We start from the raw sequence: 72,089 nt of genomic DNA, 5'->3' as shown, positions 1-72,089 counted from the left end.
GTATTTAAAACAACGCTCTCCACTTTCGATGACATTTAAAAAGTTGCTCTTTAATCTCATGATTCTCAAATACATGAAATTAAATCCTTTCATTAAGGTTTTGTTTAATATCTCTGAAATATTTGAGAGTTTATAAAACTTGAAATCAAATCCCAGACAAGCCCCCAATTTATTTTGTTAAACTGTGTAACGGAAATTAGCGAAACACAGACATATGTTCTTAAAGTTTCCCTTCACAATGACCTCGAGAAATGTGCATAATAAATCAATATATTGTACTGCAGTGTTTTATAATACCTCGTTTGCGTCACTGACGGTTGTTTAAATATTGACCTATAGGCATGTGTGTGCTGAAAATCATGTCATCCAATAAAGAATAAGCAGAGATAGAGCAGCTTCTGCGAGAGAGAGAGAGAGAGAGAGAGAGGAACACTGAATATATTTGATTTCTGGAATTGCTATACAATTAAAATGTTATTTCAAGGAGGATCAATTCGTCCCATTGCACCGTGACCACCGCGGCTGGAATGGGGGGGGGGCAGAATCCATCAATCAAATTGCATTGTTTTATGTTATGGATGTGTTGTAATCTGATTTTGCCTTACAATGGACTGTACAATTCTGGCCCTCTGAACAACCACCACAGATACTGCTGTTAAACGCGTAATTATTGATCAGTTCACGAATTTAGTTCATCTTATCGGGTGGTATATGCTGTGTCTACTGAGTAAGGTTGCACTATAGGTTCAATCACACTTGCTAGCTATTACTATCTGTCATTTAACTAGTTGCTAAGCGGAGTTTATCTTTTGAACTGACATGCGATCTCAATTTGTCTGGTGAATGGAAATGTCCTGCTACCTACTGAAAAGACTCTCTACGCTAAAATGTTACCCAGTGCCACATAGGGGTTACCAGTATCTAGTATTTGGGTTACATCTTTTTCTCATATATTACCTTTGTCCTGACTGTAGAAACATCTGTGCTACCACTTATATTTGGAGTAAAAATGCTTGAAATCATCAACGACGGTTGAAAGCACTGCTTTATGTTTGTGTGATGCTGCTGTTGTTTGTTGCCGATCTCAGATTGAACGATATTTTGTTTTGCTTATTAGTCTATCTACATCTAAAAGTAAACTCTGTGAATCAGTGACTTCATTATGTAACTGAACAAGTTATGTAACAGTAATGGGTCCTACATTTCAGACGTAGTGAGGTGTAGGAACCCGATGTCAGAAAGAATATATACACCTTGCGTTCAATAGTATGCCATAAACAACACTTCCTATATTGATTACGACTGCAAATGTATGAAGGAGTTTCAGCACATAAATATAATACGTGAAACTACTGGATCAAGTAGAGTGTTCAGTTTGTCATGAAGCATTATACTATAAAGATGTTTCGGAGCCGATAAGTTCAGCTTGGTACAACGCAGAAAAGTCAATGATGGCTTGATGAATAGAACAATATCTCAGGATTGAAACAACCGTATAGTATGGACGTGTATCTTTAAAGACGGAAATAGCAGAAGGAAATCGAGGTTGATGGGTGAAACGAAGTATTTGGAAGTTACGTACCTTCCCTCGTATATATTATGAAAGAGAGGGTCCTATGTCAGAACATGTCATGGGGGTAATCTAAGATATTTGTGTCACTCTGTATGATTTGTTTCCTTCAGATTTTTGTTTTCTTTTCCTCAACATCAAGCTCGCGTCGAGCTCCTGTGTTTTAAACTGAAAACTAATATTTGAGAAGAACATCATTGTTTAATAAGAAGTACTCCGTCAGATATGTAAAGCTATACGAATCTGTAACACTCATGCATAATTAGTAGACGTTGACCAATTTTACGACACGCACACGAATTATATGAAGTACTGAAGTTTCAGAGAATAGTAATAGTGTTGTGCAAATAGAAGATAGCCGGATGCTCAACTAAAGGCATTTTCACATTGTTTGATAAAGCTGTTGTCAATAAGCATGACACATTTCTAATAGCAACGCTAAAGTTGTACATATTTCATATAATAGTATACCTATTTTATTTCAGTGTAAATTTGTACATGCTAATGCATACATACCAGTGAATCAGGGCGTGTTTTCTTACTCCGGGTTTACGTACCTGCCTCAAATTCTCGTAGAACCATCAAAGTAATATAATGCCATAATACGGAGGTCTCGCACACAGACAAACAATTCAAAACGTACACGCATACTACTTAAAAGAATCTTCTCTTCGTTACTTCGAACTTTGAGTGGATCAAAATTAGCATACTCTGTGAATATGACTAGTGTTTAACTCCCTTTTCTTGGGCTGCAATCTAATGCATATTAGGGCACAACGAATGCTTTGAAGATTGATCTAATTCATGGACAGTATGCATCTCATTTAAGTCTCTTCATTGTTGAATATGACTCTACAGAATCCAACTCAAACATTTCCTTGAGACTCTTTTAAGTTGGTTGGAGGAGGGGTGATTTTCAAAAATGTTTCAATGTGCACGAAATAATACTGGTATTATATATCTTCAAATGTTTCTGTCATTTTTCAACCGGGTAAGAGCAAACTTGATGGGTCAGCGTTCTAACATTTTCATAAATTAATGACCTCCACTTACACGAGGCGACTCGTCATTAAAACAAATGATATTTATCGGCTATATACGCAGATCCATGGAAAAGGTGGACATTTACTTTCATTGACATGTATTTGACCCTTCGACAACCGAGTATGTTCACGTGTATGCCATTTGGAGTGTATTGTATGGCATCAACAATACCGGGTAACCCCAATTTGTTACCTGTATAATACATGTATGGGAAATTGATAGACTATTGCTAGGAGAACGCAACATAACAAGGAATACAGATTCATTCAGGAAACTTAAACTCAGATTTCTAGTTTTACCCAGAGATACTCGAAAACAGCATCTCTGGATTTGAAATCTATTTTGGTAAAGGCTGTATACAGATCGTGTCTCCAGGCTGTCACACGAAGGATGATTCAAAGGTAACATTTCTTGATACTCGAAATTTTGTCAAGAATTGTAATTTTGCTATATATAATCTACGTTCAAATAATGACAGGTAACACTCACACATAGCTAGTTCAAATATAAACACTTGTTGGGAAGGAACGTATCCACAATTATTTACTATATGCATTTTAGTATTTGTTAATTGATGATCCCCCCCCCCCGTGTCTGTAAAAATCGTTGTAATTTATCCTTAAAAACAGCGAAAGAAAAATGCAACACTCCAGATCTTTTAAAGTTTAAAAATATCAGCATGGCATTGCCTAATCTAAAATAACTTACTCAAGTTTACTTTAGTAACAGTTTCAACTACAGTGCTTTCTCATACTGGAGAGATTAAATGACTTCCATAATTTTTTGAAATACATGTAGTCACACAGTGAGTACCAAGTCCAAACGCAACCATTTGCATACCTTTAGTCGATTCTCGAATGTGATTTAACTAAAGTTTAGAAAGAAAGAAATGATTTGTCAAAAAACACATCTGACATTAACCGTTCTTTGAAATAACAGAGAAGTTAAGTTTAAATGACTTTCAAGTTCTCAGTTCAAAATTAAGAGCTGCCACCTCTTAATTCAGTCCCCAAAGTCGCTCGTAATTCGAAAGTGTACCATAAGTAGTGATGTGATTCGGTCAACAAGTTTCGTTAGTGACTAGTCTAAACATAACAACTTTAGCATGTAGCGGACAAAGTCATCCAAGAATGAAGTGAGGCAGGCCCGCTATTTTAAGCGGATCTGAGAGAAATACGTGAGCATTAGATTAATGTTAATCCCGGCTGAATATTTGTGATGAACTGGAATACTTTGCAGGACGTACATCGGCTAAAGACAAAACCAGCAGTTGCGGATTTCCGTATCAATTGATAAGCATATGAAACGGACCTGTAGAAAATAAGAAAATAAAATGATATTTTCTCTCTGCTCAGAGTTATCTTTATTTCTGTTACGATTCTATGCTCCTAAAATAAGTAACAGAAACGTGTAAAGAGCAACAAGCTTTGTAAAATTCAACACATAATTTATTTCTGTAGAATAACAAGTGAAAATCAAAAGAACTTACGGCATTGGGAATTAAATCCCAGAAAATGCTAGAATTACATACACAAGCCCTTATAACGAAAAGCATGAATTCATCTTAGTGAAGGTCCATATTAGGTACAACGCTGAAGGTGTTGATGTGCCAATGATGATCTGTATCATGTAGTTAAACCAACAGTACACTGCAATATGGTTCCTGGTTTGAATTTCTTAATTCCCAGTGAATGTCTCTGCCCAAGCATATTTGTTATCAGCACTCTGCATTTCCAGATAACAAAATTTACTTAATTAAATCATTTGAAGAAATGTATTCCAGCCCAAATGAACTTCTAGACACCAAAATAATACATCATTCATTATGCTTGTTCTTAAAGAACGAATGAATAATCGTTCCAGTGATAAGCCTATATAGTGCTTTACTTGACCATGGGTCACAATTAGCATCTTTCAAAACAAAATTTTATCTAATGGAAATAACGTTCTAGAAACTTCTTAATGTTAATAAAATATTAGTTATGATTAGAAAATATTTTACTACAGTTATAATATATAACCTGTATTATGTCAGACAAGCTAGCTAAATTGTAGGAGAATTACAAGAACCTAAACCCGAACTGAAATAAACATGTTTACTTCTATTAATAACGATCTTGATATAAAATCCATACACAGAATATTTTAGCTAAATATTATCTGTTTACAGAATTAAAAAGCCTAACAATTTAGGTCAAGTAGAAAATAAATTGGATTTTCGACAGTGTTCAGTTCGATATACAATGTTACAAAACAATAGACTATAATTCAATTAAAATATGAATAAAACTAACAAGCAGGTATGTTTCAATTTCCACAGGAAGATATTTAACTATTTAATGATTTCAAATCTTAATGGGAGAAGGGAGTCATGTTTTGTATTTATAGGTTACTGCATTTGTGTGGGAAAACATGAACGAGTTTTTTTTTTTTTATAATGGAATACTGCACGACCTTGGGAGTGAAGTATATCCATCCGATAAAAGAAGTTCATATTGTTGTTGTGGGGTTTAACGCCATTTTCAGCACATGATAGGCTATGCATGGCGGCCAGTATTTATGGTGGAGGAAGAACCCGGAAAACCCCGGGAAGAACCATCGACCCTCGAGAAGCTACTGGCAAGCTTTCTCACATACCCACATCGGCTGAATCCGAGACTCGAACCCACGCAGACAGAGATGAGATGGCAGTGATCCGTAACGGACAGCGCTTTAGACCACTCGGCCACTAGGGGCCCCGAAAGGAGTTCATATTTTCCCATAGAAATGAAGTAACCTTTCTATTATATGCTCATTTTCTTATTCTACCTAAGGCTTAATTATAAAACAAAATACACTACAAGAAATAAAGTAAATGAATGTATGCCTTATTCCAATCTACAGACACAAACACATTCATCAGTACACAACAACAACATTGTTAATACGCACATAACTCCTTCCAGATAAACTTGAACTTGTCTAGCGCTAGACATAAGTTTCGAAAGAAAATGGTGTTTTGTCTACTTAAAATTGAACTTTGGAGTCATATTGTGACTGAATGCACATTGCAACAAGTTTTCCACTGATCTGGAATGAATAGATTTCGGTATTTTTGTCGATTCTGCGAAATTTCGTGATTATGGACTGGATTCATCTGTGCAAATCGTGAATGAAATACGTCGGATTGAATCAGCGCGGGAGAAGAGTCTCGACATCTGCAAGCGTGTTTGTTCTCTCATTGACTATTTGAAATCATAATATGGGGAAAAACATGAAGTCTTTCAATTACAATTATCAAAAGACGCTATTGAATTTAATGTTTATTTCATTTTGAGTGTAGTAAGAATGATGTAACTGCACTTGGAATATAGTCCAAATTACAGTATAATTTCGAAATGTGTAATCAAGAACTCATTACATGGCTCATATAATTCGGATTTGCAGAGCTAAGAAAGTACATTTTTAGGAAATTCATGATGTAAAACTAAGTATTTTGGCCATTCTTAATACCAGCTAAAGACAAGTTTTAATGTTTTTTGCAAGGACACTGTCTGGCGTCTTCTGTATAGTTAGCCTAAATCCGAAACATTGTATCAAAAATGTTAACGCGGAATGTGCCAAAGTAGCTTGTATGTGACATTCCACGAAACATCTGCTTTAGTTGATTCAGAAACAAATTTCATCAACCAAAACGTAAAGCGCCTACTACGATAGTGTACATGATTTATTTACAAATCAAAAGTGTTGCGTCTGCGTCCATTGTTTGTTTACCATAGAACGAAGTTCCTTGATGCACGTGAATGCAATATGAAGGTGTGCAATATCGTAAAATTCTAAACGATTCTGACAATGTAAAGTTAACGGAGAAAAAAGATGAGCATATAATAATATCAAATATTTACTGTCATGAAAGCAGATACATGTCAGGTCAGTTATATTTAGATCACCATGGTACAAAATACTCTTTTCATCAGTTATTCTTTTATAGATAAGATATAGGTATTTTCTTTTATATCCGTTATTCCAGCATATGTATGGTAGAAGTATTTTAGTTTATATCGGTTCTTCTTAGATAGTCATGGTAGAAGTTATTGATTATATCAAATTCTCTAATTAAGCTGCATTAAGATATTTAAAAGTAAATTGCTTTTAGGGTTATCAAATGTTACAGCCTATGATACAAAAAAATTTGGAAATCGTTGCTGACCAGTAGCCTAACCTTCAGCTACACTTTTACAGTTACAATAGCATATGTGATATTCAAAATCAGTAAAGGCCTGTAGTAATGGAATGGCTGACATTATGGGCAATGTTTTTTTAAGTTTCTTTTTAAGGTTTCCGCTGAAGCTTTTTCATTTGCATATATTTCTTAAACCCCTCGATGGATTTCATTTCATTCTGGACCTGAATTGTTAATAAGCAATGACACTTTATTATATAATGAGTGTGTGATTTAACAATTTTTCATTCATATCGCTACGATGTCTGCAGTGTGTCAGTTTATAGTAATGTCTAGCACTGGAGCACCATGCATCATCATGTCCCACCCAGTCACATTATCCTGGCACCAGTCCGACCAGTCCTAACACAAACTTATTAATGCTGAGCGCCAAGCGAGGCAGCTGTTAGCACCATATTTGTAGCTTTTAGACATGATTCGGCCGGGGATTGAACCCACGACATCCCGCATCCGAGACGCACACTCTAGCCGCTAGGCCACCAGAGCTGTGTATTATATAATTTACTAGCTCACGGTTTCGACCTTGTGCTAAAGGTCATATTCATAAAACTTTTGCATACAAGTTCATTTGCTTATAAATCCTAGATGCTCCAATGGATTGTGTTGATACTTGGGATTAATCATTGCAAGTAATGACAATTATATATGCGACACATTCACTCGGCCCGTTAACCTCGGCCACAAGGTCGCTGTCATGTTGACAAGTTTGTAATGTGTTTATACGTCCTAAATCCCTTTAATATTTTCTGTTCGACTAGGGAGTTTCATTATTAGAACTTGGTACCATGAACAATTTTGTATAGCTGTACATTTAAACATACAGCGAAACGTACCATGGTAAAAATAAGATACATTAGGAACAAACAATTTAATGTTCTTGGGCAGGCGCCTGACATTTCTCTTTTATACATATCCGTCTATCAATAACTGGAAAAATAGCTTGCTGTGATTTAGAGCAAAATCAAACTATATTAAATCTATAATAATAATAATAATAATAATAATAATATCAGCTCAAAACCAAATCGTACCTGACAACCACACACCCCACCCCACCGCCTGGCAACCGATAAATAGATGGACTGTACTTATTGTATATCAATTTCCTATGTGCGCATTAATTGTTGGGTACATTGAAATCAAAAACATATAACTAAAATTGGAACGAGCAAACTTACATTGTGATTCAGCCCCTGTGAATATCATCGTGATAACATTAGACAGCTTTTTTTGTCAAAATAGAAAGTGTTTACATTGTAGTCTACTCCAACACTATTGATATACGAGGCAGAGAAACTTTAAGTGGGATGCCAATACCAAGGCAAGATATATTTATCAGCGGGACCACTGAACATAGAACGCAGTTACTCAACTAAAGAGAAATATTTCATGGACTTCAGAAATGACGTAAACGAATGCTGTCAATGAAAATCTTTGAAAAAAAAAAGAATACATTAACATATTATAGTAAATAACTAAAATAATTACATTTTGTGTTTAATCCAAATGTTCGTCCAAAAGTTGAATTTGGTTCCAATGTCTTTCACTATCTGGCCACCACTTTAATATGTGTGACCCGTATTAAACACGTGATTAATTTAGCATAAATACATGTATAATATTTAAAAAATAATTTGCACTAAGTTCAACTCTATCTAAAACATAAAAGTATACTTTCTAACTGTTTTTCCAATGAAAAATTAAAATATACAGTTAATATTAACTTCATGAAACAATTACTAAGGAATGTTCGTACATTCTTTACTCGCGGAAAATACTAAAATATCAATTCATTGAAAAAGTACCCTGGTACGTACCACCGGAAACAAAAAGGCAATTCATTCTTTTACATGCTCAGTCACCAGTTAGAGCTTGGCTTCAAGTTCACAAGGTTTAAAGCTATTCTCCTCTTGCATACGATCTAGATATCTCGACAGATAATGAAGATTACAAACACTATACCAGCACAGTTCTTGAGCAATGATGTGTGGGACTTAGATATTGTGAATGTTTAAGGGTCGTATAAATCTAACTGTTCTGTTAGCCGACATTCTTGCCTAATCATATACGTGGGTCTGTGGCGTGTCGGGGTTTGTTATGCCGACACTGTGGTGAATGTGGGGTGGGGTGCTTTCAAAATTTATTTAAATTATTATAGAAGTCCCACCCAGGCTCGATTTTGGTTGGAAGTTAAAAGAATTAAAGGCAGATGTAATGCTCCGAGCCCCCAGTCAGCAATGCCGACGGCTAAATGAGTGATTGATTGAATGATTAAGTGATTGATTGAATGATTGAGTGCTTGATTAAATGATTGAGTGATTGAGTAATTGATTGAGTGATTGACTGAGTGAGTGATTGATTGAGTGAGTTGTTGTTGGTTTAAAGCCATTTTTCAGCACACGATAGGCTATGCATGGCGGCCAGTATTAATGGTGGAGGAAGAACCCGGGAAAACCCCGGGAAGAACCACCGACCCACAATAAGCTTCTGGAGAGTGAGTGAGTGAGTGAGTGATGGATGGATGGATGGATGGATTGATGGACTGATTATAATTTATAATTCAACTAATAACAATTTAATGACAATTCAATAATCAAATGTTTAAAATTTTCCCAAGTACTCTCCTTTCACTCGACCCTGTGACAGCCTATTGCATCATTTGATTTGTAGTGTGAGATAGCTTTCCACCTGTCCTTGTATTCTACTCATCTGTGCATTCTTCTCTCATATTCCTCCAATTCCTTCTCTCACTCCCGACTTTCTCAACATTCCTTCTCCTCGGTCTTCTCAGCCCTTTTCACTTTCTTCTCCTCGACTCCTTTTCCTCCTCCTCTTTGATTCTGTACCGACTAGACTTGTCGACTCCGACTGCTCTGCTAGTCGCACTTCCGTCTCTCCTCTTAGGGACTTGGGACTCACTGAACCGGAAGTTCTGTCCCCCCAAAGCGCTTCCTTTACGAAGCCTTGTCATTCCTTAGAATCTCCAAAGTTTTTTTCCGCCAAATTACGAGTAGCTTTCTCGGAGTAACCCTCCGTCTCAATTCCGATTGAATGTCGCTTTGATTCGATCCAATCTACTTAGCGGATAATGCCCTTCTCGCTCTATGTCCACGTGGGGACGGATTTAGAACACGCCCCGGTTCGGTTCCCTCGCTGTTCCTCTGATCCTGGACAATGCTGTAACACCTTGGTGAGATGTCGGTCAAAATAACGCCAAGTGTCGGATCGTCTGTCTGGTCACAGTAACACTGCGTAAGAGATTAACTCCAGCCTGCGGTATGTTTAAACAGCAACCAGGGATTGTACTAATACCTTAGTTTATACACGATTACGAACTGGCATTGAAGAAACGTGACAGGGCCTTACATTTGTATGTCAATTAACAATACATACATACAACCGAAAGACCAGTTAAACACTTACCTACCAACCTACTTACAAACATGCATACATTGTTGCCGCCCTATAAGTGACTATATTTCGCTAATAGTTATTATATAAATTTTGATTATCTTTAAATCAAGAAGCAACCATGTATATGGTAGTTGTAGTTTAAAGCATTATAAGCTGTCGCAAGGAATGTTAGAAACGAATTCTACATAGTTCATACATATTATTCTGATTAACCGGCGTCCCAAAGGACTTGAATTTGTATTTTTTATCACTCTAAAGGCAAGAATTTATGATTGTAACGAACCGTGACTTTGTCTCTTTTCTATAGTTTTGATAAACTATCGCCCTTCGCCCTGGTGTGAAATAGCCAATCTGTTCTGTGTAAGGGTCAGTCGTCCTAAATCCTAATTTGGATGAACATTCAAGAATTTTAGTGCTATGCTGGTCATTTCAATGTGTTCTCAAATAGAACCCAGTAACAATTTTAATGACAGCAGTGTTGGTGTGCCTAAAATTAAAGGGATGAAAGGAAAATAAGAATCTTGAGGTTTCAATGGGATACGAGTATAATGATTGTAACGCAGAAGTACATACAATCTAGTTTCCGTTGATTAAGTTGTTATACATGATCATATGTGTGTGTGTGTGTGTGTGTGTGTGTGTGGATTTAACAATTTTAGTCATGTCTCTATGATGTGAGTAGTGAGGCAAAAGTACATACAATCTAGTTTCCGTTGATTAAGTTGTTATACATGATCATGTGTGTGTGTGTGTGTGGATTTAACAATTTTAGTCATGTCTCTATGATGTGAGTAGTGAGGCAGTTTCTAGTGATGTCTAAAATTGTTGATTCATGCCGCAAACATGTATCATCATGTCCCAGCCAGTCACATTATCTTGACAACAGGCAGACTATTCATAACACTAACTCCTCAATGTTGAGCGTCAAACAAGGCAGCCGCTAGTAGCATTGTTACAAGTCTTTGGTAAAACTCGGCCTGGGTTCCCAACCCGCGAACTTTGCATCCGATGTCACCGGAACAGTCGATTCAGTTTTTATGGTGCGCCACGGATTCGATGACTTTGTTTCAGATTTGTTATAAAACTTAGGACTCTGTTTTGAAATGAACTTTCACTTTGGCCAAGTTTTGATACTGTGGAATAAGTTTTAATGATGGTCCCTTCTAAAAGAAGACAAACACGAAGGAACACCAGATGTGCAAGAGGAAAGACAGAAACGGATATATTTTGATATTGAAAGACAAGACATTTGGACTTTTAAAGATGGCAATGATGCATTTCGTGTTAGATCATTTTAGATCATCAAAAACATTCTGCACAGTTCACAGGCTGACCCATATGACTTGTGTCTGTATTTGCCATCACTGTAAAGCAAGACTTTTGACTGTAAATGAACCCGAATTTTGTCTCTGTTTAGCTGTTGTTTTTGTTGTTGTTGTTGTGCGGTTTAACGCCAGTTTTCAGCACACGATAAGCTATACATGGCGGCCAGTATTAATGGTGGAGGAGGAACCCGGGAAAACCCCAGAAAGAACCACCGACCAACGATAAGCCACTGGCAAGCTTTCTCACATACCAACATTGGCCGAATCCAAGACTCGACCCCACTCAGACAGAGGTGAGATGGCACTGATCCGGAACGGAGAGCGCTTTAGACCACTAGGCCGCTCGGGGCCCCTCTCTGTTAAGTAGTTTTGATATACTATTGCCCTTGTGTAAAAATAACAACATCTTATGTGTTAAGGGGCAGGCGTCTAAAGCCATAATTTGGGTGAACATTATATAATTTCAAAGCTATACTGGATATTCCATTATTAAAACGAACCCCGTAACTATCCATCAATCCATCCATCCATCCATAAGTATAATTAATTCGTTAACGTCATAACTACAAGTGTTTCTACAAAATTGTGCTCTCGTAGTTGCTATGTTTTGCTGAAATAAGTGACCTATTTCAGTTGATATGTATATTTAAATTGTTTTTCGTTTGTTGAATTTCCTTGATGAGTATATGAGTATGCCGTGTACATTAGCATTTTGTGATCGACCTTTGTATACAATCAACTTAATGGTGTACCTGACCAGTTACATTTATTTTACAAATAAACATAGTAAATAGCTATGTGTATCTAAGATTAAAGATTAAATATCCATATCATTATTAATCGTATACATGTTTGACTATAGCCTTGGGATAGCTTAAATATAAGCAGAATCTCGTCTATTCCTCCCACCCATACACACACATATACATATACACACACACATATATACACATACACAGTCTATTCCTCCCACCCACCCACCCACACATCCACACACACACACACACACACACACACACACATATATATATATATATATATATATATATATATATATATATATATATATATATATATATATATATATATATATATATATATATATATATATATATATAGATATATATATATATATATATATATATATATATATATATATTAGGTAGTTTTGCCCGTCACCCCTGCCGGGGTATAGGCCGCCCACAAAAGATCGCCAGAGGCTTCTGTTCTGTGCCATCCCTTCAAGCTGACTCCAGGTGTGACCCATCTTAAGGATGTCCGCCTCAAGGTCGCGTTGCCAGGTGTTTCGTGGTCGTCCCCTACTCCGCTTGCCTTGAGGGTTCCATTTCAATGCCTGTCTGGTAATGTTGGTTGGCGGCTTACGTAGGGTGTGTCCTTTCCAACCCCACCTTCTCTTCTTGATCTCGTCCTCTGCTGAAAGCTGGGAGGTTCTCTGCCACAGGTTGGCATTGCTGATGGCGTCTGTCAAGCGGATATGGAGAATTCTTCTTAGGCAGCTGTTGATGAAGGTCTGAACTCTCTTTACCGTCAACTTGGTGGTTGTCCAGGTCTCTGCTCCATACAGTAGGACTGACTTCACGGTGGAGTTGAACAGTCTGATCTTGGTAGTTAAGGAGATTTCTTTGGAGCTCCAGATGTTCTTGAGCTGTATGAAAAGCTGCTCTCGCCTTTCCGATCCTTGCCTTAACATCTGCGTCTGTGCAACCCTGCTGGTTGATAATGCTGCCCAGGTACGTGAAGGACTCCACCGCTTCCAAGCGACTTTCCATCATTGTGACTGGGTTGTTACTGGCATAATTGATCTTGAGGATCTTGGTCTTAAATTTGTGGATGCTGAGGCCAACCTGTGCTGATGTGGCTGCCAGAACGTCGGTCTTGTCATGCATTTGCTGCTGAATATGGAACAAGAGTGCTAGATCATAGGCAAGTCCAGGTCCTCAATTTGACTCCACAATGTCCAATGGAACCCATTTCTCCGCCCATTGGTGTACGTCTTCATAATCTAGTCGATGGCGAGAAGGAAGAGAAACGGCGACAGCAATCAGCCATGCCTCACGCCAGTCTGCACTAGGAAGCTGTATGTGTGCTGTCCTGCATGAATGACTCTGCAGGATATTCCGTTGTAAGTATTCTTTATCAGGTTCACTAGCTTGGTTGGGACGCCACAGTGGCGAAGAAGTTTCCAGAGTGTCTCTCGGTCCACGCTGTCGAATGCCTTCTCATAATCGACAAAGTTGATGCAGAGTGAAAAATTCCACTCCAACGATTGCTCGACTATATGCAAAGAGTAGCTATTTGGTCCGTACACGATCTGTTCTGCCGGAAGCCCGCCTGCTCATCTCGTAACTGTAGGTCAACGGCCTCCTTCATCCTCTCCAAATATATACATATACATATGCATATATACATATGCATATACATGTATATACATATGCATATGCATGCATATATACATATACATATACATGTATATACATATGCATATACATGTATATACATATGCATATCCATATATTCATATACATATACTTATATATACATATGCATATACTTATATATATACATATGCATATACATATATGCATATACATATATACATATGCATATATATATTCTTCTTGGCATCCGTCCGTCTACGGGAGACGATGGCATAGCTCCAAAGTACGCTTTTGCTTATCCTTCTTTTTAGCTCTCTTTACAGCTTGCTTTATTCTTCTCTTTTCCTCTGCGTTTTGAACTCCCTGCCTGACAGCTAGACGCCAGCTGGAACGGTTGTTTGCACAGCTCTCCCAGTCGTTGACATTGATGTTTGCTGTCTTCATATCCTTCTTGCAAACATCTTTGTAGCGCAGATGTGGTCGTCCACTTGGTCGTGCACCTTCTGCTAACTCCCCATATAACAGGTCCTTGGGAATGCGACCTGGGTCCATTCTCTTGACATGGCCAAGCCAGCGAAGGCGCCTCTCGCTGAGTATGGAGAACATGCTGTTCATGTTGGCGCGTTCTAGAACCTCTGTGTTGGGTACTTTGTCCTGCCACTGGATGTGCAGAATGCGTCGCAGACATCTCAGGTGGAAGCTGTTGAGTTTCCTCTCGTGTCTTGCATAGGTGGTCCATGTTTCGCTGCTGTAGAGAAGTGAGCTGAGCACGCAGGCTTGGTAGACACGCAGTTTGGTCTTCTCTGTGAGGTTGGGGTTGTTCCAGACCCTCTGGTTAAGTCTGGCCATCACTGCTGCTGCCTTGGCAATCCTGCCGCCCACCTCAGAATCAATGGAGAGTGAGCTGGAGATGTTAGACCCGAGATATGTGAAGTTCTCGACAACTTCCAAATTGTACCCATCGATGGAGACAGAGGGAGGAGAGTCTGTGTTCTGTGCCATGACATTCGTTTTCTTCAAACTGATGGTCAGTCCAAATTCCTTACATGCATGGGAGAGACAGCATACCAGCTGCTGAAGTCCATCTTCCGTGTGTGATGTCAAGGCTGCATCGTCGGCAAAGAGCAATTCACGGATGAGTACCTCTGTGACTTCAGTCTTAGCACGGAGACGGGCGATGTTGAACAGCTTGCCGTCAGCCCTGGTATGGATGTACACTCCCTCGCTGCAGTCCTTGAATGCGTACTGGAGAAGCATGGAGAAGAAGATGGCAAAGAGCGTCGGTGCAAGGACACAGCCTTGTTTGACTCCGCTAATGACTGGGAATGCTTCAGATGTTGCGCCATTGAAGCACACTGTGCTGTGCATGTTCTCGTGGAACGACATAATGACAGCAAGCAGACGTGGGGGGCAGCCAATCTTCTGCAGGAGTCTGAAGAGTCCACTCCGACTAACCATGTCAAACGCCTTCGTCAGGTCTATGAAGGCAATGCAGAGAGGCATCTGCTGCTCGCGACACTTCTCCTGCAGCTGACGTAGTGAGAAGATCATGTCTACAGTTGACCTGCCGGCTCGAAATCCACACTGGGACTCTGGGTAGACGCGGAAGACTAGGATCTGCAAGCGCGCCAAGGCAACACGGGCGAAGGCCTTTCCGACGATGCTGAGGAGGGAGATGCCCCGATAGTTGTTGCAGTCGCTACGGTCTCTTTTGTTTTTGTACAAAGTGACGATGTTGGCGTCACGCATGTCCTGTGGGATGTATCCCTGTTCCCAGCAAAGGCAGAGGAGTGTGTGTAGGGGCTGGAGCACTACTGGTTTTCCGCTCTTGAGGACTTCAGGCGGAATGCCATCGCTTCCAGTAGCCTTCCCACAGGCAAGGCAATCGATGGCTTTTCCGAGCTCTTCCAGGGTGGGCTGTGTGTCTAGTTCCTTCATGACAGGCAGGTCTGGAATGGCGTCCAGGGCAGTTCCAGTGACATTGTTTTGGGTTGCATATAGCTCGAGATAGTGCTCAACCCATCACTGCAGTTGTTTCCCCTGGTCTGTGATGACTTCGCCCGTCTTGGACTTGAGGGGGGCGGTCTTGTAGCTGGGGGGGCCTGTCGCCTTTTTGATACCCTCATACATTCCTCTTGTATCCCTGGTGTCAGCAGCTGTCTGTATACTGTTGCAAAGGTTCAGCCAGTAGGTGTTGGCACAGCGGCGGGCGGTCTTCTGGGCGTTATTCCTTGCAATCCTGAGGGCTTGTAGTGTTCTGGGGCTAGGTGCAGCCTTGTATGCCAGGAGGGCTTTCCTCTTTGCCTCAGTCACGGGCTCCATCTCCTCCCAGTTTGCCTCATACCAGTCGACATTCTTTCGCTCCCTCTTCCCGTAAGCTGTGATGGCTGAATTGTACACAGAGTCACGGATATGGGACCACTTGGAATCGATGGTGTCATCAGGTGTCACTTTGGTGAGGGCTTCCTTCAGTTTGCAGATGAACTGCTGTGTTTTCTCTGGGTTGCTTGCACAGCAGGTGTTGATACATGGGTGACCCTTCTTCTTGGCGTGGTGCAGCTTTTTGGGTAATATTCACACCTTGCTGGCCACGAGGGAATGGTCCGTGTCACAATCGGCACTGTGGTAGCTGCGGGTAAGGAGGACACTGGCCAGTTCTGCACGCCTGGTGATGACGAGGTCTAGCTGGTGCCAGTGGCGTGAACGTGGGTGTCTCCACGACACCTGGTGGATCTCCTTGCATTTGAAGAAAGTGTTGGTCACACATAGGCTGTGGGAGCAGCACATCTCCAGCAGTCGCTAACCATTCTCGTTGATCTTGCCCCTTCCGTAATAGCCGAGACAGGTGGACCAGGCCTCATGGTCAGCTCCCACTCTAGCATTGAAGTCTCCTAGTAAGTAAAGGCTTTCATTGTTGGCGATACTGGATATTGCCTGATCCACAGCCTCATAAAACTTGTCTTTCTCCTCGTAGGTGGAGTAGAGGGTTGGGGCGTACACACTGAAGATGTTGACCGGGCCTAAGGATGTTGACAGCCGGAGGGCAAGGATTCTCTCAGTACCTGATGATGGAGGTTCAATGAAGGCGATTGGCGTGTTCTTGACGGCAAAGCCTACACCATGCTGCCTAGGTTCATCCAAGGGCTTCCCCTGCCAAAAGAATGTGTAATTGGCTTCCCTGATGGTGCCGCTGTCAGCTAGTCATATGCATATACACATTTGCGTATACATATGCACATATTTCCTTAAATGGAATATGATTTAATAATTACTTTATGAAACTAATCTGATAAAGTGCAACTCAGGCAATCCTGTATGGTTGTAGAAAGTCCACTTTTGCGAGGTTTGTTTGGCCAAGGAGGGTTTGTGAGAAAGTTTGTACTTAGTTTTCCTAGGTTCATTGGTTCTCCCGGGGATTTACGGGGTTATACCTCTAATCAGTTATACTGGCCGCCTTCTGCTGAGAACAACCCACAGAAACACAAAGAAACAAAACAAAGTCTCAACGTAGCATCACTCGCAAAGAGTGAGGAGATAGCGTCTACATTGTTTCATACAAAACACCAAAACACAAAGTATCCTACTTGCACGTACTATCCAACATACAATGACCTGTACAAAGGGTTTGGGGCATGATCTTTTCATACGCACAAACATCGATTATGAACACGCATGATTGTTTGCATTTTCTAAAAGATAATGTTCAACTCCAATATCAATGATTCTTAGGAAATCAGTAATTAACATTTTCATTTCTTACCTTTAGTCTTCTGCATTATATTATGTCTAATTTAGATATTTAAGAATCTAAACATACATGTATGTTGTTTTAAGACTCCTAATCGCAGTGCCGTCGTGATGAATTCCTTCTTATCCTCTTTAAAATTAATTTACTCATTTGCAACATTGACAAAAGTGGTTGCAATATATTTCGGAAACCATGACAACGTTTCAGCTTAATCTGCAGCAAGCGTCGTCGCAGTCATAGTTTAAGAACGATCTTGTAACACAGGAGATACAACTGAAGCCATCCGATACCCATCTAAAAATGCCCAAGTTCCAACCAGCATGATATTCTCTTTATCAGAACCGAAGACAACTGAAGAGGAAATTTGAGATACATAGAAGATTGTGCCAAGTTTAAGCTTAAAACTAGAATCGCGTTCACTATTGCCCGTACAAAGTATGATACAACCAATCCCTTCAATCATGGAAGAATCAACAAGGACGATTCAAAATGAGAATGAACCACATAACTACTCCTCCCCCCCCCACCCCCAGAGTGTGATTGTTGCTACAAGGAAAGTTCCAGTCACCACGTGAGAATCCACTGCACCTTCAGCATATCAGTAAGGTGAAGGATTTTTACGTCTTCAACAGAACTACTTTTCCCAAGTGCGCTAACCCTTCGTTGTGACCATCTTACATTGATGAACAACAATCTTTATCGCTTTATGTTCAGAGGACTTCATTCATTAATTGTCGTTACTATTTGAAACTCAGTTTAATTATCTGCCGGAGAAAACATTCTGTGACATGACAGCTCTGAGAGATTTTAACACATAAAATGCAGCAGATGTAACTTTCCACGCGGCTGCATTTGAGATGCTACAATCGATCGAGGAATTATCGAACGTAGAGAGTGAAATGTCGTCTGCACCATCTTTGTACCATCTGCAAAATATGCGGTTGGTCCATTTCACTGATAATATCTGAACATTAAATAATGCTGGTCTTTAATGCAATACCCCTTTTCAAGACTTACAAGTAATTGCTTTGAGCAAAATAAATCTTTGGAAAATAGCAATAAATATTTGAGAAATTTCAAATAAACTTTATTTTGCTGCCAGTGATAACAAAAAAGACCAGATTTCAAAGTAATCCTTCAGAGGATTATATTCGTTGTCATTGCTGAACATATAAAGCAATTTCGTAACATCATTATCAACTATCCATGAAGTTAACGTCTCTCTTCGAATTCGAACGCTCTTCGCACTTTCGTCGAACACTCTTCGAACACTCTTCGCACTCTCTTCGTACTCTCTTCGAACTCTCTTCAAACTCTCTTCGAAAATCCGAAAAATGAGTGGTCTCTGCCTTATAGTAGATGAATTTCCTATTATGCCCATGCTAATAGTTCAAATAAGTTGTAATGTAAAAACTACAGCTAAAGTTGGGATGAGTAATCGTGCTAACAGACATTAGATTGTTGATAAAATTAGGAAGTGTTGATACCGAAATCAAAACTTACACTATTAATATAGTAGGCAGGGAAACCGCTCCGGTGGCCTAGTGGTTAGGCAGTCTGCCACGGATGCTGGAGGTCGCAGGTTCGAACCGCGGCCGAGTCATACCAAAGACTTATAAAATGGTACTAACAGCTGCCTCGCTACGTTAAAAATCCAATACACACACAAACACGCATATAGGCAGGGAAACTTTGTTTGGGATGCCAATACCCAGGCAAGATATTTATCAGAGGAGGCCAGTCAACAAAAAGCACATTTACTAAACAAAAAATAAAATATTTAATGGACTTGAGAAATTGAGTAATCAAATGCTGTTATCAATATCTTCACACACAAATATATGCGACTAAAACATTAAGATCAGAAATCTATCAAAACGATGAATTTGACCCGAATATCTTTCACGTTTATCCACCACGATGTCAGGAATGAAGCGGTGATTAAAAGGAGCATATATATAAACAATACTGAATACTAATTTATCTGTTTTGTAAATTATTAGTATCATTGTTATCATTATTATTATCATAATCATCATCACTAGTATCATCATTATCATTATCATTATTATCAACATTATTATTATTATTTCTACTACTATTATTATCACGTTAAGAAAAATAGAAACATGACCTGAGTATCGTTAAATTCGTAAGAATCCTCGGGAATTTTCGTTCATTTATTATTCACTGTAACGATCGAACTACCTTTACTGTAAAAAAGTCCAATGTGGGCATGTGAGAAAGCTTGCCAGTAGCTTCTCGTGGGTCGGTGGTTCTTTCCGGGGTTTTCCGGGTTCTTCCTCCACCATTAATACTGGCCGCCATGTATAGCCTATCGTACTGAAAAATGGCGTTAAACCCCACAACAACTGTAAAAAAGTACAGTGGTATGTACCAAAAAAAGACAATTTTTTCTGTAATATGCTCACTAACACTGGACAACAAATTTTTACAAAAGTCATGTTACTGAAATAAAATTAGTCAATTCTTATCAATTTTTATGTGCTGAACACGAATATGACAGTCAAATTGCAAAATTGGCTCTAGTTTTTTTGTAATCTGCAAGAAATTAATGTTTACATAACGAAATGCATTCCAATAGCACTGGTCAACAGTGAAATCATTACTGACTTGAAAAGGCCCTAATCTGTAGTATTTTGGTGTGCCGAACACGAATATAACCTTGAAAAATTTGTATTGGCTCTCGTTTTGAAGATATTCATATACCTCATTTTCTATGTTTCACTGTGTAAATTTCTCCAGTAGGACTGCAGCAACATCCGGAATAATGATGTAACATTGCATAATACCATCATGCTCACATCATCCACAGTTGATTGCATCATTTTCTGATGCAGTGCAATACTAATGCCATGCGGCTGCTGAAGTAAGTTGACGTCAGCAGTGTACTATACATGTGTAGGCCTATTATACTAATGCCAGGCGGCTGCTGAAGCTGACGTAAGCAGTGTACTATATAAAGCCCAATCAGATAGGTTCAGCATTTAAAATATTTTAGACGTTGTGCGAGACAGTTCAAGCTACTGTTACATAAAACTTATTATTTTATCCATTTACGTACAATAAAGAACAGTAATGCCTCGAAAGTGTGTTAATACCGCGGACAATTTTTGCTATATTTGTGGGGAAGTGACATTTGCCAACCAGAAGAAAAGTATCAATTCTCAAGTGAAGAAGGCATATCATCTTTACTTCGGATGCAAGGCTGGTGACCAAGACAAGCCTTGGGCTCCGCATATATGCTGTGCTACATGTACAACACAGCTTTCACAGTGGTTGAATTGCAAAAGGTCATCAATGCCGTTTGCAGTCCCAATGGTGTGGAGAGAGCCAAGCAACCACCTAAATGACTGTTACTTCTGCTTGGTTCCTCCTCTTTCCGGCGGAATAACGAAGCGAAAGAAGTCGAGAATAGTCTACCCAAACATTCCGTCTGCATTGAGACCAGTTCCACATGGTGAGGGACTTCCTATTCCAGAACCTCCAGCAGAATATTCTCTTGATTCATCTGACGAAGACAAAGGTGAGTCGACCTGTTCCTCTCCTGGTCCATCAGCATGCAGTGATCCAGATTTTCACTGTGGTGCATCATCAACCCCACACAGAATAACACAGGAAGAACTAAATGACCTGATTCGTGATTTGGACTTATCAAAGAACAAGGCAGAATTGCTAGGATCAAGACTCCAACAATGGAATCTTCTAGAAGAAGATGTCACAATTACTGCATATCGAAAGCGCCACCAGCAATTGGAGCCTTTCTTCAGAAAGGAAAGTAATCTGATATTCTGTTCCGATATTGAGGGCCTCATGAATGCTTTAAAAATCACTCATGACCCACAAGAATGGAGACTATTTGTGGACTCTTCGAAACTGAGTCTCAAGGCTGTGCTTTTGCACAATGGAAACATTCTTCCATCTATTCCAGTAGCGTATGCTGTCCACATGAAAGAGACATACGATAACTTAAGGCAGCTACTGAATTCCATTGAGTATAACAAGTACAGCTGGCACCTCTGTGGTGATTTGAAGGTAGTTGCCCTTTTAATGGGACTGCAGCAAGGATATACAAAATACATGTGTTTCTTATGCGAGTGGGATAGCCGAGCAAGGGAAATGCACTACATGAGGAAGGAATGGACTCACAGGCAGAATGTAGCCATTGGAGAGAAGAATATCCAACACCCAGCTCTGGTTGAGGCTCAGAAAATCTTGCTACCACCCCTTCACATCAAACTAGGTTTGATGAAGAACTTCGTGAAAGCCATTGACCGGACTTTGCCAGCATTCCGATACCTGCATGAAAAATTCCCTCGACTCAGCGAAGCAAAGATTAAAGAGGGAGTTTTTGTGGGTCCTCAGATTCGAGAGCTTTTCAAAGATGACCGGTTCAACAACTTGCTGGAAAGTGACGCGAAACAAGCATGGAATGCTTTTCGCCTAGTTTCTACAAACTTCCTCGGAAATGTTAGGGCAGAAAACTATAAGGAACTAGTAGAAGACATGTTGATGAAGTATAAGAAACTTGGCTGCAATATGTCTCTAAAGATTCACTTCCTTCATTCCCATTTGGATTTCTTTCCTAGCAACTGTGGTATTGTTAGTGATGAACACGGCGAACGTTTTCATCAAGATATCGCAACAATGGAACAAAGATACCAGGGAAAATGGTCCACTACAATGCTGGCTGACTACTGCTGGACACTCCTCAGAGATGCTCCCGAACAGCTGTACAAGAGACAGGCGAAGAAATCTAAGATGTAGTCAATGACTTGATTTTTTATAGGTAGGCTATTACAGTTGACCTTTTACTACACTGGACAACAAATTTTTACAAAAGTCATGTTACTGAAATAAAATTAGTCAATTCTTATCAATTTTTATGTGCTGAACACGAATATGACAGTCAAATTGCAAAATTGGCTCTAGTTTTTTTGTAATCTGCAAGAAATTAATGTTTACATAACGAAATGCATTCCAATAGTAAAAGGTCAACTGTAATAGCCTACCTATAAAAAATCAAGTCATTGACTACATCTTAGATTTCTTCGCCTGTCTCTTGTACAGCTGTTCGGGAGCATCTCTGAGGAGTGTCCAGCAGTAGTCAGCCAGCATTGTAGTGGACCATTTTCCCTGGTATCTTTGTTCCATTGTTGCGATATCTTGATGAAAACGTTCGCCGTGTTCATCACTAACAATACCACAGTTGCTAGGAAAGAAATCCAAATGGGAATGAAGGAAGTGAATCTTTAGAGACATATTGCAGCCAAGTTTCTTATACTTCATCAACATGTCTTCTACTAGTTCCTTATAGTTTTCTGCCCTAACATTTCCGAGGAAGTTTGTAGAAACTAGGCGAAAAGCATTCCATGCTTGTTTCGCGTCACTTTCCAGCAAGTTGTTGAACCGGTCATCTTTGAAAAGCTCTCGAATCTGAGGACCCACAAAAACTCCCTCTTTAATCTTTGCTTCGCTGAGTCGAGGGAATTTTTCATGCAGGTATCGGAATGCTGGCAAAGTCCGGTCAATGGCTTTCACGAAGTTCTTCATCAAACCTAGTTTGATGTGAAGGGGTGGTAGCAAGATTTTCTGAGCCTCAACCAGAGCTGGGTGTTGGATATTCTTCTCTCCAATGGCTACATTCTGCCTGTGAGTCCATTCCTTCCTCATGTAGTGCATTTCCCTTGCTCGGCTATCCCACTCGCATAAGAAACACATGTATTTTGTATATCCTTGCTGCAGTCCCATTAAAAGGGCAACTACCTTCAAATCACCACAGAGGTGCCAGCTGTACTTGTTATACTCAATGGAATTCAGTAGCTGCCTTAAGTTATCGTATGTCTCTTTCATGTGGACAGCATACGCTACTGGAATAGATGGAAGAATGTTTCCATTGTGCAAAAGCACAGCCTTGAGACTCAGTTTCGAAGAGTCCACAAATAGTCTCCATTCTTGTGGGTCATGAGTGATTTTTAAAGCATTCATGAGGCCCTCAATATCGGAACAGAATATCAGATTACTTTCCTTTCTGAAGAAAGGCTCCAATTGCTGGTGGCGCTTTCGATATGCAGTAATTGTGACATCTTCTTCTAGAAGATTCCATTGTTGGAGTCTTGATCCTAGCAATTCTGCCTTGTTCTTTGATAAGTCCAAATCACGAATCAGGTCATTTAGTTCTTCCTGTGTTATTCTGTGTGGGGTTGATGATGCACCACAGTGAAAATCTGGATCACTGCATGCTGATGGACCAGGAGAGGAACAGGTCGACTCACCTTTGTCTTCGTCAGATGAATCAAGAGAATATTCTGCTGGAGGTTCTGGAATAGGAAGTCCCTCACCATGTGGAACTGGTCTCAATGCAGACGGAATGTTTGGGTAGACTATTCTCGACTTCTTTCGCTTCGTTATTCCGCCGGAAAGAGGAGGAACCAAGCAGAAGTAACAGTCATTTAGGTGGTTGCTTGGCTCTCTCCACACCATTGGGACTGCAAACGGCATTGATGACCTTTTGCAATTCAACCACTGTGAAAGCTGTGTTGTACATGTAGCACAGCATATATGCGGAGCCCAAGGCTTGTCTTGGTCACCAGCCTTGCATCCGAAGTAAAGATGATATGCCTTCTTCACTTGAGAATTGATACTTTTCTTCTGGTTGGCAAATGTCACTTCCCCACAAATATAGCAAAAATTGTCCGCGGTATTAACACACTTTCGAGGCATTACTGTTCTTTATTGTACGTAAATGGATAAAATAATAAGTTTTATGTAACAGTAGCTTGAACTGTCTCGCACAACGTCTAAAATATTTTAAATGCTGAACCTATCTGATTGGGCTTTATATAGTACACTGCTTACGTCAGCTTCAGCAGCCGCCTGGCATTAGTATAATAGGCCTACACATGTATAGTACACTGCTGACGTCAACTTACTTCAGCAGCCGCATGGCATTAGTATTGCACTGCATCAGAAAATGATGCAATCAACTGTGGATGATGTGAGCATGATGGTATTATGCAATGTTACATCATTATTCCGGATGTTGCTGCAGTCCTACTGGAGAAATTTACACAGTGAAACATAGAAAATGAGGTATATGAATATCTTCAAAACGAGAGCCAATACAAATTTTTCAAGGTTATATTCGTGTTCGGCACACCAAAATACTACAGATTAGGGCCTTTTCAAGTCAGTAATGATTTCACTGTTGACCAGTGTAATCTGTTTGACCTTGGTCACAAGGATTAGTGCAATTCTCCTCTTGCCTATTATCTAGGTATCTCGATAAATCCTAAATCCTCAGATGGATTATGTTGATACTTCGGGTATATTATTGTCAAATAATGACAATTAAATCTGCGGCACATGCACTCGGCCCGCAGTCATAAACGATTATGACTGAGATTTTGGTTCTCAATTTTTTCATGTGCTTGTGCATACTAAGCTTCCTTGATATGTTATGTTCTCCTAGGGATTCTGATTATTAGAACTCTGTACCATGAACAAATTTCTTTACAGCGGTATGTTTCAACATATCGCGATCCGTACCATGGCAAACATCAGTTACATTCGGAAACATAGTAGGAAACAATATCTTGCAGTGATTTATAGCAAAATAAAATTATATTACATCCATTATATAATAATAATAATAATAATAATAATAATAATAATAATAATAATAATAAAAATAATAATAATCATCATCATCATCAAAACAAAATCGCAACTGACAACCACCCCATCCCAACCACTAACAGCCGATAAAGGAATGGTCTGTACCTTTTAGTGTATTAATTTCCTATGTGTGCGTTAATTGTTGAATCTAAAAAATATAGCTAAAGTTGGAATGAGTAAGCTTACCCTGACTGACCACCTGTGAATGTCATCGTGCTAATATTAGACAGCTGATCAATGTAGAAAGTGCTTACGCTGAAATCAACACCAGCACTGTTGATATAATAGGCAGAGAAACTTTTGAGTGGGATGCCAATACCTGGGCAAGATATTAGAAAGTGCCACTTAACATAGAACGCAGTTACTCAACAAAAGAGAAACTATTTTACGGACTTGAGAAATTATGTTTAAAAAAAAAGCTGTCATGAAAATCTTTAAAAAAGGATACATTCACTTAACACATTAACATACGCTAGTAAATAGCCAAAATATGACTTTTGTGTTTAATCCGAAATTTGTCCAAGAGTCGAATTTGTCCGAATATCATTCTCAATAGGGACACCATGAAGATATGCGATACCCGTGTAAACATGTGATTAAAGAATCATATATGCGTCAAATTGACAAGATTTAAAGCAATTCTCCTCTTGCATACGATCTAGATATATCGACAGATACTGCAGATTACAAACACCATACAAGCAGTGTCTTTGTGCAATGACCTGTGATATTGTACACTGGCTATATTGCAATGCACGGCTTGTGCGCTTAGGATAAATCGGTTTTCCCACCGTAAGCACTTCACTCGTGCAGCATGGAGTCAATCGAACTCACTACATCGAAATAATGTATTATATGGATAAACCACCATCAGGTAATGCTTTACATAGAAGCGAAACCTGCGTACATTTTATTCCAAATATTCATAAAATAAAAACAATATGCACAATTCAGTGCAAACAATGATATGGTGTTATGGTGTATATCTGGATATTTATAATGGACCATCTTTATTTTCCATGATAATTAATGCAAACCTTTGTGAGGATTTTAGGTCTTAAACTAAGTAACAGAAAGAAGTAAAATCACGATTTTTTCTCTACAATCTAAATAGCAAATTCAAGGAAGACTTGAGTTACATCTCGACTTAACCTAAATGTATTATCACAAGTCCAAACAAATATAATATTTTAAATCAATTATAATAGTGTTCAATGACCTGGTGTACCACACTGATGCTATCAGATTGCCTGTGAATCCGTTCGCAATAATTTCACAATAATGTGTTAATACAAATTTAATGAACACTTAGAAAATCTAATGAATGTTTTGATAAATATTTTCTCTCGAATTATATCGGAACACAATTGCAAATTCTGATCAGAATGGATTCCCACAGACTGACCTGAAATAGAATGAATTGTTTGTTTATCAAATCCCTATTTATACACATGTTCACTTGATCTATAATATAATAGACTTCCAATGGAAAAACCGAATTTATCTGCAAGCAAAGACTAACTTGAATTCTTGTTACGAGAACAGCTTGTTTACTGATAGCCATTATCTAAATGTGTCATCTAAGTAAGGCTTCACTGTTGATTTATTCCAATTGTAAGCGTTAGTAAAGGCCATTTAACCATAGCTTCCAAGAGGAGTTTATCTTTAGAATTGAAATGTGATCTAGTTTGTCTGCTTAATATAAATATTATGCTGCCAACTAAAAAGATGCTCCCGAGAAACAACAAACAATCGGGCATATGGTTAGGACGTCCGCCTCGAATGCCGGATGTCGCGCGTTCGAACATTGACCGATTCATGCCAAATACATCAAACTGGTAGCAGCAGCAGCCTAGCTTGGCGCTCAGCATTAAGAGGTTAGTGTTAGGACTGGTCCGCCTGGTGTCAGGATAATGTGACTGGGAGGGACGTGATGATCTGTGTCGGCGGCATGATGCTTCAGTACTAGACATCACTCTGAACTGCCACACTGCAGATATCGTAGCGATATGACTGATAATTTGTGAAAGCGACATAAAAAGCCAAATCAAACACACACACATACTGAAAAGACGCTCTACGAGAAAATGTAACACTGTGCCAGATGAAAGAATGTATCAAGGATCTATTATATTGTATACAACATATAACCGTTATCAAATCGTCCATATATATATATATATATATATATATATATATATATATATATATATATATATATATATATATATATATATATATAGGGAGTTATTGAGTGGGGTGAAAATCTAGCTATTAATAATTGTTGGGTTGTGGATTTTGCAAATCGAACGATATTTTGGTCTGCTAATTGACCTGTCCACAACTGAATATTACACCCTGCATAACATTAATTCAAGTTGATCTTCAAACATGTAGCTAGCAGTGTGCACAACTTGCGTCGACTAGTAGGCCGTAAGCAATGCTGTCTATGGTGATGATGTCTGTAAAAGTTTGAATAAGAACCAGAATGAATGGAATTATTGGATCATGTCGAGTGTTTGATATTGCTTGGTGCATGACATCCAGTGGAACGAGGCCACGGGTGGTCAGTTGGTGTAAGGCCCACGCCTTTAACTATCACTGGCATCTTACCCATGTCCGCGTGAGTTCTGAGCTAGGCCAATGTAGGTATGTTTGAAACGATCCCAGTTACTTCCCATGGGTCATGAGTTTTTCCGGGTTCTTCTGCCATCGGCCATCCTAACCTGTATAACGGCGTCAAAGCAAAAGAACCACAAAACAAATACAGAGGCAGACGTGGGTTATATCTCCTCGGCAGGAGAGGTCAAATGGGGGTATTTAGAGTTCATTACAGGTGTCATGGCAGGACCTTAGCAAAGATCTGTCTCAGCTGAAGCTAGTACATAAACCAGTTTTAATGCAGTATCATAACGATCAGATATCTACAGACAAAGCAAGGCAATGTTTCAGGAAGGTAGTTTCAAGTAGCTTATAAAATCATAGGAAGAAAGAGCATGTGACGAGAATATTGTACATGCTGCTTAAACGGCCGAACAGAGTTGCAAAATGGCATCCCGCCTGTTCAATGAAAATGTTAAAAACCCTGTTAACTTTAGTTGATATGAATGTGCGTTATTGATCAAGAAATACACGTTTTAATTTCTTGTCAACACAGTGGGAATAGTCATACACTTTTGAAGCATAAGAGAGACTATTTATTAAACTAACATTTATCGGGACTAGAAAAAAATGGCAATTTTAGAGTCATTCTTAACTCGTAATATTTTAATGGCGATATCAAATATCAGTTTTTAACATATGTGCACTTCAGAAACTGATCTAAAACTGTTTAAACTAATTCATGTCATCTATTGATTTTGAAGAATATATTACTCCTTTATAAACCTTACAATGTTTGAGATTCAAATGGAGAGGACAATTGTTTCAAGATACCTGCTTACAAAATGGGATTGTTTGCACCCTACACTGAACAAACCAGCATGTACCACTTTGGTCATGTAAGTGTTGGGTGACTCATTCTTGCTGTCAGGAATGTTGTCCAGAAACATGTCAGTTTTTTTTAGTGACAACAACTGTGTTAATAATTACACAATGAAACAGATGGCATATTGTTACTTGAATGTAATGACCAAGTCAAGGAATTTGGGAACGGTACAAAATAAGTGTCATTAGTTTGTCAGCAGAACAGGAGTCTGCTGGAAATAACAAAACAGATATGCATTCTAGACAGTTCCATGAACAAGCTTAATGGAAGCTAGATACAAAAATAGTCTGATTATTATTAATGGTGAGAGGCTAATCATGTATTTATTTGTTTGTTTATATAATTAATAATTATTTGCAGGTGTATGACACCTGGAAACCAGACCCAGATTCTTCATTTCTAAATGCTTTCCTCGGTATATTGGTTTCAGCTTTTATCATATGTACTTATTCCTTTCGGCCTCATGGTCAAATACCTTGAGAAGCTAGGAAATAAATGTTTAGAAAATCGTACTGTTGACACCATTTTGTGGTCTACACAGAGATGTTATACGATTCTACTGAAACTGCGAGTACAGTATGTGTGGGTCTTGTAACTGCAGAAAACAATAGGGTACGAAAATTGGTACTGCTTTTCTGTTTGACGTATTTATCATCTATTCTTAGTTTCTACGCATGGGATGCAAAGTTTTAAGCGATAAGTCATTAAAATAGGGGAAGTCGAGTTACTAGAGCAACACATAGATGCTCATATGCTCATATATGTCCTGGCTGATGTTCTTCCTATTTTATTCAAAGAGAAAAATACTTCTAATACTATCATGTACAAACCTCCTTCTGCTACAGGAGATGTTAACTTTGATAGTGAGTCAATTATAAGGCAATTTATTAGAAACGGACAAATTTCAAAGAAAGGTCAGACAATATTTGCAACTTGAAGACAGAGACAAAAGTACAACATTCAACATTCGTACATTGATGGATATAATAAGGTGATCAGAGGTTTCTTCTGTTCAGGCATATAAGAAGAATGCTCGACTTCATTGGCCAATAATTTGAGACTCGTTTAACTTGTGACTGAAGAATTGTGAGACTGATTTAGGATATAATATTATTGATGTTTTGGGTTTAACGTAGTGTTTCAGGACATGATAGGCTGTGCATGGCGGACAGTAATAGCACAAACCCGGAAAGATCACAAAAAGATCCACAGGCCCACGGAAGGCTGCTGACAAGCTTTTCCATATATCCATTCTTGTAGAGCTCGAGGTCGAAGCAATGTGCACATATGTGAGATGTTAGTGATCTGAAAAGGCTAGCGCTTACACCGCTCGGCCGCCGGGGGCAATTGATTAAGGACACAGAAATATGAATAAAAACAGCCAATCAACAAGGTTCAGGTTGCAATGTTTACATTCTGTGCAGTATTCGGGAATGTAATACCAGTCTATTTTAGAGCATTTTTCCGTTCTCATTTTGATAGTGATGCAAGATTGAAGCATTCTTGATATTGATTCAAAGGAAATCTTTACAACTGGAGGAGTATGTTATGTATGTCTGCATGATTAATGACGCATTGATGGTGATCCGGAAGTGATATATGTGACCCATTGCATGGTGGGTTATTTATGGTTTTGTTTTTGTTACAGTACAGCCTTATAATGTAAAAGGATCATATTTACCTCTGTCTCTATAACAGCGGTTGTAATTCACTTTATACATGGTAAAAGTGGGGTGGGGTGGGGGGAAAAGAAACACCCCTAAGTTTTTGAATAATTGAACAATCAATCTATGATTCGACTAATCTGCAATAACTTATGAAAGCTGACGTAGTTAACTGATCCGATTTCAGAGCTCTCGCCCACGTAACAAATTTATCATTTCCACACCATAACGCCGTGGTTCTAGTCACTCTTCATGTTTGAGGCATATATATCGGAACTGTCCCAGTTCATTTTCCACTAGCAACTACCAAATATAGTAGCATCACCTCTCAAGCTCCTTGTTTTCACATACTACACGACTTTATGTGTGTAACTCTTAAGTATTACAAGGTAGGTTGTGTGACAAAATTTCAAAATAAATGATGTTGTTTGCGAGGAAAAAGAAATCGTAAAGTCTACGATCTAGACCGATCTAATGCAAGTAACTTTAGATGGCACTATGGGTAAAAAATAACATGGTAGGATGAGTAATTTTCTCTTAAGGATACTGCACCTGGTTAGGTGGGTTAACGATCACTGTGGCTGACCCTTTGCGGGGTATTGATATCTAACACAATATTGGCACGTACGGAAATAAGAATTCAAACAGGACGGATGACACAACGGTGCACTTATGTTCTAAATCAAAAAATGAAAATGCTCTATCATAACTGGGATGTATGCATCTCTATGTAGTCACCCGCATGAATATCCAACAATTGCAATGATTAGTAGTAGAACTGATACACTTTAGCTCGAATCTCTGTCAACTATCGCATCATAATATAGGTATATACTATCACATACAAAATGGAAGAGGTAGTGCACAAATACATTATCATACAAATACACCAAATCACGAGCTCACATAGGTATACCTATCATCCCATAATACAACAAAAACACAAACAAATGGGAGAGTGTCTTACATTTACTGTCCAATACAACACATAATTTCCAACAGGTGGCGGTATAATCTTTTCATACATGTGGTGTGATGTTATGTGTGTATGTCTAGAAGAAAACAAACATATATATTTGTTTTATGTTCTTTACAGGCTCAGAGGCGCAGCGGCCCTCGTAATGTATTTGTCCATGGCTTCAGCAAAACTATTTTGCCTATGTGCAATTTTGCTGGAAATGATTGCATTATCTACGGGAAGCCATGATAATGTTTCAACTTCATCTGCAGCAACCAGTGACACAGGAATTATGGTTACAGAAAGACATTCCAAAGCAACAGGTGCAATTCAGTCCATCCAATACACACTGTCTCACACTGCCCAGGTTCCAACCAATGGGATATTCTCTGTATTAGACGCGAATATAACTAAAAGGGCACTAGGAGTTGCAAAAGGGATTTTTGCAAGTCAAATATTAAAAACAGAACTACCTTCACTACTTCCCGTGAACAGTACGTTAACCTCATACACTTCAATTAAGCAAGAATTATCAGCAAGTACGATCGACAATGAACCAGAGAACTACTTTTGCCACCCAGAGTGTACGTGTCGCCTTATCGGGAATCCCAGTCGCCACGTGCAGGTCACCTGTACTATTCAGTACATCCATGATGGAGCTAAATTCGACGTCTTGAACAGAAATACATTCCCCAGTACCCTCTTTCTTCTTTGTGACCCTTTTACTTTGATGAAGAGCAAGCTTTATCCTTTCATGTTCAGAGGACTTCATTCATTCTTAGGACTTGCTATTATAAACTGTCATTTGGATTATGTGCCGGAAAAATCGTTTTATGGCATGATAAGTCTGAAAGAACTTTACATAATAAATGCTGCAAAAATAACTTTCCACATGGCTGCATTTGAGATGCTACCATCGCTCCAGGAGTTGTCGATTGTAGGGAGCGAAATGTCGTCTGTACCTCCTTTGTGCCATCTGCAGAATCTGCAGTTTGTCAATTTCACTGATAACAATATCGGAACATTAGACGACACGGGTCTTCTGTGCAATGTCCCTTTCCAAAACTTACAAGTAATTGAATTAAGCAAAAATAACCTTCGAAAAATAGCAATAAATATTTCTGCAATTTCAGATAATCTTCGATATTTTTCCGTCAGTGATAATAAAATAGAACAGATCTCAGAGCATTCCTTCAGAGGATTATATTCGTTGTTATGGCTGGACATCGGAAAAAACTTCATATCATCATTATCAAGTTACATATTCCAGGACGTCAATGCTTTAAATGGCTTGGTCTTGACGAAGAACAATATGTCAACTTTTTATTCTGGACTACTGAGCCATCTCCGAAACTTAACGGATCTCCACTTATCTGATCTATCACTAAATATGTCGATTTTTAATGAGATTAAAATTCTTCAATATTTGCATATCCTGGATCTAAAAAGCAACTGTATTGAAAACATGGAGATGACCTTTTTTAGTCGATTGTCATTGTTAGAATATTTGAATCTTTCTAACAACTACCTCAGAACTTTACAAAATAATGTATTTATGTTCCTAAGGAATCTTAAAGTAATAGACATGTCAAGAAATTTTATTGAAACAATAGACGAGGAAGCGTTTAGTGGGCTATCAAAATTGGAAATCCTTGCTTTGCAACATAATAAGATCCGCAATTTACACAGAGAGTGTCTTCAACAACTCCTAGCACTACGCATGCTCATTCTTTCTTATAATACTATAGAACATCTGCCATCGTTTCAAGGACTCCATAATCTGCTTAGTTTGGATCTGTCGCATAACTATATAAAGTACCTTGATAGCTCAGCTTTCGCAGGTGCCAGTGGCATTAAAATAATCAACCTGAACAACAACAGGCTTAAAACTATCGGGGCAGGGACGTTCAGAAATTTACAAAATCTGTTCAAGCTTTCGATAGAAAATAATGAAATAGACTTCATAGAATATAGTGCATTTGGAGACTCGCCAATTATGGAACTATATTTACGAAATAATAATATATCCGACATAAATATTTTCCGACATAGTAATTTCTCACGTCTTCGTAAGCTTGATCTGAGTTCCAATAATGTTAGACTGTCTATATCCCCTGATTATTTTAGCACATTTCAAAATATTGAAATTTTAAATATTTCAAAAAATAGAATTCAAAGAATACATAGGGGTGCATTCGAACCACTTCTTTACCTTCGTGAGCTCGATCTATCATATAATGAAATAAGACATCTTCAGCAATCTTCCTTGACGTTATCAACAACACTTACTTCAGTAAAACTACAAGGAAATCCACTCATCTGTGATTGTAACTTGGAATGGGTAAAGAGATGGCTGTTGTCTACAGATGCCAATGGTATGTTTATTATAGATCTCGATACACTCACGTGTACAGGTTTCGATGGTACCAGTTATTCCTTGCTCATTAGACTTGCTACCGAAGATTTTCATTGTCAATATGAAAGTGATTGTGACATTTTGACATGTTCGTGCTGTGCCTTAGATAAGTGTGTATGTTCGTACCCTTGTCCAGATAAGTGCATGTGTTTTCGGAGTAGTGACAGATCGGTGAACTCGGTCCAGTGTGATGGAAAGGGAATTGATAAACTTCCAAAGGAAATACCTCCAGCAGCAACTCATGTGTACCTGGACAGAAATAACATTAGTGTCGTGTCGAGACAGTTCTTCACAAATATGACACACCTCGAATATCTTTCCATGAATGATTCCAATATATACACATTACATGATTACGCATTTGCGAAATTATCATCACTGAAGACACTGCAACTTAATGGGAACTATTTATCTACAATTTTCTCAAAGACATTTTTTGGATTAAACAAATTGCAGCAATTAATACTTAGCTCCAACCGTATAACGTTTATAGATGCTGGATCTTTCAGCCATTTTACTGCGAAATACCAGCTGGACTTGTCCAACAACCTGCTCCGCAAAGTAGACCGATTTGTATTGTACGAAATGTCTTTTGCATCATCACTCGAATTGTCTGGTAATCCATGGACGTGTGATTGTGAATTTCTAATAGACTTTGCCAATTTCACATTGTCCAACGTTAAGAAACTAAATGATATATCTGCACTGACTTGCACCACAAACACAACTTTACGCTCCAACACGACCATATTACTGGCGAATAATTCAATAGTAGATTTATGCCCAAGTGTAAGAGTGAGTCAAAATGAGGAAGTGATTCATAGTGTAACTTTGGTGCCGACGCTATCGACTTTACTTGGGATATTCGTGATTGTACTAATTACCGTCTTTGTTGTCTTTCGGAACCGTGATTTTTTGAAAGTATGGATTTACGTGAAGTTCGGCTTTCGATTCTATAAGCAAGTATTGGACACAGCAGATGTGAACAAACCATATGACGCTTTTGTTTCCTACAGCAGTAAAGATGAGGACTATGTGATGCACGAATTAGTTCCGGTTCTGGAAGATAATTTGGAGTACAGACTCTGCGTTCATTACAGGGATTTCCCGGTCGGAGAAGCGATTGCAGACAATATTATGTCTAGCGTTGAGTCCAGTAAGCGTGTAATAGTGGTATTATCGAATAATTTTGTCGAGAGTGCGTGGTGCCATTACGAATTTCAGATAGCTCATCAGAGGCTACTAACAGAAAAGAAAAACAGGATCATTATGATTATGTTGGGTGATATAGATCAATCTAAACTAGTCCCTGAATTGCAAGAATATATACAGACAAATACGTACGTAAACCAGGACGATGCTTGGTTTTGGCAAAAGATACGATATGCTATGCCTTAAGTAAAGCAAAACAAAAACATGGACTAAAGATACGTTGATCTTTTGTTTTGTTTTCTCTCGTCATTGATCTCGTCGTCGTCATTTTCTCCTCATTGTTGTTTCAAGTAGAATAAGAAATTACTCTGATCTTGCTGAATGTGTCTGATCAATCTGAACTGGTTCCTTCAAATATATATGCACATGTTTCTGGTTTGTGGATGATGAAATAAGGTCTTTACTGAACTATTATTATTATTATTATTATTATTATTAAGCCGCGTAAACCGTTTGGATATGTCGATAGGGTTAGTTTTGTTTCTAAAATGAAAGACTAAATACAAGCTGAAATAGAACGTGAAACGCGGCTGTAATTGGCTCTACTATTAAACAACAATTGAAATCTCGTTTATTTTTTAAAAAATGGCATTAGACCATGAAGGACAAATTGAAATTTAGTTTTGTATAAATATTAAATTATGTATTCCTTCAAGTAGTTTTAATGTGTTATGTACATTTAATTTGTTTTTTTTAAAATAGTTTTCTATTCATTAAATGCTACGAATAATTGTATTTTGGATTTGGGACTTCATTCACAATACCGTTAGTTCATGTTTTTCATATTTTCACTTTCTATTCTAGAGAAATATACCATTTATTGAATTCTGTAAAGCTTGTGTCGCTTTTCGCTCTTTTTCTGTCATTTAGTTGAAGACCATGTAGTCGAAAGAAATGCGACATGAATCAGTCTCTCTCTCTCTCTCTCTCTCTCTCTCTCTCTGCATACAGGGGTCTCGGTTTTTTCTATTCCAGCTCTGCTATGACGTCCCCTTATTCCATCCATTAAGTTCAATTTAATGTTCACTCGATACGGCAGCTCATAGCGTTCTCAGTTTCATCAGGAAGATGTTTAACTATGTTATCATTTCAAATCTTGATAGGAGAGTGGGAGTCATATTTGGTATAATATGATATCGAATCGCACAATGATTTTTTTATATTTGATTTAAAACAAAAAATCTGATGTGATCGTATACGTATTTTCGTTTATTTTCAATTACTCTAAGATACCCATTGTATAAGTATTTTCGTTTAAATAGTTTGAACGACAGCACAATGTATATAAATATGATGGTCGGAACGTGTGTCACTAAAGCTATTTTTGTTTTACATTTTTGTATTTGTTTTTTTTTAATTTGTTTTAAATGTACTATATTAGTTTAGACTACGCACAAATTTGAATAAATTGTAAATAAATAATGTGGAAATTTTTGCTGACCAGTAGCACTCCTTCATCTAAATTGAGGAGTAGAATTTTACAGTTGATTTGATGTGATTTGCATTTTTAACTTAGCTTTAACAATTTTTCAGTCATATCGCTACGGTGTCTGCAGTGTGGTAGTTTATAGTGATGTCTAGCACTGGGGCATCATGCCTCAGACATGTAGCATGATGTACCACCCAGTCACATTATCCTGACACCAGCCTACCAGTCCTAACACTAACCTCTTAACGCTGAGCGGCAAGCGAGGCAGTTATTAGTGCCATTTTTGTAAGTCTTTGGTATGACTCGGCTGAGATCGAACCCACGACCTCCCGCATCCGAGGCGGATGCTCTAACCACCGGTCACAGAAGCGGTAGGTTTACATTTCAGATAGCATATATGCTAATCAAACTAATTGAACGCCTGTATAAATGGAAAGGCCAGGCAATAGTAGCTTCTTTGCTCGTAGCGACAGCAGCATTAATAGTTTTGCTAAGGTTTTAGCTTGCCTTTTTCATATGCATGTATGTCATAAATCCCTTTATGTATTTCTTTTCATGCATGTCATGAACAGTTAATAAGCAAAAATAATTTAGTCAGTACTATATTTTCTCACCCTTTCCACTTTGTGCTCAGTGTCATACTGCCACGATATTTGTGTGTCAGTTCCTTTGCTAATTAATTCCTAAATCAATAGACGGATTATATTGATTATACTTCGGATGAATCATTGTCTAGTAATGACTACTTAATCGGCGACATGCTCACTTGGCCCTTTGACATCGGTTTCAAGGTCGCAGTCATATAAGATTTTCATTACAATTTTTGATTCTCGAATTTTTCATGTGCTTATGCGACCTAAGCCATGTTGATATACTCTGTTTGACTAGGGATTCTCATTTTTAGAGCTGGGTACCACAAACACTTGTGCACCGAGGTATTTCCGAACATACCACGGTATCTACCATGGTAAACCGCAGATATGTTATGAATATTGTATGGATTAGGGAACAATAATTTAAATTTCTTGGTCTGTGGCCTGATATTTTCTTTTTAAATGTCCTTCGATGAATAGAAAAAATAATATCTTGCCGTGATCTAAAGCAAATTTTAATCGATTATATTCGTTATAATTTATTAATACTACTACTACTAATACTACTACTACTAATAATAATAATGACACACAAACTATCTCGGCTCATAATAAAATTGCAGCGGACAGATAGTACAACCTTCCCAGACCCCCCTTAAATGAATGATTAGTACTTTAAGTACTTGAATTTTTTATGTGTGTGTTAATTGTTGAACAAGCTGTAATCTAAAATCTGTAACTAATGTTGGTAATCAAACAATTTAGTTGACACCCCATGAAATACATTGCGCTAACATTAGAGATCATGTTGATAAAAATAAGAAGTGTTGACACCTACACTGTTATAGATTAGGCATGTAGGCTTTGAGTGGCATGCCAATACCAGGGTAAGATATTCATCCGAGAGGGCAGTAAGCACAAAACACGTCAACAAACGAGAAAATATATTCAGTGGACTTGAAATTATGTAAACAAGTGCTGTCCTCAAATCTTTGAATGATTAGCATTACCACAGGTATACGTGCACTTAACACGTTAGCATACGCTATTAAATAATGAAAATAAATTATTTATTTTAATCCGATATTTGTCCAGAAGTTGTATTTGGCTCTAATATTTTTATAACATATGTCCACCAATTGACATTATTGACACGTGTCAAAGATGTGACTAATGGGGGATAACTATATTTGTAATATTTGAAATTAATTTGCTAATAATATTAGAACTTTTTTCCAATAATAATAATAATAATAATAATAATAATAATTTAGAATTATTTTGTCATGAAAAACGAAAACATTCTATAAATTTCCTTGAATTCCTAAAATATTACATTGTAATTTCCGTACATTCATTACTTACGGAATTGTCCAAAGTACCGGTACAGAGAAAAATTTCCCTGGTACGGTTCACCGAAAACAAAAGACGGCGGTAAATCGGCATATCAGTAATATCGCAAAGGTAATTCTGCGATATGCTCAATCACCAGTTTGACCTTGGGTTCAAGATCACAATGTTTACACTAATTATCCTCTTGCCTATGATCTATATAGATACAAAACATACTAAACATCATACAAGCACAGTACATGAGCAATGACGTGCGAGTCTTAGATACTGGAAGTGTTTAGCTTGATTTGACCACGAAGATTTCTAGAAATACACTTGTTGTGCTAGCAACCTTCAGGGCTGTACATATATGAGGGACTTAATATTTTTTATCACATTTATAATGTGGTGCATGTAGTGTTACCATTAACAGCATATCCGTATATCGCTATGTCCATCCATCAAGTTTTCTTTTTACTTGTGGTTCTCAGGCGTACACTATGTTGTGACTTCGTGTTACTTTGGCAGTTTTAAATAATATATTTTAACTGTTGACTGGAAAATAATGTTTCCAGATGATTTCAGCCTATTTTTTATTGATTTATTTTGATTATTATTTTGATCATGTCTTTCGACCATGCAAAATAAATGATAATACAAGTAGCATATGACAATACATATTATAATGTATTAGTCATTTACCATACGTAGATCATAAATATGTTAAGAATACGAAATTTTCGGCAATATTACCTTCATCATGCTGATCACGCGACCTATAATGATCACGTGATACGAGGAGACTGTTTAATGTTGACCTTCGCTGTCGTATTTAGATGGCCTACTTCACCTTTCTTTTCCATATGTTATCCTCTGATCCGATGCCATTGATGTGACTAGGAACGATTTATGTTCATGTATGACCGATGACTCTCAAACTAATGTGATCCTTAATCCTTGTTTCTAACATTCTATTTGTTTCTCCGATGAAGTCATTCTCAAAATTTCATTACATTTGATATAATAAACCATACAACTTTTTTCAAATTCTCTGTTTTCTCCTTCACATGTGAAAGTTTCTGTCTTAAAGAGTTGTATGGTTTGTGATTTGCGTTGGTCCCAGTTTGTCCGAATACTCTAGCTATGACTTCTGATCTGCCAATAATCACGTGATCAACATCTGACAGTGTCATATTCCTTAAAATGTAAAGTTCTTAAGTTATTTATACTCTTATTATGGAAAGTTAATAATGGTCATGAATTATCCAGAGCAAGGCAGCCACCTTTTCAGTTCAATATATTACACCCACATCCACATCATATATATATATATATATATATATATATATATATATATATATATATATATATATATATATATATAAGTGCATGTGTGTATTGCCTCGTTAATCCGGAATCCGCGTTCCGGATCCGGAAATCAATATCTGGAGTAAAGTGTTTAATTACTTAAATTCGTCCTTGTGAAATATCTCAAAGGACGTTTATGGCGTGACGTTTTGACGTATTGTGTAATAAATAAAGCTATAGATATATTTGTGACTTTGGTCTTACCAGTTCGTCTTTTACTTGAAACTTATGTGAGGTATGTTCACTTCATGAAGCCACTGTACAGTATGTAGCCAGACACATGCCGATAGTAAGTTAGGAAACGGATCTAGCCATTTACAACAGTAGACACCTTGGTTCAAAGAAAGTAGAATCTCTAATAAACTGCCTCGATAATCCGTAAATAATCTGTCCAAAAACAAAACATTCGAATGATCGTAATTGAAAATACAGTCAGTGGGACTACGCAACAGTTATCCTATGCTGTAAAATGGCGTCAATGTCACAAAACCACAAACCATATACAGAGGCAGAGATGAGCTATTTTTTCTCGGCAAGAGATGTAAAAACAGAGTACAGGTATCATGTCAGGGCCTATGCAGAGATCAATGTCCGCTGCAGCAGTAACATCAAAGGATTTCAATGCCGCGACAAAACAATCCGTTATGCACAGGGTCATTTCTCAGGCAGATTTCTTTTATAAAGTATTTTATAAAACCATGGTAAGAAATAACACGTGACAAAAACGTTTTATACACTACTTAAAGGACCGAACAGAGTTGCAAAATGGTATTCCGCCTGCTCAATGATAGTATTAAAAAGCCAGTTAACTTTAGTGAATATGAATGTCCGTTATTGATCAAGAATAAACATTATACAGTTTAGTGTTATGTCATACACTTGTAAAGCAGAACAGAGATAATTTATTGAACTAAGATTTTTGGGGGACTAGAAAGAACGGTGAAGTTAGAGTCATTCTTAATTGGTAATATTTTAATGGATATATCAAATATCGCCATTTAAACATGGACACTTAGAAACTTATCGCAAGCTATTTACTTTAAATTGCTTCATGTCATCTGTTGATTGGAAGAATGTATATTACTCTTTCAAAAAAACTAAGGAGCATAAAATGTTTGAGATTTAAATGGCGGGAACAATTGTTCCAATATATTTGCTTACCAAATGGGATTCATTGTGCCCCATTATGCACCACCATATTCATATCAATGAAGGGTAATTGATTCTTTTGTCAGGAATGTTGCCCAGACATATGAAAGAATTATGAAAGCAGTCTTTCAACAAGGTTGACAATTATTACACCCTGTTCAGTATTCAGGAATGTAGTCCCAGTCTATTTAAGATCATTATTCCGCTATCATTTTGATGGTGATGCAAGACTTGTATTTAGGCATTGTTGGTATTGATTTAAGGGTAATTGTTTAATCTGTAGAATGTGAAGATTATCGTGTGGATGCCTACGTAATTAACGAGGCATTGATGGTGATGGTTAAGTCAAATATGTGACCCATAACATGATAGGTTGTTTTTAAAGTTCAGCTTCCTCTCAGAAAATAGCCGCAAAGCTTTTGACACGAACTTTAGCATAATATCACCTTTGAAATTTGAGATCAACATACGCGTTATTAGAATTGGGACGCAGTTGAAAGTTTTGCTAGTAAGAAACAAATCTTGACACCATAAAAGACAACACTTATGATCTAAGTGCATGTACATGGTAATAGATGACGTACCTGTGCTAGCATGTCATATGTCTTACGTCTCTTAAAGGCGTTTTTGAGAATAACATTTATGTTTCTTAAAGAGAATGCACAGTTCTCCATGCGTTATGTGAAGCTCTACGGATCTGTAACATGTAACATGGACCACAATTCCTATTTGTTGACAAATATTGCGGTGAGAGGAGGCATTGACTCTAAACTATATGCGTCACATTGTATAAGACGTGTTTACGTTTCAAAGGCTAGTACTAATGACTTGTCATTGGAAGGTCATGTACGTATTGCTCGATGCACAAACAATACGTTTACATTGTTTTAACAAATTTCTGATATCAGTGCTAAACCTCTTACTGTGCCATAGAATAGGTTACATTTTATTTCCTCTTGCTGTAAATTTCTACATGCTAAAAATATATCCTAAGTGAATGAATGCGTGTTTTCTGAATCTGAGAATGTGTACCTGCTTTGAAATCTATTGGACCCTCGTTCGAGGTACAATACCAAAAATCATTATCCACACAAACATATACACACTATGTAAACGAGTCTTTTCTTAGATAAGGCAAAGTCTGAGATGATTCTTTGAAGTCGTATAGCAAGAAACTATCATCTGTCCTACCCTTTATATGTCTGGAGTGTAAAGCCTCTTAGTGTGTAGCCATAGTCTTGAAGATTACGCTGGTTCAAAGGCAGTAAGTTTCTAATATATGCCTCTTCACCTTTATATATGGATCCACAGCATCCCACTCAAACTTGGTGTCACTGAATTGTATATGAATTATATCAATAGGTATATGTTGTCAAAAAATGTACTCCGGTTTCGTTGCCGCGTACAGCATCACTCGAGGGTGGTATATTTTTTCGGCTCTAGTTATTTCGAAATACTGAGCGAAAGTCAGACCATGCTGTACGTGCAAATTGCCTGCAGCGAAAAACCTAAGTACTTAGCTGCGCATATCTGTCACAGCTGGTATACATATAGAACAAATTCTCTATAAACAAATAACATTACGAAGAGTCTTGTCAGGAAGCTAGTTAGACAGGTGTAGCAACCCTAGATCAAAATCTTTCAAAATGATATTTCTAAAATAAATAAAACAAACATACACACTATGGAGGGAAAAACAAATAAACATAAAAACCTTTTAACTTTGGGAACTAGGGGTTCCGTCAAATGATGTTAATTCTGAGACGGACCACATCAAAAAACATTTATTATGTTATTCATTGTTATTTTGTAAGGTGCCATTATTTATACTGTGTACATTTTTGTTATTATTTTGGGTCTTTTGTTTTGCATTTTGGAAGTTTAAGGGTGTTTAGCACCTATCAAATTAAGTGGGTAGTTTTTACAGCCCAAATTGGCAATGCCAACTAAAGAACAAACTGGAGGAAAGATGAAAAATTACTTTCCCACAGATCTAAAGAATTCAGACAGTGGAAGACTAATACTTGCATATGGATCACCAGTGTGCCAGGTGTTGGACCTTACAAGCTTTAATGAGGCAGGAAGGCCGCGCCCAGCCGAGATCCTGCAGTACCTAATAGGCAAGGGAACACAAACTAGCGACATCAAAGGACTACAGAATGGTGGCAGAGGGCTATAATTCCTCTTCGCAAAAGGAGGAAAGCCACTATATGACAATGATCAGACAATCTAGTTCAGAGGCAAGCCAGTGAAGATCTATGCCCTGCCGCTCTTGATCAATCGAACATACTGCAAATAAGTACGGCATCAAAATCACTACTGCACAAATGGCCACATACTAGGGATTCCCCTCAGTATACACAGGAGTGAGAAGTGAGGATAGCGAGACTCACCCCGGAAGACGTAAAGAAGCTGCCACCCTTTTTCTACATAATGGATTTTCTTATAAAAAAAATCGTGGTATAAAGTATGCCAATACGACCGGCAATGCTACAAATGTGGGAATACTGACAACTACTGAGAGAATGCAAGAAACAAGCACCAACGCAGGATACAGAGATTAACACAGCCCCAAAATCATATGCTGAAGCACTGTCCAGTTTAGTACCCAAGGGAACAGATACAGTGACAGAAAAGATTCTAGTACAAGTAACAGAACCTGAACAAGGTATACAAACTCAAAATGACACTAGAAAAGAAAAGGGCAAGAGCTAGAAACAGACAAATACAAAGAAAGAAGCAGCAAGTAAAACTGATAAAGAGACAGATAGCCCCCTTCAATGTAATCGAAGAGACGCAAAAAATCAGCAACACCACAAACTTTGGAGCAAACTCTTGACAAAATAATGACATGTCCAGATATATAGACTATTGATGAGACAATGGACACGTACACTTCAATGGAGCAACAAATGGTAACAACAACAACTCAACCAAGAAAAGAGCCTGCAACACCAACAATAACACAAAAAAGAAAAAAGACAACATCAACGCCCAGAACACTGTCAGAAGAAGAGACTAATGACAAATTTAGATCACCAGGAAAAAGAGACAAAAAAATCCAGAAAAGAAACAAAAGAAACAGAGCAAACAAGACGAACAGTCAGTCTCAATAGAGAAGTTAAAGAAGAACAATCAGCATCAAAGAATACAGGGCAAAAATAACTAACCACAAGCAAAATTGCAAATAACCAAATAACGATTATGTAAACTAGAACCTAATAACCCAAAATAAAAACTTAACGACTAGCCCATAGTCAAGATGGAGGAATCAAACCTGCCAATCCTGATTATGAACACTAATGCTATAAATAATAAAGCAGATGATATCATAGCACAAACTAAAAACTATGATATAATATTAATACAAGAAACTCACGGAATGCCGGAACACATTATGAAAATATTAGAGGAAGAACTAAATGCACTAATCTTTATTAGTAACCACCCTACAGACATAAGAGCTGGAGTGGCTACAATTATCAGGCAAACCGCCGAGGAATTGAACCCTGAAAATATGGAAATACCTAACGAACTAAAAGGACGTCTAATTCGCTTAAAAATAAATAAATGGAACATCTTTAATATATATGCTCCACCAGGTGTAAATAACAGGAAAACTACATTTATTCAAAATATAAATAATTATACTCAATTTTTTTTAGAAATTTGTATAATGGGAGGAGATTTTAATCGGATACTAACAGAAGAAGATAAAAGTGATAGATTGACGGAAAATGATAAAAAAACTATTTAAATGGATCCATACTTTCATAAAAACAAATAATATTGTAGACGCTTATATATTTTTAAATAATAATAAGGGGGAATATACGTTTAAATATCAAATCCATAATCAAATAAAGTCGTATTGATACATTTTACATATCTTAAAACGAGACAAATGCAATTAAGAAATGTGAAATTCGACAAGACAAAATAGCAGATCATAAATTAGTATTACTTGAAATAACTATTCCGAACATTACACAATGGGGACAGGGAGTGTGGAAAATGAACAGTGCTCTCATGCAGGATGGATGATCTGTATGTGAGCACTGTTCGCACATACCGCAAGATTTTCAAGGAAAAGTATACGGGGGACATAATGAAAGACTGGGAAACAATCAAAAGTGAAATTAAACAAATTATGAAATATCATAGTAAGACAAAACAACTTCAACAACAATCTCTAAAGGAAAAATATTTAGAAAGAATGACATCTATAAGGCCATTAACAAAATCAGATAATGAAATAATCAATAAATGGGAGAAAATTGAAAGAGATTACACAGGGAATATCAACATGGAAATAATAATTAGTTATATAAAAAAGACTAATTAGAAGCAAATTACTACAGAAGATAAGGAGATATGCGAAAACTTTATCATCGATAAAGAAATCTTAGAAGCAATTAATATCCTTCAAAAAGAGAAATCACTAGGGTCCGACGGCGTAAGCTCGGACTTCTATATTACATTTAAATACGAATTAGTTGATTTTTTTTTAGAACTATTATATAACAATATACTGTTAAAAGGGGATATGCGGAAAACACTAAGGGAGGGAATTATTATTTTAATCTATAAAGGGAAGGGAGACAAAGAATTGATACAAAACTGGAGACCGATAACCTTGCTAAATAACGACTATAAAATCTTTAGCAAAATCAAAATCATAACCAATAGAATACGAAATCGTTTAAACAAGATAAAAGATATAAACCAGAGCTGGGGGGGGGGGAGGGTAGAAATATTACGAATAATACTCTATCAATTAATGAAATAGTAAATCTATTAAATGCTAAAGGAGAAAAGGGAGTAATGTATATGTTTGATCCAAGAAAATGCGTTCGATCGCATAGAACATAATTTTATTTTTAAATCATTAGAAACATGTGGCTTCGGCCAAAATTTGATAAACTGGATCAAAGCTTTGTAAACGGATATCACCTCTAAAATAATAGTAAATGGAGCGCTTATTAAGGAAATTAATATAAAAAGATCAGTCAGACAGGGCTGCCCTTTGTCTATGCTGCTATATGTAATAGCAATATAATCCCTGAGAATAAATATCAACCAAAACAACAATATTCAGGGAATAAAAATACCAAATTTGAAAAAAGAATTTAAAACTATAATACATGCAAACGACTGCACCAATTTTGCCAGAGAGGGATTTTCTTTCAAACATCTACAATATTAATTCACAAAATTTGGAAAAGCATCTGGTTCAGCGATCAATCATGATAAAGAAGAAATTGTATTAATAGGAAACTGGCGAAGTAATCACCATGGATTACCCCAATTAAAAAATTAAAAAACAAGTAAAAGCACTTGGAATTTATTTTGGAATGAACTCTACTCACAACAACTATCGTGAGTTACTAATTAAGTTAGAAAAGCACAAACAGAAACTTGCTTGCACAAAGGGATTAACCTCATGGACCGAGTACAGGTAGCTAAAACCTACATGTATAGTCAGTTGCATTACACAATGAGCACGATACAAGTAACTGAAGCCATGATTAACAATATAGAAAGGCGAATACTGAGCTTTATCTGGGATAATAAAATCCACTATTTAAAAACAGCATATATGCAGACCTAAAGACAAAAGAGGATTAGCCATACATAATTTAAGCTTAATACAGAAAACTAACATTACAAATAGGTTTAAATATTTGAATAATACACCCCAACTACCATGGGAGACATATATATATATATATATATATATATATATATATATATATATATATATATATATATATATATATATATATATATATATATATACACACATATGGCTATCTATGTCGCTTCAACGATTCAATATATAAAATCAATTTATTAACTAAACTACTAAAACCACCTGGAAGATGTAAAAGAATAACTGAACTACTATACAAATATAGAGATAATCAAAATATATGGGATAAAAAATGAACATATATAAAACTCTAAACGATATAGTATGTCAAGACAAACAATTAATATAACTAAAATACCTAAACTTAAATTGGACATTAATATGGAAAAACTTTGCAGGGATAAAACCACCCTCTATACAAGGTAGACTAATTTTATACCTACACAAAAGCTGGATGACAGGTGAGACAGCTTTTGTTAGACATATAATACATGCGGTACCACCCTGTAGACTATGTATAAAGCATATAGATTCAAAGGGACACCTGATATTACGATGTCCTAAACATTATGCAGAAAGACTACTTTAAAAAAATAAAATCACAACTAAATATATAACAGTAAATGATTCACAATTTTTATTTACAAATAACATCAACGACAAGAAAATACACAACGAATTAACATTATATATCAACTCCATTATGAAAAGGAGAAGGGAAGATTTTTAACATAAAATCTCAGACATTATGATTTTAATTTAATACTAATATTTGAAATTTTTTTTTTTGTTATTTTTTTTGGCACACCTAAGGAGATCCTTGTACGGCAGTATATACTATTATATACTTACTTATTCATCTTTCTAACACAACAAAATAACAATAGAAATAACGCATTCAACACATTCTCACACACATATATACCTATTATCTTCCAATCTACTACCTACACTAAAATGCTTCTAAAAACTACAACAAAGTAAAACAAAAACAACTCGAATGGAATTTGATCATATAAGCCAGTCCGTACAAAAACACAAAGGGATAAAAACATACAAAAAACATAGCAATAAATACATACTGGACACCATTGATCCATTGGCCTGGATCACTTGTATAATTAACTCCAAAAACCAGTCTGGGTTGAGGAGAAATGGTACACTAGTTAGGCAGGTGTAGAAACCCTAGATCAAAATGTTCCAAAATGAAATTTCTAAAATAAATAAAACAAACATGCACACTATGGAGGTAAAAGCAAATAAACTTAAAACCCATTAACTTTCGGAACTAGGGGGTCCAACAAATGATGTTAATTCCGAGACGGACCACACCAATAAAACCCTTTACGAAAGCAAATCTCCATCTGTATAGGTAATGAAATTTAAAGTATTCTTTATTACTATTCGTCTTATATGACATAACTGTTTCATACTTTAGATGTTTTAGAATTGATTCTAAATTCTACAGAGAGTCAATACCTAGGTTATACAACGCCATATTAGAAATACTATAGTCTGGGTCGAGTTAGCTATTTGTTGTGACTGAACAGACAAATTTAATTTAATCACGCTGCATGCATTAAACGATTAATGTAATGGGTAACGAATTCATGCGCGAGCATGTGCAACATATATCAACACAGAAGTACTCAACCGTGTCATATGTACTACACGGTTTAGTTGTTATAATTTTAGCTGCCTTATACATGGTTTGATGTGGAGTCAAAAAATTCGGTGTGGTTTCGTGTGACGTATACTATGTGTCTGGATGACGTTGGTTCGGAAGAGTGTACTAGTGTTCTCGATGCGAGGGACCAGGGCTTCGCGACCATCGGGTCTGTGTTAAATGTGAGGGATTCTTCAACAGACTGAGTGGGGCGGACCGTGCGTGGGCGCTTATCTGGCCATTGACTAGAGCTTGTGGAACGGGAGTTACATCATGGTCGTCAAATGGGCGCCACTATAGTTATAGGTATTATGTGTTCCACGTTGTTATTTTCACTATTGCTATCTGAGAAAATTTACATGCATTTCAATGTCGTTATATGAACGATGCATTCAAATTCACATGCATTTCAATATCGTTATATGATCGACACATCCAAACTTTCCTTATCTTTTTGTTTATAATGGTGTCAGATTTGTTAATATTTAATTTGCGTTTATAACTAAACATCTTATAAACGCAGTTGATTGGTGTCTTCCCTAATCCAGTCCCAACCCGACCTCATCTTTGGACACTTCGCATTATAATCGATTAACGGGTGGAGGTTAAAGTGAGAATCCAAGGCTTAAGGAATGTTAAATTCGTGCTAAATGGTCCTGCTGATACCCGTCTGCAATTGTTTCCTTGAAAAACAAATTCCTTCATTTTTAAACCGAGTAACAACAAATATGATGGATCAGCTTTATAACGACGTTTTCATTGTTTAATTTTCTCCACTTACACAGAGCAGGTTTCCCAATAGTTTCATATTAAATTGAGAATTGCTATGTTAATAAGACGATCCCTCATTTACACGAACACTGTTTATTGTCTTTGTAAGTCGGTCTTAACAATGGGATGGTACTTATGTTTATTGACATTTATTGGTCTTTTCGGCAAGCGAGTCAAATGACACGAAGGCCATGTGGAGTGTATAGTAGAGCATACACAATACAGGTAATCCTGGTATTTTCCCTGCCTAGTGCATGTATGTGAATTTGGTGCGACTATGGAAGGTGAATGCCGAATATTAAGGATAACATTTGGTTGATAAACCAGAAACTTAGATTTGTTGTTGCACAAAGTTACTCGAAAACTGCCACCACTTTAAAGTTCTTGTGATTTTGAAATTTACATTCGTAAATACATTATATAGGTCGTGTTACAGGCTGTCAATGTTATATTATCAAAGTTAACATTATCTGAGATCCGTAATTTTGTCCCGAAGTCTTGTTTTTCTTTTTTCATATTGAAGTTAATTTTGGGGAGATTATAACACACTGCAGACACATGTGTGGAAGTCACTATTCCTCAAATATGCATTAGATGTAATTGATTATAATGTAAATGGATCACATTTTCCTGCAGCTTCTGTATCAACCATTGTAATTCACTTTATACATGGTAACGTTGAGGGCAAAAAAGAAACACCCTTAAGATATTGACTTTTTAAACGAACAATCTAAGCTTCGACTAATCTGTAATAAGTTACGCTAGCTTACGTAATTAACAGTTCAGGCTTCAAAGATATCACCCACGCGACCAATGTAAGATTTCCTCAACGTAAAGTCATGTATATAGTCACTCTTCTAGATTATGACATGTTTATTGTCACTCCACTACGTTCATTTTCCACAGCAAACCACCAAATAAAAGAAATCGTAAAGCCTTCGATGAAGACCGATTAATGCAAGCAACATTAGGTGGCACTATGAGGGAAAATAGCATTTGTCGGATGTGAAATTGTATATTAAGGATATTGAACACGAGTAGATGGATGAATGGACACTGTAGATGACCGAATATGGGGTATGGATATTTAACACAGTAGTGGCACTACGGCGAGTTTAAATTTTCATGGCACTGTGCGGCAAGTGGACAATAACTTCATAAATAGATCTGGGAGGGCCATGCCTATTACACACATTGGTGGAGTGCGTGTGTTTGTGTGATTAGGATTTTTAAAGTAACTTTAACAATTTCTCAGACTTATCGCTACGATGTCTGCAGTGTGGCAGTTTATAGTGATGTCCAGCACTGGGGCATCATGCCGCAGACATGTAGCATGATGTCCCACCCAGTCACATTATCCTGACACCAGGCCGAACAGTCCTAACACTAAACTCTTACTGGTGAGCGCCAAGCAAGGCAGCTGTTAGTACCATTTTTGTAAGTCTTTGGTATGACTCGGCCGGGGATGGAACCCACGATCTCCTGCATCCGAGGCGGACGCTCTAACCACTAGGCCACCGGAGCGGTGACACATGGGTGGAACTGTACCAAAAAAAATGGGAGATCAGTATTAGGTTCGCACTATTTAGGTAAAAAGAAACTCAAACATGACACTACGAGAACAGATGTTCTAAATCAAATAATGAAAATAATCTATGAAACCTGAATTTCTGCATCCCTGATCGTCCACTCGAATGGATATCCAACAATTGAAATGATTAGTTGTAGAACTGATACTTTGGGTTGGAACTTTGTAAATATTCTCATCGTAATAGAGGTATATACCATCACATACAAAAGGGAATATGTAGTGCAAAAATACATTTGCATACAAACACGCCAAATCAAATGCAAAATGAGGCAGTTGGTCACATGTGTATACCTATCATCCATCTGAAAGTGTAACCGAACGGTCTAAGCCGCTCACCGGTACAGAAAACTTAATCATCTCAACTGAGTCCGCGTGGCTTCGAGTCTCATGTTCTGACAACGAAAGTATGCGAGAAAGTTTGACATTAGCATCCCGTGAGTCGGGGGTTCTTACAAGGATTTTTCCGAATTCTTGGTTCCCTCAATTTACTTCGACACAGAGGGTATATATTTGCTATATTTTTCAAAAAAGCACACCAAAGACACAAACAAGTGTATATTTCTTACACTCACTATCCAACACAAAATCACATATCTAAAGGGTGGGAGTTTGATCTTTTCATACACACTAACATATCGATTTTCCATCAGTATGACTTTATCCATCTTGTAAAAAAAAATATTTTCAACTGTTATTTTTGGAAAGCATTCCAGGAATGTAAATGATTCGTAAGAAATCAGTAACATATTGTTATTTTAATAAATGATATCTTCCAGTTGTCTATATTACCTTATGTGATGTGATGTGATGTGATGCGTGTGTCTTTAAAAACTAAACATAAATATCTGATTGATGTTCTTTATAGGCTCACAGGAGCAGATGCCCTCGTAATGAATTCGTCCACGGTTTCAGTAAAACTATTTTGCCTATGTGCAATGTGAAATAATTGCATTATCTACTGGAAACCATGACATTGTTTCAACGCCATCTGCAGTAAGCAGGGTCACATATTTATGGTTACAGAAAGACATTCTAAACCAACAGATGCAACTCAATCCATCCAATTCACACTCAAACTCTCCAGGTTCCAACCCATAGGATAGTTTCTATATTACATTATACGCGACTCAATTGATGGGGCAGAAGGGGTTACAATGGAGAGTTTGTCAAGTCAAATATTGAAATCCGAACTACCTTTACTACTTCCCGTATAAAGTACATTAATATCAAACCCTTCACTTAACCAAGAATCATCAACAAGTACGATTGACAATGAATCACGGTACTACTTTTGCCGCCCAGAGTGTACGTGTCAGCTTCTCGCAAATCGCAGTAGCCACGTATGCACTATGTAGCACATACATGATGTGGTTATATTCGATGTCTTCAACAGAACATAACTCCTCAGTACCCTAACTCTACCACTTTATGGTCAGAGGACTTAATTCATTCCTTTCCCCTGTTATTATGAACGGCCCTTTTTATAATGTGCCTAAAAACGTTCAAAGGCATGATAGGTCTGAAAGAACTTTACATTATAAATGCTGCAAATATAACTTTCCACACGATTGCATTTGCGACGGTTACATTCGCTCGAGCGATTGTCGATTATAGAGATCGAAATGTCAGCTTTACCATCTTTGTGCCATTAGCAACATTGCGGTTTATCAAACTCTGTGATAACAATATCGGAACAATAAATGCAACGGGTGTTATATGCAATGCTCATTTAAAACATCTTACAAATAATTCAATTGTGTAAACATAATCTTCAGTAAGTAGCAATAAGTATTTCTGAAATAAACGTCAGATAATCTTCTATATATTTCTTCCAGTGATTGCAAATATAGAACAGATTTATGAGTTTTCTTTCAAATAATTATAGTCGTTGTTATGGCTGACGTTGGAAAAAAATATCAGAGCATTGTTATCAACTTACATTATAAATTGCTTAATCTTGGCGAAGAATAAACCGTCAATATTTTCTTCTGCACTGCTAACACATCTCCGAAACTTCACGGTTCTCCACCTACCTAATGTAATACTAAATATGTCCATTTTTAATGAAATAATAAATCTTCAGTACTTGGCAACAGCTGGTTCTAAAAAGCAACTGTATTAACAATATGGAGATGTCGTTTTATTAGCCTATTGACAGTGTTGGAATATTTGGATCGTTTTAACAACTACATCAGGATCAGAACTTTATACAGGAATATATTTTTGTCCCTACAACATCATGAACTCAATATTTCTGGAAATTTAAAAATAATAAATAGGGAAGCGATTAGTGGATTATCAAAATTGAAAACCCCTTCTTTGCAAGATAGTAAGATCCGGTAATTTTTATACTAAGAGGTCTTCAACCACTAATCGCGCTGTTTTCAATATCTGTTATAAAGCTGTAAAACATCTGCCATAATTTCAAGGACATCAGAATATTCTTCCTTTGGATCTGAAGGAAAACAACAAAAACTACCTTAATCGTTCGAAGAAATCAACCTGAACAACAGCAGAATTAAAACTATCGGGGTAGGTACCTTCACACATTCACACCATCTGCTCATACCTTTGATATAAAATAATAAAATAGACTTTATAGAATAGAGTGCATTCGGAGACTCACCAATTATGGAACTATATTTACGAAATAATTATATATCCGACATAAATGTTTTCCGACATAATAATATCCCACATCTTCTTAAGCTTGTTATTTTAATAATGTTAGACTGCCTATATCCCCTGATTCTTTTAGCATATTTAACAACATTGAAACATTATATATTTCAAATAATAAAATTCAAAGAATATATCAAATAAGATAAAATATCTTCAGCAATCTTCCTTGACATCATCAACAATGCTTACTTCAGTAAAACTAAAAGGAAATCCACTCAATTGTGATTTTAACATGCAATGGATAAATAGCGGGTTGTTGTCTACATATACGCATGTCATGCTTATTATAGATTTGCCTACGCTTACGTGTACAGTTTCGATGTCAACAGATATTCATTGCTCTAAAGACTTGCTACCGAAGATTTCCATTGTCAATATGAAAGTGATTGTGAAATTTTGACATGTTCGTGCTGCGACGTAGACGCGTATGCATGTTCATACCCTTGTTCAGATAAGTGCTTCTGTTTTCGGAGTACTTTTTTTTCTACCATTCTGGCTAATAATTGTTTGGCTGTGTCCATCATGTTCTCTTTGCTTCATTGTTTACGTGGCATTAGGGGGATAATGGATATAATGTGATCGGAAATTCTCCCCTTATTTAAATGCTAAATCGATGTGTTACAGTTCAGTTCGAATCCTACATACACATTTGTTTTCTTGACTCTTGGTGTAAATTTATTAAAATCTTGTCACCACTCTCCACTGATAATTGCCAAAGTTATGTTATGCCATTATATCAATTTTCACTCTTCCTTAAGGCGTGAGCAAACATCAACATTAATATTCGCTAATAAATAACTTGACGACGTTTGGTTGCAATCCGAAATATGTACAAAAACATTACATTTGACCCAAATATTTTTCACATCTGACAACCATGTTGGCATATGACACTTGACAACCATTTGATTAAAGAAGCATAACCATATTTGTAATATTCAACATTTGTGATAAATTCAACTCTTTTGCACAAAAATGTATACTAATTTCAAATTGTTTTCTCATGGAAAATGAAAACATGATGCTGATATCATTACATTCGTACGAAGATTACTCGGGAGTTCCGTACATTCTTTACTCAAGGAAGCTACCAAAGTACTGGTACTGTGAACAATTACCGTGGTACAGTCCACCGGAAAAAAAGACAATTCATTATGAGATATGCTGACTCACCAGTGCAAGCTTCCATGTTTTAAATCTCACTCATTATCGTCACACTTCCAACTGAATACGAGAAGCAAATATTTTATATTGCCTTGTTTGCAAGATCAACAAATCGCTTTTGTGTACTTTTCCTTTCAACTGCCACTTCTCGCACCGCTCTTATAAACGTACTCTGCCTACATCTGTTTGAAGTAGCTCACATTCTCTGATATATCTGAAAGATTCTTTGACACTTTCTCTCATCAGCATATTAAAGTCTCTGAATAATCTTAAACGAAAGAAGCTAATTTATAAACAATTACAATATTTTGAGTCTATCAAGAAGTTACCTCACGCTAATCTGAACTATAACCATTTACAGGAAGTATTGAATATCTTTCACATACATATGAGGAAAGCAGCAACTCGTGATTCCTAATGTTTGAACCATGTCACGATCTGTAATCTTTATGAAGGAGTTCATGATCTCTAATATCTCTGAATCAACTCACGATCTCTAACCTGTCTTAAGCAGCACACGATCTCGAATTGTTTGAAGCTGCTCACAATCTCTAATCTCTGTGAAGCAGCACACAATCTCTAATGTATCGAACAGAACTATAACACTTTCCTTCATCAATAAACATAATTCACTCTGAACGCATTAATGCAACAAAAGGTGATAATTTTTAACAATCAAAATAATTCGGTACTTTTATGGCATCTACGATATGACATCATACCGATCCTAAAGTTTCCATTGTACAGTATTTCTTGAACATATGAGATATAAATATGAGGAAAACCAGTTGGAACATTGTCAGGCAAACCATAGGATTGTATTTTGTGCAATCGCAGTTTGCGAAACAAATACAAATCAGTATAAATTCTATGAACATTTTCATTACTATTACTTTCGTTTGAAATATACTCAGCTGAGACACGAATAAAATTTCTGAACTATTGCAATCTTTTTCATCGTACAAAATTCAACTCCATTGTCACTCCGTAACTGTTACCGGTGACGACAACAATAGTAGAGGAGTAATTTTTCCTTGTGGGATAGACTTCTCCCTGAAACAACAGCTAAATACTTTTATTAATGACACCTTTAACAAATAATTGACTAAATGATACCCAATGTACGTTAACTTAGTACCTATTCCATCAAACCCGCTACCATTTCGTTACGTATCAAACGCTATGCAAACTGTAATGCCGTGGTGCCCGCTAAATAAATAAATAAAAAAAAAACAAATGCGTAAATAATGCTGATTGTTGGGCCATCCAGATTCGCAGTTTGTAATAATCACAAGTTCGTTACAGTGCAAATGTAGGAATTTAACTAATTTTGTCATGTGTTGCTGCAGACCGCAAATGTATGAAACTTTCATCTCTCTCTCCCTTTCTCTCTCTATTTACCCCCCTCTCTCTCTCTCTGTCTGTCTCTCTCTCTCTCTCTCTATATATATATATATATAAAGAGAGAGAGAGAGTTAGTGAGAGAGAGAGAGAGAGTTAGTGAGAGAGAGAGAGAGAGAGAGAGAGAGAGAGAGAGAGAAAGGAATTGCTCATTAACGTGCATCTAAACAGTAGTTGTGCTAGAGTAAATGAAGGATTCAGTATATGGTACATATTTAATAGAAATCAAAACTAATATCACATCATACTATTCAAACAATCCTGCGATATTACTATTTCAAGAAAGCCATTTTAATTACACAAAATTTGAATTACTTAAATTCTCTGCATAAATACAAGTCAATTACTACAAATTTCTTAAAAATACCAATGTTTTCAAATAAGCATTTACCGTGATTGTCAATACGTGTTAAACAGGAAAGCTATTAAGTGTTTATTGTTGTTACTTTTTGCTGACTTCATTTTTATTTTCTCCTCTTCTTTAATGATATTTCCTAAAACTTTTAGAACCTTGTTTAAGCATATTAACTGCTAGTTAGACCGTCAGCTATGAAGCTATTTATATAACAAAGGATTCCCAATTTGCAACGTAATATCTACGTCAACATCAACCAAACATTATACTAATGGTATGTGATCTAAGGTTTTAAACATTCATGGTCATGATTATTTATCTAAACTGCTATGTGATCTGAGTAGAAATCCAATTTTTAAAATAAAGGTTGTGGGGTGGGTGGGTTTGTCGTTGCCAAACGAATGGATTTGATGCCCTCGTGAGTTCATTGTGACCTGACCGAATCGTCATTTTCGAGAAACCTAATTAATCAATTTTTCCTTTCTTTAAGTCTGTTTTCGTGTTCATTAATAGTTCATGCTACCTACATGGGTTACTTACTTATGAAAACAAGACTGTCGGTAAATGATTATAGTGATGGGGGTGGGTGGGGTACCAATGTCAAACAGTGCAAGACAGTTACGATGGGGGAGTAACGGGATTTTTACCCACCCAACCACACATTGTAATTATCGAGGTCGGCGTCTAGTATTGTTTAACTGTGAATCCAATTGTTATAATGTTAGTGTTCTTTATTTTTAAATTCATTTGTAACGAGCTTGATAAAAGTGCTGCAGAATATTGCCCGAATGTTCTTTTTGGCAGATTTGGAGTTTCCCAGCTTTATTCAAATCTAAGCAAAGAAAGAATTATTTATCTTTAGAAACATTGCAACGATTTGTTATTTGTTCATGTCAAATAAATTTAATAAATTTTCTAAGCAAATTATTAAACCACCATATTTCGTTCTAAAGGCAAGCATTGTGTATGTCTTCTGATTCAGTGTTTACATTGGTTACTTTTGACGTGACTCTATTTATAGAAGTTAGTATAAAGTCTTTTTATGTACAGTGTAAATGGAAATAAACGCAACTGGGTCTGATTACATGATTGTTTTGACCAAAGGAAATCTTTCACACATTTAGCAAACGATTCAACTGCAACTAGTATACATTCAGGTGCACACTTGACGTGGTTTATGTTACACAATATGTTATCATTGGAACTATACTAAAATACTGATTACGCATATCTCGACACGTAGGCTGTGCATGAATAATTGAGACTGTGTATGTGTGTATTGTACACACACACACACACACACACACACGTATACAAACATACAAGCAAACTTCTTCGAAGGAAGTGATTATTTGAAGTTTGATGCACTAAATGCAACAGTACCCATATACTGAAACAATGTGAATTGTATTCCAAATTTCATTAGAAATTAGCGCGATTTCATAGCACTTATCGTGTTATAATTCCTCATTGTTATATAATTATATGGACATCGTGTTTCTCACGGTAAAGTTACTATTGTTTCCTTGGAAAAGCTTCGAGTCAAAATGAAAAGTTTGCGCGAGGCCTTTATCGTGTCTTCGCACGAAACTGTATGCTCAAACTTATTAGGTAACTTTTGCTGAAATAATTGGTCTATTATTTCAATGGTCTCGTTATCAACTCTTGTACATGTGTTCCCAGGTTATCTACTGACCACCAGGAAGTTTAGCCGCTCAATAAGTTCACATATCCCGCTGTAGTACTTAATACAAGTACCTGTCCTTGATCTTTTCTAAATATTCATGCTTTTCACAAGCTTTCCTCGACTATGCATCTTTCTCAGTTTCTGTTATTTTATATATATAATATTTTACTAAAGAACATATTCGGAAGGCAAGACAATATTAGTAACTTTCTATTTTTAATCTAAGTTATCGCTGTTGCTACGGGCTGAAGTCATTTGCGACCTACCTCCAGCTGAAATTCTTGCTCGTTAATGTTTTCTACAAGGACATGGCCACACAATTATTGTTGCTGTACATATTTCTCATCAGCCTTGTATTTTACCACCTCTGGTTGTACAAATGGCATTACATAATATTATTTTATATAATTGTTAGCGAACTAAACGCAGTTATCTGCTATGTTCGCAGACTCAATCTGGCAAATAAACTTCGACAATGCCACGATGATTCATCTCCTGAACTTATGCATCTCGATGAAACACCATAAAATTATGCTTATTACTGCCGATAGCTTCGTGATAGCACTAATTAAATTTAGCATAATCTCCGCGTCAATGGTCGCGTGCCATTGAATATATATTATGTTTTTTTTAAGACAGAAAAGAGAAAAGCACTCCGTTCTGTTACTAATATATTTTGAGACATAATGATACGACATCGCTATTTGTATTCGTGACAGCTACAATTATTTCTAAGTTGTATTCATGTTATCGCGATCAATTTTTTAATCGTACAGTGCTTTCATGAATTGTAGCCACCAAGTTCATATACTGTGTGTTATTCTACTTTGACTGCGCTATTTTAAATATATTCGCCTTGCTTTTTTAACACCATATATGCTGCTCACAGCTTCGTCAAAGTCGCAAAGCGTATCTTGATGTGGCCTTTCGAAGCAAATACATATAAGATTAACTTGAGCAGACAGCGATAGTTGCTTGAGTAACAGCTGGTCGTTCTTGACTGTGAGATCAGAGTTTTGGGACCCATTATCTTCATATCTGCACACTTCGTATCCTTGACAGCCTGGGGCTGGTATTAGGCATTCAGCAATGGGGTGTTGCAGATGCTGTCATTGGATCTAGATTGATGATAACTGAGCTAAAATATTGTTTGGTGAAAGTTCACTATACTCCATGGCTATTGTAATGTGTTAGTGTGGGAAAGTTCACTTATATGCTTAGCATATCTTGCATCCACGCCACAACGTCTGAAAAGCATGCACTAGTTGCCATGATTGGCATCCAAGTAGATCTTATGCAAACTACAAAGTAGTGAAGACTCCACCCTGAAAGTTTTTAAAGACTGTTTTTTAAAAAAAGGCAGAAATGGGCTAAATTTTTTAAAAGCCACAAGATATGAACAACAGTCATATTATAAAAGTTTCATCATGTTACAAATTCTTCAAAATCCAGAGAAGATGCATTGCTTACTCATGATGTAATGTATTAATTAAACCATCTTGTATCTAGATGCAGCAAATGTCAATGAAGATAACTTTGCAATATATTATTAAATTAATCAATGTTTATAGCTGGATATATGTTATCTCCATAACATACCACTATACCATATTTTTGTCTATCTTTCTCACCCCAAGTTAGATATTTGGATATTTTTAGGTTGAGGTCAATTTCATTCCTTTGAGATAAAGCTGGAATTCAATAAAGCCATGGAGTAGTAGCTTAAGGTAATTACTTTATGTGGGGTATTCTAAGATAATTATGAGGCATGGAGTTCAATACACATGTGGACTGGGTTTGTCGTCTCAGACATAGCAGCTTTAACATAATTGGTACCTTGAAAAATTCAATATAGGAGCCAACTTCTCAACAGATTCTACTCTATAGCACATAATTGATTAATATCGTGATTGCAAAGTCTTGCAGTCTACTTATTCGAACACAATCAAATTATCATCAGCGTTTTATTTCTTCTCCAACATGTTATTTGTGTTACATGGTCATTTTACCTACAGCATCAAGAAAATTTAAGACTATGAGACTCTTTTGTTCATGTGAGCAAGCAAGGTGAGAACTGGTTAAGTACAAGGTCTATTTTTGACTTAAGTGGAAACTTATTAGAGCAGGTGTTGGCAACATATGGCACATGTGCCACAAGGTGGCTCGTCAAGATGTTTTGTGTGACACGCAAATGGCCGCCAAAAATCTCGAATTTAAGCGTTACTCTTACTGGTGGCACCTGCTTAATGGGTTGCCGACCCATGTATTAGAGAGATAAAATGTTGCAACTGTTACATCTGATAAAATTTGTCTTCTAATCACTTTCGCGCAGGTAAGGCGCGGTGCATGGTCTATTAAATTTGTTATGTCCAGTAGTAAATTGATACAAAACAGTTTCAGCAAATTCCATAATTTCAATAGGTGCTGTATTATAACATAACACCCCAGCTTAAATGTTTAAATATCTAACATGTAGTGGGTTTGATCACAGAAAACTCTGAAAATGTTGTATATATTGATAATACATTTAATACACTTTTACAAGCATTACATGTCATGTTTCCCATTTTGAAAGGGGAAGAATGGCATATTTTCCTTTTCAGAGCCTAACTGGAACACTGTAGCACCATTTTAGTAATGTTTCCATTCTGTGAACTACATACACTGAAACTAAATAAAAAAATTTATCACAGACACTGATAAGCTTGTCTGTATAATATGGTTTATATATTCCTACCTAGGTGTTAGAAAACTTCCAATGCATATGTTTCACAATGAGCAAACATCAAAATAAAAGCTGCAGGGAAAACTGATATAATTTCTGGAGAGATACATGTTATTGTTTGCAGCAGCAATAAAGCTCTGATTATGTTGGTACGGTTATGTTGTCAACAGCTGGGTTAGCCTCTTTGATTACTGTCTATATATTCTTCTGAATTGGTGCTTTTCTCTCTTCGTCCATAATGGCAACCACGCTGATTGAGGAAAAGTGGGCAACTATGGTTTCTTGTGAACCCTGAAGCAAATATAAAAAAGGAATATGTAAATTCCAGTTTTGTTTGCTTCTGATCAGATTGAAGCTGAACAAAACAACATAGTCTTATACCAGAATTAACAAAAGTTACCTGATACAATTCTAAATATAGTATTTTAAAAAAATAACAAATATTTTATAAGAGTCCGAGGCATTGATTGTGAGTATGAGTGAGTGGTTTGTGAGAGAAAGCAATAGAGAAAGAGTTTTTCTCAGGGATCATTTGAATGTCATGTCATCATTTGCATGTATGGGTGGTGCTAACAATGAATTTTCAAGTTTTCAATGTTTATTCAATATAGGTTAACATTCAATCAAAATTAATACTTCTGACAGCAAATGGAGTATGTTCAGACAGCAATAAGTAACCTACATGTCTTGCTGAGCCATACAACACTAAACATTGAAACAATTGTATGAGTGCCATTCAACACTTAACACCAAACAATTATTATGAGTGAAGTTACTTAAGACCAAAGTTTTGGAATGTTCAATCTGTTTCATGTTTTATGCTCAAGACAATTCATGATTACTGTATCTGGAAGCATGTTAACACAATTAAGTAAAATGCTGATAATAATACATGTAGAATTAAATTCAATAATAATAACAATAATAATAATAATAATAATAATAATACTTATAATAACACAGATACATTCATTAATCATATAGGTTGCATTTGAATAAACAATCTTAGCCAATGATTTGTCCTCATGACAATAAAGTTGTCATGCCATTGATAAGTATCGTTCTGAACAAAATGATTTCATAAAATATATATGTCCCCCATTATGGATGATTGATATCTTGCAATGCATGGAAAAGATGTTTTTGTGATGGTACCAAACAAAAACGAATTTGAATGATTCCGAGTTGAAATTGGAAGTGATCATCCACTGCTTGCTTATTTGAAAGCTTGATCTGAGATATGGAGAAAAACCTAGTTGCAATACCGTTCATTTGCAACAGTTACACAGAAATTTGAGAACATACCACATCTATTCACTTATAAGTCCAGCAGCAAGTTATATCTGCAGAGACATTGTGTCAATATATCTGTGTATATTATCTTGCTGAAAACACTCCGTATAACAAATACTCTTGTTTGCATAGAACATAGGCCCAGATCTGCCATTTCATATCCATCATCACGTGACGGAAATAACTTATATCAAGTAATTACAGTAAGTGCTGTAATATATATCTATTTATGTAATCTGCAAAACGTTGTAAATTATTACATAATGAAGCCTAAATATGAAATATATGAGAAAGTGGCTTTGATCATTTGATAAAGTGGGTGGAGAAAACCGAAGTGAAACATGCTGGTACATGCTTTTCCTCCAGGTATTAAAACTCTGTGGAAAAACTGAGCACAAATCACATTCTGCAATGACATGCATGAGAGCTGTGTTAGAGAGGATGCAAAAAAGGAAAGCCTGATAAAATTTCACTGCTGCAATTTATTATTAGTTTCCATCTATTATGTCCTGTATCATGTGTCATCAAAGATAATTAAATTTGATCATCATTTGTAAATTATTTGTGCATTCTGTTTGCATAAATAAATGGTGTGCACAAACTTATTACTATAGCTAGGTTCGAATTTCATCCGAATGTTCTAAAATAATTCAGTTATGTTCTGCAGTGGTTGTTTCTTTTGTCTCCATTATATTCCATGTGAATTTAACTGTTCTGCAATAAGCAGTATGTTGTCCCATGTTTCCTATAAACATATTTCATCGTGTCTGAATCCTACCATTCATAATTGAGAAGAAATGCAGCTGGAGACCTCAAGCAACAAATTATATTCACACCTTTCATGCATATTCTCTCACTCAGTTATGACTTTTTCCTTCATCAGAAATATTATCAGCTAATCATCAAGTTCATTGTGTTGTTTAGAGGAAACGATATAAAAGTGACGAACAGGTGGAATAATTATCATAAACATTTAACAATTGACTTTATTGTCTGCATTCATGATCCCACTTTCACATGCTCCGAAAGTGCTTCACATGCTTTTATTAACCTAACAATGCAAAATGTATGGTGGCAGTGATCAGAGGATATTGCCATACAGTGTAGTATCATTTCTTATCTTCACAGAATTGTCAGCCAGATCAATCCGTTCTGCAGAACAGAACCTATCTGTGCCTCTACATTTGGGCAGTTTTATTTGAGTGTCACGAGAATGACCTCACTTTGGTCAGTGGCAAGAAAACTCCAATCCTGAATGCATATTAAAAGTGACTTTTGTAATTAAATAAATGCTTCAAAGTATTCATACAATCATCAGACAAATACATACATTAGGAAATTCAGACACATATACCGTATGTACTCGCGTATAAACCTGTTCTCGTATAAGCCGACCGCCAAACTAAACGAACATGACCCGCGTATAAGCCGACCTACAACTCCGAGACATCTCAAGATGCACGAGGTAAGTTCTAAATGCATTTATTTAGGCAAATTTATATTTTAAACAAATTACATGTATACTTATCTCGAGGTTGGCGTGCATGATTATTAAAAGAAAATGGTATAAACTTGTTTGAAAAGTAATTTATTTAGGTTCCTATTTTCTTAGTGTTTCTGCCTAATTTAGATTTGTGTATAAATTGATCGAACGATGACAAGAATTGAGCAATAGCGAGTTGCTGGAACACTACCTCTCCCTTTTGACTCGATTATTGTTTGTTTAAGCATTATTGCAATGGACAATTTATATGAGTGCACCGGTAATTATGTCTTTAATTTCTTTTGAAATTGTAAATAACTAACTCATTAAAATGTAATTCTAATATGACAACACAATGAACAACAATACAGTTCGATTCAATGCTTGCGATTAGGCTACTGAATGTACGTGTTATGGAATAGGATCACAAAGTTGACATATGTGTTATGGAATAGGATCACAAAGCTGACAGATGTGCCATGGAATAGAATCACAAAGCCGACAGATGTGCCATGGAATAGGATCACAAAACCGACATATGTGTTATGGAATAGGATCACAAAGCTGACAGATGTGCCATGTAATAGAATCACAAAGCCGACAGATGTGTTATGGAATATGATCAAAATGCCGACAGATATGCTATGGAATAGGATCACAAAGCCATGAGCTGTGGTCAGACATGGAATAGGATCACTAAACCAACAGGTGTGGTTAGCTGTGGAATAGGAACAGACCAAGCGGTAAAAACGTCCTAGAATATTTTTTTTTTTAAAAACTCAAAAATGTTATTTTAAAACATCGTAAGGAATTGATAATGTAGTAGGATCGCAAAGCCAACAGGTGTGAAAGGCTGTTGAGTATTATCACACAGCCAACAGATTTTACTGACTACAGAGCGCGATCACAAACCTGCAGACTTGATTGATCATAGAGTGGGATCAAAAAGCCAACTGATGTGATTGGTTATGCAGTAGGACCACCAAGCTAACCAGTGAGACTCGCTGTGGAGAAGGATCACATTGCTAACAGAAGTGACTGGGAATGAAGCAAGATCACAAAAGCGGACGAGTGAACTTTCTGTGGCTCCCGAAAATTATTTTGCTTAATATTATACTCTTTGTTCAAATGTAATTAGTTTCAGAAAATGTCACTGAGCCTATGCTGATTTTTTACTTGTCAAGTACGACTCATTTCCCAACAAAGATATGATGGTTTTATTTGGAGTCAGAAGTAATCGTTTCGACGATATTAAAATGAAAGAAATATGAAAATTATAATGTAGAAATAGCTGCATTTGGTGGCACCGAGTGTTTGACCTAACACGCCGGGCCTGTGAAGTTAGTGCTTATGTGTATATCACAGGATTACTAGAAAAGTTATTAGCGGGGGGTTGCGTGGATGGTTGCTTGATTTGCTTCATTGGCATGCGATTTGTCCGCTGCAGATATCATAGGAAAAAATAAAACCCAAGTTGAAATGCTTTATACACTATTATCATTATCACAAGTATTGCCTTGAAAAATGCACATGTTATGCCTACATAAAACGCCTCGAGGAGCATATTAAAAGACACTTTTGAAATAGTTGAACAATTTTTGAAATAGTTTGAAATTAAAACGCTTTGCAATCCATTTCCATTTCGCGAAGACTAAAACATTATTTTGATATAAATTCTAAACATTGAGAATTCTATTACTTTTGGGCTTGGTATTTAGCCCCCCATTCCCACCCCAATGAGGCGAATGTTGATACCAGGTAAACAAGTATGATCAATATATTTATTAACGAGGTGAAGATGTATGTTTCCCATCGTTTTCTTGGCAACTTTTTAGAAATACCGTTTCCTGCTTTAAATTCACTTTTATGCCTGTTCTTGAACAACATTTTCAACATGCACCAATACGATGCGTTTCGTTTTTATTCCATTATATGTAAAGATTTTATGATGCATTGTAAAAACGTCCCACTGAATGTTGACAACAATAGTGATAATAACATATATTAGAAACAAAAGAAAAGGATGAAGTTGACAAAAATGGTGATTAGAAAACTGAGGTACTTAAGTCAATGTGGACTTGCATATACGAGCTTTGAAAACCTGAAGCTGTGGTATCCAACTGTTGGTTAGAGATTACCGAGTTCACAGACAAAAGAATAAGTTACGACAAATATTTTGAGTATATACATTTAGAGTATCAATTAATCGAACTCCTATTATCCGAACTACTCGTCTGGTCCTAGTTAAATTTGTTCTTTGTTTATTTTATTTTTACATCAGGACATCGAATGTTCGAGCATACTGTATTAATGGAACTAAATTAGCGGTCCGAACTCGTGTAATCTTAATGAAATTGAAATCTTATTATATTATCTTATTATATTATATTGAAATCTTATATTATATTCTAATATAACCAAAACAACAACTGGTTTGGTAACTCGAGTACGAGAGTTAATGTGATCAGGCCGTATATGCATTAAACTGGTTGTAGGAGAATGGACAGGAGCTGTGGTTTGGGTTTACATCATCAACGAAGCCAATACTGCCATTCTAAGAGTTATGCTGTTCACGCTCTTCCGTATTACCTCTGCAAATTTCCTAAATTCAGAATGTAGCGCCAATATGGATAAAACTGAGCGAAGTGAAACAGTCATGTGCGCAAATTTCCTAAGATTCAGTGTCATCATTCAGGATGACTTGAGAGAATCTTTGAAGCGTTTTTTTTCTTTACTCTTTTAAACCATCAACGATGAATTTCCCTTCATCAGCTTGCTCTAAAAGACTTTCTTTAGTATGCACTCATCTGACAACCAGATGATGTGGTCGGCCCATCTTATCTGTGATTACATTAGTGTACTGCCAAGGTAAGTATATATGCTGCCAGGAGGGTTCGATCAGTCTGGTATTTTATATCGATCCTAGTGTCATAGTCACTGAAGGCACCGGTAAGTATTGCAAAGAACATCATACTGAAGAGGACTGGGGCCAACACGCAGCCTTGCACGATTCCATTTGGTGACTGAATGTTTCAGATATCTTATCGCCTTCCTCAACATAAGCAAGCATGCCATCACGGAATTGTCGATCTATTACAATACATTTCTCTGTGCGAACAAATTTGCTATGATAGTTCAAAGGCCCCTTTGAATGACTATGGAAAAGAATTGTTTCAGGTTGTCAAATGCTGTGCACATGGATTGGGTTCTGTTCCTGACATTTATTCTGGGGCTGACGAACTGCAAACACCCTTTATGTGGTCACTCGTCCATTCCTGAAGCCACAATGACTCTCTGGCAGGAGCCATTGATCGATATGATGCTTAAGGCCATTCAGTGTAATTATGGAAAGGATTCCGTCAGCTATTGACATCAAGGATTTGCCCCAATGGTTGTTGAATGATTGTCTGTTGCCTTTCCAAGTGGATGAACGATGCATTCTTGTACTCATGGAGTATGGTTACTGAAGGCCACACAGACACTAGTTCAGTCAGTTTCTGTGCTTTGTGCAAGCCTCCAGTGTTTAATATTTCTGCTGGTATAGCATCAGCTTCAGGTACTTTGCCATTTGGCAGCAAGTCAATAGTCTTCTCATTTTCAGTCACTGTAGGAGGATCAGCAAGATATACGTCGATTTACACGTGAAGCAGACAATCAATTGCTTCTCTTGTATAGATGAATGTTGATTGTTGAAGTTTTCGGTATCTTTGTACTACATTTTCTTTGTTAGTGAGCAGTGAGGTAGACTGTAAATTAGCATCAAAGCATCACATAAGTTTTTAAAGTCATTCCCATCTCTGTAAGATAGATCACATCTGCCTTGTTGCTCAGTCATGAGTCCTGCAACTCTACGAGTTTGTATTGGATAGTTGTCTTGATGATCTTGAAGGCTTCTTCTTAGATGATGTATTGTCTTCTAAACATGCCTTCTGGAGCTGCAATTTCTCATTCAGTAGTCTATGTGTGGCAGCATCATTCTCATCAACATTGATGTTGACGTGTCGTGGGACAGAGGGTTTTGGATGCACTTGATTTGCCAGAGTCTAAAGACTGCAATGTTTTCCTCAATATTTTTAGAATTTGCATCAGTTATTTCAAGGTGGCTGCATAGTTCTTTGACAATGTCCGTTTCATATCCTTGTGTTTCAATTTGGAAACATTAAGTTATTTGGGCCTGTTTTCCTTTTGTTGTCTGCTGGGCTGAATCCAGATATTGTGCTTGGAGACTATAAACCTATTACCTGTAGTCAGTCAAGCATTATTCACTTTCTATGGCCCTTGTCACTCGTATCTTGGATGTGTATTCTCCTGACAATGATGTTGTCAATGAGATACCAAAGCTTGGAGAATGGGTGCATCCAAGATTGTGTCTTGTAGTTTGGCAGGTTATTTCCTCAGCAGGAGGAGGGTTTGTTGCATCTGATAATGACACCTGGCCATGTCTGGTGATCTTTGCCAACTTGGACGTTGAAGGCACCAAAGACGATTATCTTTTCTGCCTTCAATATTTCTGTAATAAGAGACTATATGTCTGCATAAAATGTACTATATAAAATGTGTCTTTCATCTGTGCCAACTCTGATACTCAACGCACCATGGAAGATGATCTTGTCTGCCTTCAATACTTGTTTTAAGGGACTCCAGGTCTTCGCAAAATATGATGGGTGCACATGTGCTGATGACAGCTGCTCATCATTGCATGTAACATGGAAGTTAGAGTCCATTACCACTGGCTGTCATGTACTGACTAGCAGCATAGTAATAACAGTGCTTTCTCATGAACTGCAAAATAGTGAGCACTGTGTATATGCTAAACTCTGGAATAGCAGGACTGATCAAATGTGGTGCAACAATCATTTTAAAAAGGAAAAGAGATGTAATATTAAGCTTAATCTTGTTTTCTTACTGACAAGCATTGAAAAACCAATTCAAATACAATGGTTTCATGGCATGTTACAAAGATGTGTACACACACACACACACACACAGAGAGAGTGAAACTCCCGAAAACTGAACCCTTAGTATAATAGAATCACTTCAGGACTGAAATGTTTTTGAGGCTCCAATTCTTCCTTCTTTGATATTATCTTCTTTTCCCAGTGAACTCATCTCTATACTGAAGCCAGTTCTGATCCTAAATACAATTTCCACTAAATTAGACCGCCTCCTCCTGTTAACTGCTGAGCATTGAAACCATTTCTGATATTCGTCAACAAAAACAAGCTTTTAAATTAGTTACTGTTGTACACATACACATATGGCACCATTTTCATTTAGGACAAAGAAGATACCATTAGAAGTCTTTTGATGTGAACCCCGTGTCATAATGATCATCCATTCAGGGGAGTCGTGACAACAATAATTTTAAGACAGTTGGTGTGGCAGTCATATTGGATGCACAACTGGCACCATGTTCATTTAGCCTGTTGGTGCAATCCCCTTGCTGGTGAAGAGATACCAATATTTTCAAAATATGTATACCATAGTGACATTGACATTAAGTCACTTTCATTAAGCACCAACTAGACACCATAAGAACTCTTTTGGTACTTTTATGTATATCAATATTTTCTGTAACTTCCGGTAAGATATTTTCGTAACTATTTTCATGGTCGTAAACTGTATAGAATATTTCGTTTGTATAATTTGGCTCTGTACTAAGCACGAATCACATAGGAGCTATACATAGTTGTTTACATACAAGTTGACAATTAGTACTAATAATAATAAGACTTAAAATGGCACTATTGGCGTAGTTTCTCAGTGACTGAAGGGATATGGAAATTTAGAGGTGAATTATGTGGCTTGCGTGTGGTCAGGTGAATATAGTATATCGTCACTTAGCACCTCATAAATCAATAGTGTATTTTGTCATATGGGGTCCATTGCGAAATACAATAACAATTTACGATGTATATAAGGAGAAAGTTAAACATTCGGTTTCATTCCGATTTCTGGGGCCATTCAAACTTTGTGTTCCTGATGTAAGACTACAGACATACTTTATATTATACTAAGATATTTTTCAAGAGGAAAAACATTTGTGTGGACTGTTCAGTGGTGAAAGAAAGTGTTCATTATTTGGGCTAATATCATTCTGGAACTGTTATAAATTATTCAAAAGAATTCTGGACAACGCCATCACAGTTCTTGAAGGACCAGTACATTCCTGGTATTCAAATTATATGGGACTTTTTATTCGTTTAGGACTTTCAAAGATGTTTATAAGGACAAATTTGGATTCACTTCATTATACTGTAAGTTCCTCTCACACTTTGCATTTATTACTATTAAACTAAACTATTTTTTGAGTTTTACAAAACCTTTTGACTTTGAATCTTTTCTGTTACTTAAGTTTGCGACAATATCAAAATGATTTTCCTACACCTGCCAACATTGAATAAATCAAAATCAGGAATTTGCCTCCGAATCAACATTACAAATTGGGAGGCAGGGTAAACAATCAGGAGTTACAAGAGTAATGTAGATAGATCGATAGACAGATCGATAGATACATCTATATATATATATGATTTGCAGGTGCAATATGCTATGGCAGACCAGGATCGTTGTTGTTTGCAGTTTATCTCGACTTACAAGTGAGTATATGCATTACACTATTGAATGGACAGATGATGGATCATTATATACATGTATTGAGGTAGCTACGACTGCCAAATATTTCCCTTTACATGTCAAGATGTCAGAACAACCAACTCAGCGTTGTATGATTGAGAAATCCTGTCAGATAAAACTAGTCTGATGAATAAGTACAGTGTGACCCCACTATAACACGGTAGTTGGGAGCCATATAACCCTACCGTTTTATAGACTGAACCGTGTTATAAACAACCAGGTTAGTTAGCTGAAGTAAATGATGCATGTACCCCAGAAAATGGGGGGTCGGGTGTAGGTAGTAAATGCTGGTGGTGAAATACGTGCTACATCTGCACAGTTACCATGTTAAATTCGATGCATATTAAATTAGAAATGCATCTTTAGTGAAAACAGAAGGCATATATAATAGCTTACTTTTTCTAGAGACACACGAATTTGTACATATACGTGTACCCGCTAATTTCATCACATACGTTGCATCCACAAAAAAAATATGCACACTCACAGATTTAAAATATTCAATAATTTTGTCACAGGTCATATTGGTTTGTGCTATGTTTTTCCACTGAATTCAGTCATGTAAAGAATGAGAAGCAAATTTACCTTTTAGTACGTCTCAAGTCAGTAAACGTTAGTTTGTGTTTTCAAGTTGCCGTTGGTAGTGTTCGTAAGCATAAACGTTTTCCCTGCAAAAAGGAAATTTTCACAGCACAGTTAACATGTTCCAGTCAGGTTGTAAAATGCAAAAGTCCATCAGATTCCATTTTTTTTTTATTTATGTTTGGTACTGACTTACTCTGAAGAAAAGTTCTTTGCTTTATTGTAGTCGGCCTTCTTTGATGAAGGGTGTATGCGTTACTGAAGACACTGGTAAAGGACAGCTTTGGAATACCAAACAAATGTATATTACCTTTTGTGGCGGCAACATGAAAACAAATGTATCGGATGATTAAGACTTGACATTTGTTCGGTACGTTTTCATAACAATTAGTGCTTCAAAGATAATCTGTTTCCTTTGAAATTTCAGCAAACTATTTTATCTGGGTATATTTAAAAAAAGAATTGACCGTCATTTTGTCTATTCTATTCAATGTTACTCCCTGCCTATTGAATAAACCAGCAAGTGTTTTTTTCTTCTTCTTACATCTGTGGTAGCAGCGAGATTCTTGTGTCGGAAATTTGAAAAAGCGTCAACAGACGATAGAGACGGAGGTTTTCTGGTCTGATGACATGGATTATTACAGAAAATGTAAATGTTCTGCAGGATTTAATTCTGAGTGAAAAGATGAATTTTACTCACCATCCATATATAAATGTCAGTCTATGTAAATATATTTATTACTATCGACGAAAGATAGATTACGAGATAATGCCTCGTCCAGTTAATCTCCGTTACCATAAATGTCAACAACAAAAAAACGGATATCTCACGGACAGTACTCAGGCAGCATGTCAAGATAAGTGGATTATGATATAACAATGCACTGTTTAGATGCTTTGCTAATATGGACAAATAATTTGTTCACATAATAAATTTTATTGCATTTTATATCCAGTTTGCATCTTCCTTTCATGGGATCGCTGAATTTCTCCACTCCAAACCAATGGTTGTATATACAAGTTTACACAGCCAAGAATGTCGTCAATAAACAAATCACCAGATGGTATACTTTGCTGCCAATAAGAGGGAAACAATCCAAGTTTGCGACATTGGCGAAGCCCTACACGATAATAATAATAATAATAATGAGGACTTTGTATATAGCACCTGATCTTTAGAAGCTTTAAGCGCTTTACAACATTAAAACATATAATAATATTACTCTAAATAAAACACACCATGAAATTAGAAAAACATTTAAAAAATTTAAAAAATCATGCTGAGAATATTTCAGGTAGAAAACATTATTAGGTCTTTAAGTTTGTTCTTTAAGTTTGTTCTTGCAGTCGAAATAAATGAGTATTGAGAGTC

General features: G+C 36.8%; 1 protein-coding gene across 1 annotated transcript; it reads left to right on the top strand.

The window, feature by feature from the left end:
* Window positions 1–13,605: 13,605 nt before the first annotated feature.
* On the top strand, window positions 13,606–35,343 carry LOC149786266 (uncharacterized). The gene is made up of 2 exons (XM_089975917.1): window positions 13,606–13,673; window positions 31,668–35,343. The coding sequence occupies exons 1-2, from the start codon at window positions 13,606–13,608 to the stop codon at window positions 35,341–35,343; spliced, it is 3,744 nt and encodes a 1,247-aa protein (XP_089832043.1).
* Window positions 35,344–72,089: the final 36,746 nt, after the last annotated feature.

Source organism: Sinohyriopsis cumingii, chromosome 12 (genome assembly GCF_028554795.1).
Source record: "Sinohyriopsis cumingii isolate HCF-2022 chromosome 12, ASM2855479v2, whole genome shotgun sequence".
In the NCBI taxonomy this organism is placed as follows: Eukaryota; Metazoa; Mollusca; class Bivalvia; order Unionida; family Unionidae; genus Sinohyriopsis; species Sinohyriopsis cumingii.
This window is presented reverse-complemented; position numbering and strand designations above follow the sequence as displayed.

Coding starts and splice junctions, on each gene's coding strand:
- LOC149786266 (XM_089975917.1), top strand. CDS start 13,606: ATGGCGAGAAGGAAGAGAAACGGCGACAGCAATCAGCCATGCCTCACG. Junction 13,674..31,667: donor CCAGTCTGCACTAGGAAGCT/GTATGTGTGCTG, acceptor TGTTCTTTACAG/GCTCAGAGGCGCAGCGGCCC.